Raw genomic sequence first — 72,089 nt, 5'->3', positions numbered from 1 at the left:
TGGTTGCCGTGAGCTTTCATGGAGGGAGAAGGTGTATGAGTTGTGTTCCAAGAAAAGGGTGAAGTGAAGGCCACAAAGGAGGGTACTTAGAGGATTATGTGAGATCCCTTTTCTTTCTCTCCTTTCTCCCCTTTTTAAATCCTACCCGAGAGCCCTAGAGAGTGCCAGCACACTTGTGTGCTCTCTTCTCCATCCTTGAGTGTTAGAGAACACCTCTTGTTCGTGTGGATATCACTAGAGAGTTGTCTACGTTGATAACTTTGAGATCCGGCGTACCGTTGGACGAGCGGGATTTGCGAGGGCACGCTTCGAAGGTAAAAATGTTTTTTCCTTTGTAGATCTACTGTAGATCGTAGTTTGAAACTCCTACTCGTGTTTTCGAAATTTTTCTTCGCACGAGATCCAGTGGCATGGGTGATTCGGGGTTTCTGCGACGCGAAAAAGCGGTTTTCGCGGCCCGAAAAATCCAACAGTGGTATCAGAGCCACGTGCGAAGCGAGTACGAGTTTAGATTCATATTTTTATGAAAAATATGCATACTGTAACATTCTGTGAATTTCCTAATTTTTATGATTTTATGGGTATTTTTCTCGTAGAAGCAAAGCACAAGTGTTCCGGCACTTGTAGGCTTCGACTACCGAGAAGAATTTTCCAAAATTGTAATGTTTCGACCCAAAATCTTTTGGGACAGCGGGCTAAGGCGCTCTTGGATCGCTTAGGAACAACTCGCGATGGTTAGATCGCGGGTAGGGGTACTGCCCCTAACCCCGCAAGGGGATTTGCTCTACGATTGCGCCCGAAATCGCTAATCGGGACCGCCGGGAAAATTTTACTCATAAAATCTGTAAAATTATAAAAAAAAAACAGAAAATTATGAAAAATATATAATTTTGAATTATATATTATTTTTGTGATAGTTATGGCCCAAAGACCCAATTTGATTGGATAATTCGTGTTGTAATTCATAATACGGCCTGCGTGCCGTGATGTGATGTGCGTGCTTGTATTTTTGTTTATTTTTCGTGACCTGCGCGTCGTGCCTTTCTTTTATTCTGGTTGTAAATTAGATTTAGACTCGAATGCAACTCGAGTTTCAAAATTGTAATGTACAAAATTGGAGCTGTGGAAGGTCCACTCGAGACGGAGTTACGAGGAAGGCGCGAGCAACACAAGGTGGTCAAAAGGAAGGCGCTTGAGAAGTTGACCTTAGGTTGACCATCCGATCTTCTCATTGGCTTGAGAAGATCGTAGTAGGGCCATGACTAATCAAAAAACTTAGTTAATTACTTGTGTATATGATGCATGTTTAATTAAGTAATTAATTAGTGCCTAGCGATTAAGATTAGATCTAAATCGTGCACAAGATGCACCCTTACGATTAGATTAGATCTACATCATGTACAAGATGCACTCTATCGATTAGATTAGATCTGCTTCGTGTATATGATACAACATCATTTAGATTAGATCTAAATCACGACAACTCAAAATGCCTACCATGCCGTGATACCTACCACTACCTCGATCGCATGATGTTGTTGAATTTGCCAAAGCAGAGCAACACATACTATCTTGGTAGGGTACGGAGGGACAATCTTGGTCCCGCCTATTAACGCATGGGCGAGTACAAACTCAATTAGATTGAGTATTCCTAGTTTACTCGGTTGGATCGAGTACAACTATAAGCATTCTTCCAATGGTTGGAAAGGTAGGACAAAATCACGTTTATATTAATTCTCGGGCGTATTAGCCAAAGATAACTCGAGTTTTAATATAAATGCGGATTTCATCCTATAAACAAGAGTTGCATAGAGATGTAATTGGTAATCGTTACCTACCAATCATACTAAGTTTTGGGCGTATTAGCCAAAGCTAACTCAAGGGTTAGTATGATGTGGATCTTGTCCCACGTGAATTATAGAATTTAGTGGGAGCATCATTTAGTTAAAGGCCTAATTAAATGATTAAGAATATGATACTTATTTCTGCATTTATTTCTGTTGTAGAATTTCCATGACGTCGAATACGAACACCTTCTCTCTGCGATCTGTCCTTAAGAAGGACAAGCTCAACGGAGCAAATTTCCTGGACTGGTACAGGAACCTGAGAATAGTTCTCACCCAAGAACGTAAACTGTACGTTTTGGAGCAGCCCATTCCGGAGGCTCCTCCTGCCACTGCCACGCGAGCAGACCGAGATGCTTACAAGAAGCATCAAGATAACGCATTAGATGTGTCCTGTCTTATGCTCGCAACCATGAACTCAGAGCTTCAGAAGCAACATGAGTTGATGAGCGCTTACGATATGGTTGAACATCTTTGTCACCTATATCAAGGACAAGCAAGGCACTGGAAGAGGAACTCCAAAGAATACCTGGAAGATCTTAAGAAGAAGAGAAATAAGATTTCTACTTCAGGTATACATGTTATAGAAGTCAACCTCTCTATTTCTTCATCGTGGGTATTAGATATCGGATGTGCTTCGCACATTTGTACTAATGTACAAGCACTGAAGAATAGCAGAGCATTGACGAAGGGTGAGATAGACCTACGAGTAGGCAATGGAGCACGAGTTGCTGCTATTGCTGTAGGAACTTACCATCTATCTCTTCCCTCTGGGCTTGTACTAGAATTAGATGATTGTTGTTATGTGCCTGCCTTGACTAAGAACATAATTTCCGTTTCTTGTTTGGACAAGAAAGGATTTTCGTTTATAATAAAGAACAAATGTTGTTCCGTCTATTTAAACGATATGTTCTATTGTAGTGCACCTCTGATAAACGGACTCTATATTCTAGACCTTGAGAGCCCTATCTATAACATAAATACCAAGAGGTTTAAGTCAAATGACATGAACCAAACCTACCTCTGGCACTGTCGCTTAGGTCATATAAATGACAAGCGCTTATCCCAGCTCCATAAGGATGGTTTGCTGGACTCATTTGATTTAGAATCATATGAGATATGCGAGTCATGCCTACGAGGCAAGATGACCAAGACTCCCTTTAGTGGGCACAACGAAAGAGCGACTGATTTGTTAGGACTCATACATAGTGATGTATGTGACCCTTTCAATGTCGCTGCTACAGGCGGTTATAGGTACTTCATCACATTTACTGATGACTTCAGTAGATATGGTTATGTGTACTTGATGACACATAAGTCTGAATCCTTTGAAAAGTTCAAAGAATTCAAGAATGAAGTACAGAACCAGCTTGGCAAGAGTATTAAGATACTTCGATCCGATCGAGGTGGAGAGTACCTTAGCCATGAGTTTCGTGACTACCTAGCTGAGTGTGGGATTCTATCCCAACTCACTCCTCCTAGAACACCACAGTGGAATGGTGTATCCGAAAGGAGGAATCGTACCCTATTAGATATGGTGCGATCTATGATGAGTCACACAGATCTTCCGACATACCTTTGGGGTTATGCTCTAGACATGACAGCTTTTATACTCAACCGAGTTCCATCCAAGGCCGTGATAAAGACACCATATAGGATATGGACTGGGAGAGATGCCCAGGTGTCTTTCATGAGGATTTGGGGTTGTGAGGCTTACGTTCGACGTCAAGTCTCAGACAAGTTAGGACCCAAATCTGACAAGTGCTATTTTATTGGATATCCCAAGGAAACTAAGGGATATTACTTCTACATTCCCAGTCAGCACAAGGTAGTTGTGGCAAAGACTGGGGTCTTTCTAGAAAGGGACTTTGTTTCTAGAAAGACTAGTGGGAGCGCGTTCGATCTTGAAGAAGTTCAAGATGCGAACAATAGCACTGAAGCCTCGATGGAAGTTGAACTGGAACCACAAAGTGTTGTGAATGATGGTGTTCCACAAAGAGTTGAGGAACAACAACTAGTTCAAGTAGACATACCTCCTCGCAGGTCTGATAGGGTACGTCGTCAGCCTGAGAGATACTCATTTCTCTTGTCTGACCATGATGACGTTATGCTCATAGAGGATGAGCCTACCACCTATCAGGAAGCTGTGATGAGACCAGATTCCGAGAAATGGCTAGAAGCCATGAGATCCGAGATGGAATCCATGTACACCAACCAAGTATGGACTTTGGTTGATCCACCTGAAGGGGTAAAACCCATAGGGTGTAAGTGGGTCTTTAAGAGAAAGACTGACATGGATGGACTTATCTATAAGGGTCGCTTGGTAGCTAAAGGTTTCAAGCAGATTCATGGTATTGACTATGATGAGACCTTTTCTCCAGTAGCGATGTTTAAGTCCATTCGGATCATGCTTGCTATTGTAGCTTACCACGATTACGAGATCTGGTAGATGGACGTCAAAACTGCGTTTCTGAATGAAAACCTACTCAAGGATGTGTACATGACACAACCTGAGGGTTTTGTCGATCCACAGCATACTAGTAGAGTATGCAAGCTGCATAGGTTCATTTAAGGACTAAAGCAAGCTTCTCGGAGCTGGAATCTTCGATTCGATGATGCAATCAAACAGTTTGGTTTCATCAAGAACGAAGATGAACCTTGTGTCTACAAGAAGGTTGTAGGGGACATAGTTGTCTTCCTCATGTTGTATGTGGATGACATACTGCTCATTGGGAAGGACATCCCTATGCTTCAGTCTGTCAAGACCTGGCTAGGGAGTTGCTTCTCAATGAAGGACTTAGGTGAGGCATCCCGCATTCTAGGGATTCAGATCTATAGAGATAGATCTAAGAGATTGCTTGGCCTAAGTCAGAGTACATACATTAACAAGGTACTCCTTCGGTTTGCCATGCAGAACTCCAAGAAGGGATTTCTGCCGATGTCACATGGCGTGAGTCTTTCGAAGACTCAAGGTCCCTCTTCTAGAGAGGAGAGAGACCGCATGGATCAGATCCCTTATGCCTCAGCCATAGGATCGATCATGTACGCCATGCTATGTACTCGACCTGATGTCTCGTATGCTTTGAGCATGACGAGCAGATACCAGTCAGATCCATGTGAAAGTCACTGGATAGCGGTCAAGTATATTCTTAAGTACTTAAGAAGGACTAAAGAATATTTCTTGATATATGGAGGTAATGATGAGCTAGCTGTAAAGGGTTATAATGATGCTAGCTTCCAGACCGACGAGGATGACTATAGATCGCAGTCGGGGTTCGTGTTTTGCATTAATGGTGGTGCTGTGAGCTGGAAGAGTTCGAAGCAGGACACAGTAGCTGATTCTACAACAGAAGCCGAGTACATTGCTGCATCAGAGGCAGCAAAGGAGGCAGTTTAGATCCGCAAGTTCATCACTGAACTTGGGGTGGTTCCTAGCATTGCTGACCCCATTGAGCTCTATTGTGACAACAATGGAGCTATAGCACAGGCGAAGGAACCTCGCTCACACCAGCGGACCAAACACATACTACGGCGCTTCCATCTCATTCGAGATATCATCGAGAGAGGAGATGTGAAGATTTGCAGAGTACCTACAGAGGCTAACATCGCAGATCCCTTGACCAAGGCTTTGGCACAGAGGAAGCATGATGGTCACACTAGGTCATTTGGGCTTAGAGCCTACACTGATTGACACTAGTGCTAGTGGGAGATTGTTAGCTAGAGCCCTAGAGCCAATCATTTGATGATTGTATTTTGGACTTGTTGTATCATATTTTATATAAATAAAGGAATTTGGTTTTTGGTTATTATACTTACTTATATTGGTGCCAAATAAACTAAGTATAATAACGTCCTAGAGTAGAAGGTTCTTACCTATATCAATTGATTGGTTGAATCGATAGTGAGATGATATAGGGAACACTACTCTAAATCATTCTTAGTCGAGTATTAACATTCAGGGACAATGTTAATGCAATAAGACTAGCATGTAGGTCAACTCGATGACTTGATCTCACAAGTCATGGATATAGAGATATCAAGTTGACATATGGGTATGCATTAGAGAATGCATACTGAATGACCCGCCATGAGAAAGTATCATGGATCGTTATATGAGTGTCATATACTTTCTCATGTGGCTATTAGTATGACTACTAGTCCTTAGACCTGAAGTCACCATGGTTCCCTACATAAGGAGTTATGTACTTTAGTTTCGTCAAACGTCACCCGTAACTGGGTGGACTATAAAGGCGATTACTGGGTATGTAATAATTTATGCGGAGGGATGTGAGTGATGTAGATGGGATCTATCCCTCCTATATGACGGGAGTGACATCAGTATTTTTGATAGAGTGAGACCACGAAGTGCATGGCCATGCCCAAATGAGTCAATATAGGATATTGAGCTCATTTGATTTAGTGAGTCTACTTGGAGTTCAGGATTTAGATTGATCAGAGGATGACATGGTCTATGCCTCATATTGATCAATCTAGATGTCTAGGATAGAAGGACACTTGTCATATATTGTGAGGAGTCACAATTAATAGTCACAAGGTGATGTTAGATCTTAACATTTCTTGTAACTTGGGTAGCAATGATGTATTGTTAGATGCCGCTCATTGCTTATGTTTTTAAAGGAGTTTAGAAACATTGCCAACGTTACAAGAACCTATTGGGTCACACACAAAGAACAAGTGGATGGAGATTAGGTTCATATGATGAACCAATTGGATTCGGATTGATTTAAATTAGACTTATTGAGTTAGACTCAATTAGATTCAATTGTTGAATGAGTCTAATTTAAATTTGATTCATTAAGTCAATTTATATTAATGAATTGTGATTCATTAGATTAAAATTGGCTTGGATCAAAGAATGAATTCAACTCAACATGGAAGAGATTTGGTCAATTTTGACTTGACCAAAATGGGAAGTTGAAACATCAAGTTTGACTTGATGAATTGCCACTTCATGGAGGATGACTCATCCTACATGGTAGCCACATCATCTCCACCTCATGAGGTGTGCCACCTCATGGAGGTTACACCTCCCATTCCATTTAATGTGGCCGGCCACATTAAATGGGGAGGTTACAATGGTGTGGCCGACCACACTAATGCAAAAGGAGTTTTTCTTTTGTGGCAATTGATGTGTGTTAATGCTTGCTTCTTCATCCTAGCTTCTTCCTCCTCCTTGGCTGTGGTTGCCGTGAGCTTTCATGGAGGGAGAAGGTGTATAAGTTGTGTTCCAAGAAAAGGGTGAAGTGAAGGTCACAAAGGAGGGCACTTAGAGGATTATGTGAGATCCCTTTTCTTTCTCTCCTTTCTCCCCTTTTTAAATCCTACCCGAGAGCCCTAGAGAGTGCTAGCACACTTGGGTGCTCTCTTCTCCATCCTTGAGTGTTAGAGAACACCTCTTGTTCGTGTGGATATCACTAGAGAGTTGTCTACGTTGACAACTTTGAGATCCGGCGTACCGTTGGACGAGCGAGATTTGCGAGGGCACGCTTCGAAGGTAAAAATATTTTTCCTTTGTAGATCTACTGTAGACCGTAGTTTGAAACTCGTACTCGTGTTTTCAAAATTTTTCTTCGCACGAGATCCAGTGGCATGGGTGATTCGGGGTTTCCGTGACGCGAAAAAGCGATTTTCGCGGCCCGAAAAACCCAACAGGTCAAAGTCAAGGCGGCCAACACCATGGCTTAAGCTAGGCCAACCCGAGCGGGAAGTGTTAGAGTGTATACTGAAAGCCTAAGCTTTTGTAAACATTTATTTTGAATAAAGAATCACATTTGGTCAAATTATCTACATTTGTTTGTAGTTGTTCAATTAATTTATATTGTAGATAACATAGTATGTGGTGTCACATACAGAAGATGATGTTATCAGTACCTTATAAATTATAAACAGTAGCTCACGACCAAAATGGAAAGGAACAAACCATTGGAAGGTCGTAGTGTAATTAGGAATTAGTTTATCTTAACTATATAATTACACTAGTACACTTAGAGTGTATTGAGTAGGACCATTAGAGGTCGTTTCTTTTATATTGACTTTATAAAGGAACAAAGACCTCAGTTATTATGGAAGTGTGTGCTCTTAATCCTAATATAATAACAAGCACATATATTTGATATTTATTTCTTTAATTTATCAATGGGTAAGATTTAGTTCGATAAATCAATAAGCCCGATAAGTTGGGAAATAATATTACTTATAGTGTGTGTTGTTGATTATAGAAGGAAACTGTGTCCTAGTGATCTAGGTTGATAATGTCCCCAAGAAGAGTTCATAAGGATTGTCATGTTAAACCCTGCAGGTGGACTTAGTCCGACATGACGATAAGGTTGAGTGGTACTATTCTTGGACTAAGATATTAATTAAATGAGTTGTCAGTAACTCACTTAATTAGTGGACATTCGACATCTTAAACACAGGGAGACTAACACACTCATAATAAGAAGGAGCCCAAAAATATAATTTGGGATTGGTGCGGTAGTTCAATAATAGTTCTCTAGTGGAATGAATTATTATTGATAAAATTAAGTTGTGTGTTCGGGGCGAACACGGGATGCTTAATTTTATCGGGAGACCAAAACCAATTCCTCTTATGGAGATGGTTAGATCGATGATGAGTTATTCAGAATTACCAAATTCGTTTTGGGGATACGCTCTGGAAACGACAACGCACATTCTGAACTTAGTACATTCTAAATCAGTATCTTCTACTCCCACAGAATTGTGGAATGAGCGAAAACCCAGTCTAAGACATATACAGATTTGGGGTAGTCCAGCACATGTGCTGAAACCAGATGCTGATAAGTTAGAATCTCGTACAGAAGTTCGCGTGTTTGTGGGTTATCCCAGAGGAACGAAAGGTGGTTTATTTTATAGTCCTAAAGACCAGAAGGTCATTGTTAGCACAAATGCCCAGTTTTTAGAAGAAGACTATATAATGGATCACAAGCCCAGTAGCAAAGTTGTTTTAGAAGAACTTAGAGAGGACACGTCTACTTTAGTACCAACAGTACAAGATGAAGTACCACAAGAGACTGCAACACGTGTCACACATGATACACAACCATAGACGGTGCCTCGTCGTAGTGGGAGAGTTGTGAGGGAACCTGAAAGATTCATGTTTTTGGGAGAGTCTTCGGACTTGATCCCGGGTAAACATGAACCTGATCCTCGAACATATGACGAAGCACTCCAAGATATAGATGCAGCATCTTGGCAAAAGACAATGAATTCTGAAATAGAGTCCATGTACTCTAATAAGGTCTGGGAGCTTGTAGAACCACCTGATGGTGTAAAAGCTGTCAAATGCAAGTGGATCTACAAAAGGAAAAGAGGGACAGATGGGAAGGTAGAAACCTTCAAAGCTAGGCTTGTTGCGAAAGGGTACACTCAGAAAGAGGGAATCGATTATGAGGAGACCTTTTCATCGGTAGCCATGCTTAAGTCTATCCGGATACTCTTATCCATTACTGCTCATATGGATTATGAGATTTGGCAAATGGATGTCAAGACAACTTTCCTTAATGAAAGTCTTGAAGAGAACATCCATATGAAGCAACCAGAAGGGTTCATTGAAAAAGGCAAAGAGCATCTTGTATGCAAGCTCAATCGGTCCATTTATGGACTGAAACAAGCTTCAAGGTCTTGGAACATCTGATTTAATGAAGTAATCCAGTCATATGGATTTATTCAGTGTCCGGATGAGTCTTGCGTATACAAGAAGTGTAACGGAAACGTTGTGGTATTTCTTGTACTATACGTAGATGATATTTTGTTAATTGGAAACAATGTCAAGGTATTATCGGACGTAAAGGTATGGTTGTCCAAATAATTTGATATGAAGGACTTAGGAGATTGTGCACACATTCTTGGGATCAAAGTTATAAGGGATCGCAAGAAAAGAATGTTGTGTTTGCCCCAAGCTTCATATATAGATACAATCCTTGCTCGTTTTAGCATGCAAGATTCCAAGAAAAGTTTCTTACCTTTTAGGCATGGAGTAGCTCTATCTAAAGAGATGTCTCGAATGACATCAAAAGAGATAGAGGACATGAAAGTAGTTCCTTATGCCTCGGCTGTAGAAAGCCTTATGTATGCAATGTTGTGTACGAGACCTGATATCTGTTTTGCCGTGGGCATGGTTAGCAGATATCAGAGTAACCTTGGACAAGGACATTGGACTGCGGTAAAGCATATATTAAAGTACCTGAGAAGGACTAGACATTATATGCTAGTATACCAAGCAGACGATTTACTCCCTGTGGGTTACACGGATTCAGATTTCCAATCATATAGGGACAACAGTAAGTCTACATCAGGCTATGTGTTTACTTTAGGAGGTGGAGCCATTGCATGGAGGAGTTTTAAGCAGAAATGCGTTTCGGACTCAACCATGGAAGCTGAGTATGTAGCAGCCTCTGAGGCAGCTAAAGAAGCAGTATGACTCAGGAACTTTCTAATGGACTTAGATGTAATTCCTGGTTTGTCCAAAATCATCACAATTTATTGTGATAATAGCGGTGCAGTTGCAAACTCGAAGGAACCACGAGCTCATAAGGCAAGTAAACATATAGAGCGCAAGTACCACCTGATACGAGATATCGTGAAGCGAGGAGAAGTTGTCATTGCCAAGATTGCATCAGCAGATAACCTAGCAGATCCTTTCACTAAGGCCCTTCCGGCAAAAGCTTTCGATCGGCATGTGGAGGGAATGAGAATCAAATGTATGGCAGAAGATATGGCAGCTTAGTCATTAGTATAAGTGGGAGATTGTTAGAGTGTATACTGAAAGCTTAAGCTTTTGTAAACATTTATTTTGAATAAAGAATCACATTTGGTCAAATTATCTACATTTATTTGTAGTTGTTCAATTAATTTATATTGTAGATAACATAGTATGTGGTGTCACATAAAGAAGATGATGTTATTAGTACCTTATAAATTATAAACAGTAGCTCACGACCAAAATGGAAAGGAACAAACCATTGGAAGGTCGTAGTGTAATTAGGAATTAGTTTATCTTAACTATATAATTACACTAGTACACTTAGAGTGTATTGAGTAGGACCATTAGAGGTCATTTCTTTTATACTGACTTTATAAAGGAACAAAAACCTCAGTTATTATGGAAGTGTGTGCTCTTAATCCTAATATAATAACAAGCACATATATTTGATATTTATTTCTTTAATTTATCAATGGGTGAGATTTAGTTCGATAAATCAATAAGCCCGATAAGTTGGGAAATGATATCACTTATAGTGTGTGTTGTTGATTATAGAAGGAAACTGTGTCCTAGTGATCTAGGTTGATAATGTCCCCAAGAAGAGCTCATAAGGATTGTCATGTTAAACCCTGCAGGTGGACTTAGTCCGATATGACGATAAGGTTGAGTGGTACTATTCTTGGACTAAGATATTAATTAAATGAGTTGTCAGTAACTCACTTAATTAGTGGACATTCGACATCTTAAATACAGGGAGACTAACACACTCATAATAAGAAGGAGCCCAAAAATGTAATTTGGGATTGGTGCGATAGTTCAATAATAGTTCTCTAGTGGAATGAATTATTATTGATAAAATTAAGTTGTGTGTTCGGGGCGAACACGGGATGCTTAATTTTATCGGGAGACCAAAACCAATTCCTCCTCTCGGTCCCTATCGTAGCCTCTTATTTATAGAGTACTATACCCACCTATACCCACCTTCATACCCATGGTGTAGGGGCCGGCCAAGCTAGCTTGAGAACCAAGCTAGGGCCGGCCAAGCCTTGGTCCATGGGTGGCCGGCCCTAGCTTGAACCCAAGCTTAGGTGGCCGGCCCTATTAAATTAAAAAAGAATTTTAATTTTAAAATTTTCTTATGTGAAAGATATAATTTATTGAAGAGATTAAAAATTAAAATATCTCTTTTATAAGGTTCTACAAAAGATTAAAGAAAGAGATTAAATCTCTTTCCTTATTTGTAGATTGGAAAGATATTTTATTTTTCTTCTTTGTAAATTATTTACATGTTGAAAAATTAAAATTATAGAGATTTCTTTTTATCAACTATGAAGGGATTTTAAAGGGAAATTTTATTTTTTAAAAAAATTCCGAAGACAAATAAGGAATTTTAATTGTTGATTGAAAATTGCCTTGTTTGCTCTCCATGAGGTGGCCGACCATGATATGATCAATTAGGATTTTTTTTTTAATTTTTATTAATTAATTCATGTCAAGGAAAGTTAAGGAAATTTTATTGTAATTAAATTTCCTTATTTGCCAAAGCTAAGGATTATAAAAGAGGGGGTTTTGGGAGCCTTCAAGGAGAACAACCTCTATTATTTTCTCCCTCTTTTTTCTTCCTTGGTGTGGCCGGCTCTTCCCTTTTCTCTTCTCTCCATCCTTGTGGACGAAACTCTCTTCTCTCTTGGAGATCAAGTGGTGGCCGGATTCTAGCTTGGAGAAGAAGAAGAGAAAGCTTGCATCCCTTGGAGCATTGGTGGTGTTTTCTCTTCATCCTTGGAGGTGCTCTTGTTTTGGCCGAACCTTGCAAGGAGGAGAAGAAGGTGCTTTGGTGGTTTCTCATCTTGGAAGATCATTGGCCACACAATGTTCGAGGTTAGAAGAGGAATACGGTAGAAGACCTAGAGGTTTTTGTTTGTAAAAGAAAAGGTATACTAGTATTTAATTTCCGCATCATACTAGTTTTATTCCTTTGTAAAAATACCAAATACAAGAGGCATGCAATTCTAGTATTTCGAATTTGTTTTCGATGTCGTGTTCTTTTGTTTTTCTTTTCCTTGTGATTTGATTGTTCTTTTTGGTTGACCTAAAGTTATTTAAGGAAATTAAATATTAGTTTTCCTTAAAAGGCTTTGTCTAGGCGGTGGTGGTTGTTCCCATATCCAAGAAGGCCATGTGCCTCGCCATGCAGTCCTGGAAGCCAATTTTGGAAATTAATATTTAATGGAATTAATAACCTAGGTGATTTGGATCGAACGTGTTAAGTTCCGCAGGAGATCCAAGTTTAAACCTAAAAGAACAAATAAATTAAACTTTGGATCAAACGTGTTAAGTTCCGCAGGCGATCCAAGTTTAATTTAAAAGAACACATGGTAGCTAGGAAAAAGTTCAGACCTTTGTACAAAATTTTTGTACAGTGGAACCATTAAGCTTTCTGAGTAGCAACCAACATGAAGTGACTACAACAGCCGATCGGAGGAACTACTGTCTGGTCAGCCTGGTCGGTGGGAGAGTGGGCAGATCGGACCACCTGCCTGACTCGGGATATGACATTGACATTGTACATATTAATAATGAATCGATAAAATAATAAAAGATGAAAAGACATATTCTTAATAAGGGGAAGAGAAAACAAAAGAGAATACTCCATCTATTATTGAATGCGAAAAAGTCAAGACAAAGATGCCTTCTGTTGATAATTAATATCATTAAACAGGAGAAGATGGAAGGTTACTAAGAAAGATATAAAAGAGTATGCTAGGTATGAAGAAAGGAAAGATTCATCTCTATTTCTATTACTTTCAATTTCTCTTCCTACTATTGTTTCTAACTTAAGCATCAGAGGGCCAACGCCAGGGACCCCTTCCCTGGTTTAATTTGTTTTTGCAGAGAGGAGCGAGATCTTTATCCAGTCAGCAGAGCCGCCACATCCCCAACTTTCCATCTTCATGCTTTTGGACGGGATTATTTTGGCACAGTCTATGAGAATTTCATAACTTGCATCCGAAAGAGAAAATGGAAGATGCTGGACGATTCACAACGGTGACGCTGACGCAAGAGGAGCTCGACACGCTGCTATAGGCCCGAGTGACAAAGATAGTGGAGCAACAACAATAGTAGGCACTATTCGAACGCCAAGCACAGGAGCCTGCAGCCTTAGCGGTAGGTCGTCAGGCTAAGCGAGGAGACTGAGTAGAATAAATTTTCACTCGGGAGCCAAACAAAAAGTCGATCGACACCTATGGGGAAGTCCCTAATGCGCCGATCTTATACCACCGAGCACTGTTATGGACTCCAGCAGAAGAAAGGGGTCAAGTAGATAGAGATAGGGGATCTTCCTCGGATGAGGCACCCGCTCGAGACACAAGGAAAAGGAAGGCACCCAAAGAGGATGATTCACCCGAGCGAGTCAATCAACAGTTTTTGGAAGGGATTCTAAATGACCTTCTGCCAAAACATTACACCCCTCTGATGATCGGGGAATATAATGGAGTGACCAACCCTGATGACCACTTGGCCAAGTTTGATAACGCGACCACTCTTTACCAACATGGATGGGGTGAAATGCTGAGTCTTCCTCACCACACTAGCTGGATACGCATAACATTGGTTCAAGCGATTGCCCAGCAGCTCGATCCACAGCTTCAAAGACTTCCGAGCGGCCTTCCTGCATCACTTCGTTAGCAGTCGCTGCCACCAGAAGACGAGTGTGAATCTATTCTCGATGAAGCAAGGGCCCTGAGAGACATTGAGGGCCTATATCCAGCGCTTCAATCAAGTGGCAATGGACATCCCGGCGGTCTCCTCGGACGTGTTGGTGAACGCCTTCACCCAAGGGCTCACCGAAGAAGAGTTCTCCCGGTCGCTCATTCGGAGGCCACCGAGGGACTTCGACCACCTGTTAGACCCCGTGGTAATTTTGATGTGATCAACCAAGTTGGTTAGGTCCTACTTTGTGTTTAATCCCTGTGTCTGAGTGTGCAGGAGCTTAGGAGCGCAGGAAGTCGAGCGGAAGATGCAGCTAGCGAGAAGGACGACACGGGAAGGGAGCGGACGGGCTCGGTGCGTCCGAAGGACGAGAGAGCTGCGGAAGAGTACTCCAGTGGAGCGAGAAGAAAGTGCACAACGTTTGAGGGACGAGAAGCCGGACGGAAGCCTGCTCGAGGAGAAGGCCGGGAATTGGGTTCGGGTGAGCCCTATTCCAGTTGGCCGCAATCACCCAAAAGAACGGAGCTTCGGAAGTCAAAGCGAAGGAAAAAAGAGAAGCTGGAAGCTATTTATACTATGCAGAAATTGGGCTATGCAGAAATTGGGCCATGTAGAAATTGGGCTATGCAGAAATTGGGCCATGCAGGAACCTTGAAGGTGCCTTGAACATGCATTGAAGGCGCCTTTAACATTGAAGGCGCCTTCATTGCTTGTTGAAGGCGCCTTGAGCCAGGTCAGAATGACCGTTCGAGCACCGGATAGAATTCTATCCACTCACCGAGCTGGAGGCGCCTTGGACCTTGTTGGAGGCACCTTGGACCCTCGGGATAGAATTTCCAGAGGCTATTTAAAGGCCCCTGGAGCTAGGAATTAAATATAACTTCTACATTCAACTCTGTAAGAAATTCTTAGCAATAGTTCTGAGTCGTTAGAGTGTAAAAGGCTTCTCCGCCTTCAGCAAAGGAGATTCTTTTTAGTGTGCTTCTCATTGTCCTGGATTAACAACCTCCTTGGTTGTAACCAGGTTAAATTTCTGTCTTTCTTTTTTTTCCTTTTAATTGTTATTGTTTACTATTGCAATTTTGAGTTGAAAGATCCGAGGAGGGTATAATTTTATTTTTCAGGAGCAATTCACCCCCCCTCTTGCCGGCCTCCGCTGCACTTACAATTGGTATCAGAGCCTGATCGCCTCAGAAGGACTAACCGCCAACTGAAGCACTACGATCAAGACGATGGCCGGAGCGAACATCCATCCCCTGAAGTTCGACGGAGACTTCACCACATGGAAACGCAAAATGGAGGTATTTTTTAAAACTAAATTTGACATTCTTTTAATAATGAAATATGGCTATGCAGTTCCGAAAGATAAGGAGGAAAACACCTGGACGAAAAAGGAACAAGCAGATTTCGTCGCCAACGGAAAGGCTGAGTTCCACCTACTCAGCGTTCTGCCGCCCCAGAAGGTAAATCGGATCGGAAGCTACGACTCCGCGAAAGATCTCTGGGAAAAATTCCTGGAGCTTCATGAAGGTACCTCCGAAGCAAAGCTAGCGAGGCGCGATATCCTCCGGAACTAGTTGACGAACCTCCGGATGAACCAAGGCGAGAAGGTAGCGCAGCTCCAAGCAAGGATCAAAGAGCTGATCACGCAACTAACCAATCTTGGAGAAGAGGTAACGAACCGGGACTCTATCCAGTACGCGCTCAACGCCTTCCCCAGAACTCCAGAGTGGGCCTCCTTAGTAGATGCGTACTACATCTCTAAGGACCTCGAGGTAAGTACTTTAGAACAATTGTTTTCCACTTTTGAACTTCACGAAACTCGAGTTTCAGAGCCCAATGGAGTGGAGAAGACCAGTCAGAACATTGCCTTAAAGGCAAAAATAAACGGTTCTGACTCAGAAGCCTCGGTCGACGAATCCGAAGCGGCACTACTGATAAAACGCTTCAATAAATTTTTTAATACTAATAAGTTTAGATCGCAGAGGCATCAACGAAAGAAAAGAACGATTCGTTGCTACAACTACAACGAAGAAGGGCATATCAAGGAGGACTGCCCAAAATTGAAGAGCAAACAGAAGGATAAGGAAAGGAGCAAGAATTCAGTTCGACCCAAACACAACCTAAAGGCCACGTGGGATGATTCGTCGTCCTCCAAATCAGAAGTCAAAGAATTCTCGGGGATAGCACTGATGGTCAACCATCAGCTAGAAGAAACGTCTAGCTCAGAGATGAGCATCGATGAAGGGGGAGGAACATCAGAAGAAGAAAGAAGCAGTGAAGGGGGAGCGCCACCAGATCAGGTAAGTAAGGTACGCAATCTAACCCCGACTCAGTCTTTTAAATTTATCAAGTCTCTGTCCAAAGAATTAGATCAAGTAGAAAAAGAAAATGCTGAATTAAATAATATCTTAGATAAATTTAAATCAGAAAATGAAAGTTTAAAATTAGAAATTGAGAAATTGAAATATCATGATGCATGCTTAAATAAATTTCCTAAATCAAAATTAAGAATTTATGGAAAATTAAATTGGTACATTAGAAAACATCAGGGTCAACTTAGAAAAGTGCCCAAAAAAACATGTACCCCCTAAGTTTTTGACCAACCCTGTAGGAAGGAACCTTTATTGGGTTTCAAAATCTTTGCTAGTTTAAATTTCTCTTTTAGTTAAAAGCTTACAGTGAGAAAATTAAACATTGAAATTCTTTATGGAAGCTTTGTCTAAGGAAGTGGTTGTTGGTCCAATAACCAAGAAGGCCTAGTGCCTCGCCACGACCTGGAAACTAAAATATTGAAAGAAAATGTTTAATTAACTTTCTAAAAAAGCATTAAACAAGAATTAAATAATGCTTTGAAAGTTTATAAAATATTTTTTAAAATAAACAAAAAATTTCTAACTTAAATTTTTTTTTTCATTTTAGTTAGAAATTTTTTCCTGGAGAAATTCTAAAAAACTTCGTTTGACTTAGAAATTTTTTTGGGAACATTCAAAAATTTAGTTTACTTAGAATTTTTTTTAATTAATTGACTAAGAAATTTTTTTTTTTGAAAATTCAGTTTAACTTAGAAATTTTTTTGTAAAATTCTAAAAATTCATTTTTGTTTAGAAAATTTTTCTGAAAATTCAATTTAACTTTGAAATTTTTTCTAAAAATTCATTTTTGCTCAGAATTTTTTCTACCTTAATAATTTGCTTAATATTCTCTTATTGGTACCCCATTTTTGCTGTGATCAAAGGGGGAGAGAAAGGTACAAGTTTAGGGGGAGTTAGGAAAATTAAAAATTAAAAAATTTTAATATTTTTTTCTAAACCATGTTGCAATTTTATTTATTGCAAATTTATGCTTAAATATGTTAGTTTAGTAATTTCCTTTAAAATTGCTATTTATGTCTATTTTAACCCTAACTTGAACTTGGGTTGATGCACATCAAAAAGGGGGAGATTGTTAGACCCCGTGGTAGTTTTGATGTGATCAACCAAGTTGGTTAGGTCCTGCTTTGTGTTTGATCCCTGTGTCCGAGTGTGCAGGAGCTTAGGAGGGCAGGAAGTCGAGCGGAAGACGTAGCTAGCGAGAAGGACAACACGGGAAGGGAGCCGACGGGCTCGGTGCGTCTGAAGGACGAGAGAGCTGCGGAAGAGTACTCCGGTGGAGCGAGAAGAATGTGCGCAGCATTCGAGGGGCGAGAAGCCGGACGGAAGCCTGCTCGAGGAGAAGGCCGGGAATTGAGTTCAGGTGAGCCCTATTCCGGTTGGCCGCAATCACCCAAAAGAACGGAGCTTCGGAAGTCAAAGCGAAGGAAAAAAGAGAAGCTGGAAGCTATTTATACTATGCAGAAATTGGGCTATGCAGAAATTGGGCCATGCAGGAACCTTGAAGGCGCCTTGAACATGCATTGAAGGCCCCTTCAACATTGAAGGCGCCTTCATTGCTTGTTGAAGGCGCCTTGAGCTAGGTCAGAATGACCGTTCAAGTACCGGATAGAATTCTATCCACTCACCGAGCTGGAGGCGCCTTGGACCTTGTTGGAGGCGCCTTGGACCCTCGGGATAGAATTTCCAGAGGCTATTTAAAGGCCCCTGGAGCTAGGAATTAAATATAATTTCTACATTCAACTCTGTAAGTAATTCCTAGCAATAGTTCTGAGCCGTTAGAGTGTAAAAGGCTTTTCCGCCTTCAGCAAAGGAGATTCTTTTTAGTGCGCTTCTCATTGCCCTAGATTAACAACCTCCTTGGTTGTAACCAAGTTAAATTTCTGTCTTTCTTTTTCTGCCTTTTAATTGTTATTGTTTACTATTGCAATTTTGAGTTGAAAAATCCGAGGAGGGTATAATTTTATTTTTCAGGAGCAATTCACCCCCCTCTTGCCGGCCTCCGTTGCACCTACACCACCTATAAAAGAAGGCCAACGAATACATCAATGTGGAAGAAGCCCAAGCGGCAAGGGAGAAGGAGACGGTCGCCGAGCCAGTAGGATCATTTGAACGATGGTAGCCAAGCAGTCATCAACCCTCCAAGTGACCTCGATCAGGAGGAGCTCCACCACACGAACCTAGGGCACATGTCATGCAGCATGTGGCGGCTGCTCATCCAAAGGCCACAAAAGGTAAAATATGGGCGCTGATGATCTGCTCCTTTCACCAGTCGGTGACGCACAACACCCAGGACTGCTACGACTTAGCAGCTAGCAGGCCAACCCGGCGAGGATATTGTTGTCGATCCCCATCACTTGATCAGAGACTAGAGCTATCAGACGGGCCGACCCGTGATTGGCGGGGCGGGGCGGGGTGACCCGTCAACTTGGCGGGTTGGGAAATCTCCAACCCAACCCAATCGAAGGCGGGTTGCGGGTTTAGCGGGCCAACCCGCGAGCCTATAAATTTTTTTAAAAAACTTTTATATTTTCAGCAAGCTTTTGCAGCTTGATATGCAACCTTTAAAAGGAGAATGAAAAATTACAGCTTGAGATAAATTCACATAAAATATTGCTTGAAGAAGAGATTGATGGCTTGCAAGAGACAATTAGAAAGATCAAAGCAGTGAAGGGTGAGATAGATGGATTATGGGCTACGCAAAAGTTGATAGTTGTTGACTAGCAGAAGCAAATTTTAATGCTTCAAGCTAAAAAATATTCAGCCATCTATAACCTCAATCACATGATCAATAAAGCCGATAGCCAACTAGAAAAACTTTCATATCTTAAACCATATCGTGTCCTTCTCCACGTTCATGAACATGTATTTCTCAACCTGCGGGCCAACCCAAGCCCGTCGCGAGCCAACCCACGCGGGGCACGGGCCTAGGCGGGTCGGCCCGCTGCGGGCTTGGGTTGATAAAATTCTAACCCAACCCGCTTAATTGGCTTGGCGGGGTGGGCCAACCCAATGGGCCCAACCCAAATTGACGGCTCTATCGGAGACTTTGTGACTGATCAACTGTCCGAAGGGAGGAAGAAAGGATAACAGCTGAACCATGCCACCATCGACCTCAGCATGGGAGCAGTCAAAGTTCCGCCCGAGTCTTTGCTGAGCGGAACAAATCATCGGCACGGGAGGAAGAGAACCGGAGTAGCACCGCTAGGGGAGAGATAGGAATGATCGCCGGCGGGTCAACCGACGGAGATTCTAACTTAGCAAGAAAGTCACATGCTCGGTGACTCGAGATTCTAACCGACGGAGATAAAGTTTTATCCCCCAGGGCGCCAGGAACCCCTTTGGGGCGCTCCGACCAAGGTTATAAATACAGCCTTGGTCCAGAAGCTTTTCATCATTCTAAGCAATTCACTTCCAACACTTGTATGCTCAATTTCTAGATTAGCTTCTCTGTTTTGCGCTTAATTGCTGTAAGAGGCTTCTTCGCCTGAAGGAGATAGTTAGTGCGATATTTTCCTTATATTAACAATCTCCCTGGTTGTAACCAAGTAAATCTTCTTGTCTCTTCTTTTCTGTTTATTGCTTTTATATTTTATGCAAGTGTTTTATTAAAAGATCGAGAAGGGTTGTGCTTTTGTTTTTTTTTTTGTAGGCTATTCAACCCCCTTCTAGCCGGCCTAGCGGTCCAACATGAAGTCATATGGAGGTAGTCCGATCGGCTCTTATACTTCTTGAGTTCCAGCGAGTTCGCCACTTCAAGCTGCTAGTTGGTCGGGAAATCGGGTCGCTCTCTAATGCTTAGTGGAGGATGACATCTTATCGAAGAAGACCAAGCCCACTCGACCTTGGAATAAGAAGGTCCCTTGCTCGGACAATTTAGGATAATAGAAATAGTGGAAGAGACGAGGGGCCAAAGGAATGCTATGCAAGCGGAAAAGGACAACGACCCTGTACAACAGCCTAAAGGAGTTTGGGACTAATTGGTGGAGAGAAATATGAAAATATCTACAAACTACGGAGAAGAAGGGGTGGACAGGGAATCGTTAGACCAACGGTAAATTGGTCCCTAAAGAAACATACAAAACCCGGAGGTGGCTCGTTCGGGCGGTCGAAAGCCGAAGGAAGGCCAATTTGATAATCAAGTGGAATTACAAAGGCGGCTCTCAAAATCTCAGCGTCGCCTCTGTCAAAACTGGACTCGATGGACGTGTACCAGAGCCCAGGGACGGAGACGGGAGGCTACGAGGAGCTTGCCATAGGAAACAAAGGTCGACGGGAAACAACGAGAATGTTCGATTGAAAGAGAGGATGCTAAGAACAACGAAAAAATTCGAGTGAGGAAATGGAAGCTTACTGAAAAGGTCGTCGGAGAGGAAGAGGAAGAGGAAGCAAGGCGTCGACGGGAAGCTCAAAGACAAAGGCACACAAAATGAACACGACGGTGACACATGCGAGGCTTATAAACCTCGCGGTCGATCGACCTCAGCCATCTGATCCAGAATTATGAAAACCTAGAAGCAGGTCCAACCGTTGAATTTGAAAAAGGGCACGTCGCGTTGCAAGCAGATATCTACCTGTCACATCGAGCGTGCGGCGATAGTATGGGACACGTGTCCTTCGATCATCAGGCAGCATTTAAGGCACTTAATTAAAAGATATGGCTGCGTGTTCGGCCATAATTATTAGGGAATTGTACGATCTTCAAGAAAATTGGATGGCGTCATCTGAGAGCGCGCTCGCCCAGGGAAGCGCAAGGAAAGGATGAAAACTTGCCAAGTGTTGCTGCTCATCGCCCCGATCGGTCGAAGAATGGGTCACAAGGCTGAACCTGGCAACGACAAAATGAAGTCGAATGACGTTGGCTTATGGGCTGATCGACAATTAAGGACCGAGCACAGTCCGATCGGACATGGAAATCACCTAAGGCACCACCTGCCCAGTCAGTCGGACTTGCAGCCTCCTTTGACTAGACTTGAGAGGGAGGCTTGTGATGCGGCGATAAGGAGGAGCCTACCTGGCACGAGCCAATTGCCACGGTATAGGTCAAAGTCAAGGCGGTCAACACCATGGCTTAAGTTAGGCTGACCCGAGCTGGAAGTGGCTACAGCAGCCGATCGGAGGAGCCACTGTCCGGTCAGCTGTTACGATTCCACAAGTGCACGAATTCATCGTCAGTAATAAAGATTATTGATCCCACGAGAACTGATTATAAGCACTAGCAATGGTTCACTTAGGATTAGCTAAACTATCGATGGTTGTAAGTTATCTAAAGAAAAGAGATTGGGAAGCAGAAACGAGAACTAGTAAAGAGAAAGTAATTAACTTATTTTATGGAGAGTTCTAGGAGTTCGGTTTCATTGTGGTGGTATTGATGTATTATTGTTGGTGCGGGTAGCACTAACGGTCTAACCTAGGTTTTGATGAATGACAAATGGGTTAAATTAGTTTTGTTATTGTCTGACACTTTGATCGAGTGTGCAGGAGAAGTCCAGACAGGTCGACGGGCTGACCGGATGTCTGGCACGAAGCCCAGCTAGGTCGACGGGCTGACCAGATAGCTGGCGAGAAGTCCAAGCAGGTCGACGGGCTGACCGGACTCTTGGCGAGAAGTCCAGTTAGGTCGATGGGCTGACCGGATAGCTAGCGAGAAGTCCAGACGGGTCGAAGGGCTGACCGGACGTTTGACAGGTGAGTAAAGGTAAGTCACTAGAAGGGAGTGACTGCGAGGACGCGTTCCCGGGAAGGGAACATTAGGAGTCGATCCGGCTTAGATCCATTTCGGATGTCTAAGTCGAGATCGTGACTAGATTCCGGTTTCGGAAAGACGGAATCTAAGTCATACTATTTGTGCTAATTCATACTATTATAAAATGTGCTAACAATATATTTTGCAGGATATATATTGCCTCGGACTAACTTTGTTTTGCAGGAAAAGGGAGTTTTCTGGAACAAGGTGGTCCGAGCGCCCGGAGGTCCGGGCGCCCGGAGGTCCAGGCGCCCGGAAGGGATCCGGGCGCCCAGAAAGCAAATTATATCCAGGCCAAGTCGTCGCCGCGTGGAGCATCTCGGTTTGAGCATCTACTTCACATTCCAGGCGCTCGGAAGGAATCCAGGCGTCCGGAGCAACATATAAAAGAAGCCCTAGGCAGGAGCTTCAGAATCAACTTTTCACATCTGAGAACTCTGAGATTACTCGCTCTGCTGCTCTGCGCTCCAACGACGCTCACAAAGCTCCGACGACACGATCCCGCTCTTTTAAATTCCTTGTCTGTCGGTACAGCTTTGTTTTTCTTTTCATTAGCATCTTTTTGTACTTAAATTGTAATTATCCGAATTGCTAGTGAATTGCCCAACGAAAGTACTCAAGGAGTACGGGCCTTCGAGTAGGAGTCGTCACAGGCTCCGAACGAAGTAAAAAACCCTGCGTCTACTTTACTTTTCCGCTGCGCTTATACTCGATATTTTCGAAACGATATTCACCCCCCCTCTATCGAATCTAACGGTCCTACAAGTGGTATCAGAGCAGGTACCGCTCTGATTTGGTGCAACCACCAATCAGACTGGGGGTGAAACCTTTATTTTCAGTCTTCAGTTTTACGCTTAATTCTAAACTGGTTTATCATTTTTTAAATATTTTTTGTTTGTTGCAATTAAACCTAAATTGGTGCAACACCAATCTAGATTTTTCTACTATTTTTTCCCGCACTACTAATCCAAGACCAAGTCTTGGGATTTTTGTTTTACTTTTCTTTCTTCTGTGCGCAGGACTAAAATGTCTCAGACAGAAGGATTCAGCACAGTACGACCTCCACTTTTCAACGGAGACGATTTTCCGTACTGGAAGAAGCGCATGGAGGTTTACCTCAAAACAGATTTCGACCAGTGGATGAGCGTCACGAGACCCTATAAAATTCCAGCGGACAACTCCGGAAATATACTGGATCCTGAAGACTGGACAGCAGATTTGAAGAAAAAAGCGTCAACAGAAAATAAAGCGATCAACACTCTACAGTGCAGATTAACAAGAGAAGAACTAAACAGAGTCGGTCCACACAAAAACGCTAAAGAGCTGTGGGACAAATTGATCGAGCTGCACGAGGGAACGAGCGACGCCAAGGTAACTAAACGAGACCTGCTCTTAAATAAAATTCTCAATATAAAAATGTAGGAAGGAGAAACGGCAAATCAGCTCCACGCGAGGATCAAGAACATCCTCAACGGGCTTCATGCGATAGGCCACCAAATGGAAAATAGAGACTTAATAAGGTACACATTAAATGCTTTTCCACGTAATAGTTTGTGGGCATCAATCGTAGATGCCTACAAAATTTCTAAAAATCTTTCTAAGTTAAAATTAGATGAGCTTTTCTGTGAATTAGAATTACATGAACAAACTAATGCTGGAGCTGAGAAAGGTATAACTTTGTTTGCAGGTTCCTCCAAAGAAAAGAAAAGCAAGCCTGAGTTTGAAGAAGATTCCGATCAAGACTCCGAAGACGAAGAACACCTGGTGAACTTGGTAAGAAAAATGTTCACCAGGAGAAAAAGGAGCTTCAGCAAAAAGGACCTTCAAAAGATCAGTTCTCCCTCAGAACAAAAGAATGTGACTTGCTTCGGCTGCAATAAAAAGGGACACTACAAGAATGAATGCCCAAAACTGAAGTTCGACAAACCGAAGCCAACCAAAAAGAAGGCCCTCAAAGCAACGTGGGACGACTCCTCGGACGAATCGGAGGAAGAAGAGCAGAAACATCAGAGCCACCTCGCACTGATGGCCCACGAAGCTGAAACAGAAGACGAGTTGGAAGATGAAGACGGGTCTGAACCCGAAACAAGCCACGAGTCCGTACTCGTTTCCGAAGGCTCGAATGAGGTATATTTTAATTTAAACAAATTTTTTTTTAGAATTATTTCCTATTTAAATAGTAAATTAATTAAAATAGAAAATGAAAACAAATCACTTCTTGAGGAAAATCAAAACCTCAAGGAAAAAATCAAAAATACAAATCCAACTCAAGATCTAACACTTGAGGAGGAGAATTTAGCATTAAAAAAATGATATTAACAATTTAAAAGAAATGCTAGAAAAATTTACGACAAGATCAAAAAATCTTGACTTAATCCTGAACAATCAAAAAGCATGTTATAATAAAACCGGACTCGGATACAAGTCGAACTCAAATAAAACTTTTAAATCATTAATAACTCAATACAAATCAACTAATCAAGCTTGGGTTCCAAAAGCGTGTCTGACCACGCAAGTAGGACTTAATCAATATTATATACCTAAAGAAAAAGTATATTACATAAACTCGATTAAACCAAATAAAAAACCAAAATACAAAACTAAATCGAAAAATTCAAAATTTAAAACTCAACAAAATTTAAATTATCACCAAGTTAACCATAACTATAAAAGGAATCGACACAAACCTAAAACCAAAATTTAAATTAATGGCCAATAATTCAGGGGGAGGCTTCAGAATAGCTGACACCTCCAAAATTAACTAACCCGGCAGGGTAATTAGGATTAGTTAAAAAGAGACCAAGTTTAACTTGAATCATGGTACTGGTGAAGTTTTTGGATGATAGTACGTTAGGGAAGCTTGGGCATCGCATGTCTAGAAAGATATGGTTTCGATCTGGTGCATTTAGCCAAGTTGAACTGACCGAAGCTACCCTTAAATGAATCCTAACCAGTTAGACCAAGATTTAGTACTAAGCTCCGTGGATAGGACTATTCGGAAAACCTCGAAAGGTTGGTTACTTCTAATGACGTCCATGTGACTCACCAAGCTTAGAAGTTTATCCGAAGATTGCCTATTTGTGGAGACCAAAGCTAAATCTGAATCTAACACAAGTTAAACCAAAACTCCATAATTAAAAATCCAATTTCATCTCACAAAATCATAGGATTCCCTAATTGATAATATAGATCGGGTGAGATGAATAAGGCTTCAAAATTTTAATTTTAAAACTTAAAAATTAATTTCAAAATTTTAATTTTAAACTTAAAAATTAATTTCAAAATTTTAATTTTAAACTTAAAGATTAATTTCAAATTTCAATTTTAAAACTTAAAAATTAATTTCAAAATTTTAATTTTAAACTTAAAAATTAATTTCAAAATTTTAATTTTAAACTTAAAGATTAATTTCAAATTTCAATTTTAAACTTAAAAATTAATTTCAAAATTTAAATTTTAAACTTAAAAATTAATTTCAAAATTTTAATTTTAAACTTAAAAATTAATTTCAAAATTTTAATTTTTAACTCAAAAATTAATTTCAAAATTTTAATTTTAAACTTAAAAATTAATTTCAAAAATCTCAATTTTAAACTTAAAAATTAATTTCAAAATTTTAATTTTAAACTTAAAAATTAATTTCAAAATTTTAATTTTAAACTTAAAAATTAATTTCAAAAATCTCAATTTTAAACTTAAAAATTAATTTCAAAATTTTAATTTTAAACTTAAAAATTAATTTCAAAATTTTAATTTTTAACTCAAAAATTAATTTCAAAATTTTAAATTTAAAAATTAATTTCAAAATTTTAATTTTAAACTTAAAAATTAATTTCAAAAATTTCAATTTTAAACTTAAAAATTAATTTCAAAATTTTAATTTTAAACTTAAAAATTAATTTCAAAATTTTAATTTTAAACTTAAAAATTAATTTCAAAAATTTCAATTTTAAACTTAAAAATTAATTTCAAAATTTTAATTTTAAACTTAAAAATTAATTTCAAAATTTTAATTTTAAAATTAAAAATTAATTTCAAAATTTTAATTTTAACTTAACTTAAATAATGCCTGCTCAAAAATAAACAAACTTTAAATCCTACTTACTGTAGGAAACAAGTGGATTTTGGACAGTGGTTGCTCTAAACATATGACTGGAGATCACACCAAGTTCACTCAACTCACTTACAAAAGCTTAGGAACAGTTGCCTTTGGAAACAACGACAAACTCAAGGTAATTGGTATAGGTAATATTGAATTAAAAATAGACTTTATAATTACAAATGTTTTACTTGTTGAAAATTTTAAATATAATCTTCTGAGTATAAGTCAATTATGTGATACTAGGTATAAGGTTAAATTTCTATCTTTAGAATGTTTAATCAAACATCTAGATAATCCTACCATAAGCCTAAAAGGTTTTAGAAAAGACAACATCTATGTCATTAACCTAACCACTTCTTCCATTAAGTGTTATTTAACACAAAAAGAAGAAACATGATTATGGCATAGAAGAATGTCTCACACCAACTTTAGAAATATAAGCAAATTAAATGGACTTGTGAGAGGCTTACCAAAATTACCTAACTTAGATTCAACCATATGTAATGCTTGTCAACAAGGTAAACAAACTAAATCCACTCACAAACAATCAAATCAGCCACAAACTAACTCAATATTAGAACTTCTACATTTAGACCTTTTTGACTCCCATGGAGTCAAATCTATAAATGGAAACTTATATTGTTTAGTAATTATAGATGATTATTCTAGATTTACTTGGGTAAAATTCTTAAAACATAAAGATGAAACTTTTGAAATCTTTATAAACTTCTGCAAACAAATTGAAAACGAAAAAGATATTAAAATTAAAAGAATTAGGAGTGACAATGGGGGAGAATTTAAAAATCATAATTTTAATAAATTCTGTCTTGAAAATGGCTACCATCACGAATTTTCATGTTCTAAAACCCCCCAACAAAATGGAATTGTAGAAAGAAAAAACAGAACCTTACTAGAAGCCTCTAGAACTATGTTAAATGAATATAACCTACCTAAATATTTCTGGGCAGAAGCTGTTAGCACAGCCTGCTATGTGCAAAATAGAACAACATTAAATAAAAGACATAATAAAACCTTCTTTGAAATATTTTATAACAAACAATCTAACATAAAATATTTTAAAGTATTTGGGTGTCCAGCCTTCATCCTAAATACTAGAGAACATTTAGGAAAATTTTCCTCTAAAATTGAAAATGGAATTTTTGTAGGATATTCCCTAAATAGTAGAGGCTATAGAATTTATAATAAGGTTACCTTAAAAATTGAAGAAACTACTAATGTAAAATTTGAAGAAACTAAACAAAACTTAGAACCTACACAACCACTTGAATTTGTTCCAGAAACCAACCAAACTCTAAGTCATGAAGAAGAGGAACAACATCAAGAGAGTCAACCCCCTAGAACAATAAGGGTTAACCCAAATCACCCAACTGATCAAATAATTGGTGACCCAGACTTGAGAGTACAAACCAGATCATCCTTTAGAAACCTAAGTCAGATTTCTCTAATTTCAAAAATTGAACCCAAAACTATAGATAAATCCCTACTAGACCCAGACTGGATTATAGCTATGCAAGAAGTGTTGGTGCAATATCCCTTAGGTCAAGGTTGACTGGTTTGACCAAGCTTGAGTCTTGGTCATAGTTTCGATGTTTGACAATACATGTAGACACATGGACAATGCAGGTGCAGTTGTTCATATGGGGAGATTCTGATCAGGGACTAATCAGTGTGAATGAAGAAGAGTCAAGTAGGTATACCTGACTGGAAGGAAACCCTGGTGAGTGAAGCCAGGTGAAAGTCCTAGTGAGTGAAGCTAGGCAGATGGAAATCCTGGTGAGTGAAGTCAGGTGAAAGTCCTAGTGAGTGAAGCTAGGCAGATGGAAATCCTGGTGAGTGAAGTCAGGTGAAAGTCCTAGTGAGTGAAGCTAGGCAGATGGAAATCCTGGTGAGTGAAGCCAGATTGAAAACCCTAGTGAGTGAAGCTAGGTGAAAGTCCAAGTAGGTCAAGAGAGTGACCGGATACTTGGCATGAAAGAAAAGTCCAAGTGGGTCAAAGGGATTGACCGGACACTTGGTTAGGGAGTCCTAGCAGGTCAAAGGAGTGGCTAGATGCTAGGCATGACGTACCAACAGGTTAAGGTTGACCGGATGTTGGTTTGGGAGGTTTGGGACTTGGTTTTGGGCAAAAACCAAGTGCTGGATCGATCAGTAGATCGATCCAGGCTTTGGATCGATCAGTGGATCGATCCAGAGGTCTTAATCGATCAGTGGATCGATTGGGACGCTGCTGCTTCGCGCGATAAGCGCTGGATCGATCCGTGGATCGATCCATGCATTTTTCCAGAGCACAGAGGCGCTCTGGATCGATCCGTGGATCGATCCAAAGCCTCCCCGATCGATTGGGAATAATCGAATCGATTGGGATCCGGCCGTTGAGTCGTATTTGAGCCGCAGGCGAGCGTTGTCTTCGGCACTTCTTCACCGATTCATTTCAGATTTTCACCAGCTCCTCCATAGCTCTTCTCAAGCTCGAGATCGCCAGTTCTTGAAGGTTCTTGGAGGCTCTTCCAAGTCAAGAGGCGGATCAAAGCAAGAAGAAGAAACTAGGGTTAGGGTTTGTGCACTCATTGTAAGCTTGTAAGCTTGTATTTCTTTACTACCCTTTCTTCTTCTTGTATTGAGTCTTGTAGGGCTTCTCCGCCCTTGGTAGTTACCATAAAGGAGAGTTTCATTAGTGGAGGGTGCGTGCGTTGTGTGGATCCTTGGATTAGTCACCTCCCTTGGAGGTGGATACCAAGTAAACCAACCGTGTTAGCGTTGTGTGATTTGTTTCTGTATTTTCCGCTGCACATCTTCGAAGAAACAAGCAAAGAAGCACGACGAGCACGCGACGAGCTATTCACCCCCCTCTAGCTTCTTTTGGTCCTAACAAGTGGTATCAGAGCGAGGCCGCTCTTCACCGGAATCATCGCCGGAAGGGGCAAACAAAACAAGCAAAGCTAGAGGGTGAAGAAGTTGGAGCAAATTCATCAAAGTCAAAGAATTCAAGAAGCTCAACTTCAAGATGAAATTCCAAGATGGATCTAGATTTGACACAAGGGTGGCTCCACCGTACACATCCACAAGCTTCGATTCTTGGAAATCAAGAATCAAAAATTTTCTTATGATGGAGATAGAGCAATGGTTTGCTCAAATGGAAGGCTTCAAAGCTCCAACAAACTCCAAGGGCAAAGCTCTCAAGAAAAGCAAATGGAGTAAGGAGCAACTCCAAAGATGTGAGGCAAATGACAAAGTGACCAAGCTTTTGGTCAATTTATTGCCAAGCAACATCTTGGAGCAAATTAGAGAGTTTGAAGATGCCAAGGAGCTTTGGAGCAAATTGGCAAGGATTCATGAGATCCCCTCCACTATAACAAATCAAGGAGAATCCAAAGAGGGCGACTCAATGGATCAAAACCAAGAAGAGGAGGACTCCGAGGTTGAGAGATGCTCAACCTCCGAAGAGGAGGTCCAAGAAGCTTCATCCTCAAAGGAGAGCAATCAAAAGAGCAAGGAAGGAGTATATTCCTTGTTTCATGTACAAGAGGATGAAGATGAAGAAGAAGGTGAAGTCTCCACCTCTAGGATTGAGGGGGAGCAATCTTCATTGACACCGGAACAAGAGAAAGAAGAATCCTCCACATCCGGGTCAAGAGAAGATGAGGATGAAGAAGCTTCCACCTCCGCAAGTCAAGCAAAATCGAATGGAGGAATATCTTCGGATCAAGAGGAAGCTTCTACCTTCGGATCCAAAGGAGAAAGTGTCATCCCTACACAAAAAGGTATAAACATTTTAATTAATAATAAAAATCATATTATATGCTTTGAATGTAGGGAACATGGGCATTACAAAAGTAAATGCCCTAAATTGGCCAAGAAGAAGGGCCAAGTGGCACAAAAGAGCAAGGAGAAGCCCAAGGAGACCATTCCCGGAACAAAGAAGAGCAAGGAGCACATTGTGTGCTTCTTGTGCAATCAAAAGGGGCATTACCGAAGTCAATGCCCTAAAGGGAAGAAGGTGGTCAAGGCTCATGGAAGAAGCTCAAGTCAAGGGGGAGCCTCCAAGGTAAAAAGAAAGGTAACTTTCATTGAGTCTACCCCTTTAAATTATGGTAAAAAGCATGATAGTTCTAACTTATATCATTTTAATGCTATTTACCATGAAAATAGGAAGCATGATAGCGTTAAGGAAAAATATATAGCTCTTCATGCTAAAACCACTACACCTAGGGCTAGGAATGTAGGTAAAAGTCTAGGCAAAAACTCTAAGGATTTTAGCTACAAGCCTAGAAATAAAAATGCTCATAAATTTAATGGAAAACCAAAAACTAAGGACTTAGTGATAGAAAATCAAGTCTTGAGGTCAAGGCTTGATAAAATGGAAAAGACCCTAAAAAGGATGGAAAATATCCTAAAAGGGCAAAATGAGCATAGCCTAGGTCTAGGGGTACAAAAGTCATCCAATGGCCATAGAGGTTTGGGATACAAACCCAAAGCCAAAAAGGATGTGCCTAGTTATCATAGGGTTCCATATAGTTATGGAACAACACCTAAGTCTAGTGGGCAAGCCAAAAATACAAGGGAAGATATCCCTAGAAGTATCTTTGCAACCAAAGTGACTAAGACTTCTAAGAAGTCTAAGAAAGTCACTAACAAGGTCACAAGGGAGGCTATCCCTAGAGTTGACCTAGGAAATGTGACCAATGCTTCTAAGAAGCCCAACAAGGTCACTAGAAAGGTATCTAGGGAAGTTATCCCTAGTAAGTACCTAGAGCATCCAAGGAGCACCAATAGGTGTTGGGTTCCTAAGAGCATCTTCTCTACCCCATAGATGGGTTAGAGAGTGTCAACTCCGATTAGAAGGGTAGTTAACCCAACTTTGAGGAAATTGACACTCAAGGAGCATTTTCAAGGTTTTTGCTAACCTTTGAAAATGAAATGAAATGATTTGTTACTCTTGGAAAGAGTAAAATGTGCTATAAAGGAAGAAATTTGAGATGACTTTAAATGGCACAAGAAATCAAGTGTTAAGAAATACCAAATTGGGACTTTGGTATTGTCTTAGGAATTTAAGGCAAATCTAAGCCTTAATTTAAAGTGATTACTCTTATGGGAAAATGAAATATGCCAATATTTGAGGAATGTTTTAAATTTTTAATTGGCATAATTAATTCAAGAGATTAAAGAAATGTCAAGTTGGGTTTTGGCATTTTCTTAAGGAAATTGGGCAATCTAAGGTTTATGCTTCAGGATTAGCTAAGGGTTAAGGATACTTAGATAGATAATCTAGGTATATTTTAATTATGCTAAATCTTGCCATGTTTGGTTGCCCATTATATGCCATGACATCATGTTTTATTTGTGCATTCATGACTTATTATGAAAAACTCAAAAATATCATGTCATGACATACATACATCATGTAGTTATAGGAAATTTTCTTCTGAAAATTATTTCTTTTTGATGTATGCCATAACATTAATCATGCATTAAGTTTAATTCCTTGTAATTAAGGACAAATGGCATTTAACAACACTTATTAACAAGTGACATCCTAGGTGGATGTCTAATATCTCTAAAATGCCTAGATAGATATGTATGATCCCTAGAATAGGGCAAAACCAAAATCTCACATCTCACAAAGACCTATAAGATGACTTGTATGTGTTTTAGTGCACATTAGATACAAGTGAGATGTTAGGATGATGAACAAAACTCAATATGTTGATTTAGTGCATTCTTTTGAGTTTTAAGTTCATCAAAACACATAGTTATGTGTTTTCCCATCATTGGGAAAGCTAATGTACAAGTCATGTGCATTAAGCCCAAGGAACATGGTGGGATATTGGTTTTGAAAATATTTTTAAAATGCTTTTGGAAAACCTTGGTGAAGGCTATCTTTTGATAGTAATCATCATTGAATAGTTACACACAAACTTGAAGAAAACACTAAAGTTTTTGCAAGTTTTCAAGTTTGTGTCAAATCTTTGAAAAAAATGAAGTATTTTCTTAGAAAACTATTTTTCCATGATAAAGTATACCCTAAATAATGTCTACACAAATTTTACGATTTTTGGAATTTTGTAGAATTTTCTAGGGGTTTCTGAAATTGGCTGAAATGGAATTTCAGCAATTTCAGGCCTCCAATCGATTAGTGGATCGATTGGAGTGCCTCAATTGATCAGCCGATCGATTGAGAAGGCATTTCTCGCGAGCAGAAGCTCGTTGGATCGATCAGCCGATCGATCCAAGAAGACTGAATCGATCAGTGGATCGATTCAGCAGGGTTCAATCGATTGGAACCCAACTCCAATCGATTGAAGATGCTGATTTTGGTTGGGAAAGCTTATTTTCAGCATTTTGAACCTATTTTAGTCTAGGTAACCATTCCTAACCCCTCAAAATACATTTGTATACATAAAAAGGGTATTTTCGTGTGGAAAACAAGGATGGATTGGTTAAGAAAGGCTAAGTTGAAGTTTAGGTTGAGGTTTGTTTCAAATTTTGAATATTTGAACCTCAAAGCTTCTAAATTTGGGTTTCCTAAAGGATTAGGGATTCCAAGTCATTGTTGGTGCAATGACAGAAGTTACCACCATGTCTTTAGGGGGAGGGACTCTTTAAAGACATGAAAATTATTTTTCATGAACCCTGGAAGGTGGTTAACCTTCCGTTAAGTGGATAATGCTCAAGAATGGGCATTTGCCTACATTGAGAAAGAATGTAGGGTTAAGGATAAATGAAGGGTATGAGACCTTCATTTGGGTCATTAGACCATGTTAATGCTCCAGAGCGAGCATTATTTGAAAATGAAGGGAATGGTCCTTCATTATGTTGGTGCAGTAAGCATCCGATGATCGAACCTCAGTTTTGATAATGGCAAAGGGATTCAAAGTTAAGATTCCTTGTTATCTAACGTGGTTAAATAAGGTTTTAGGAAAGTCCTAACTGCGGTTAGGCAAGGGAAAATCCTAAGGGGGGGTAACCTTAGGTCCTAGGGGGCGGTAACCCTAGGTGAAGGAAAATCCTAAGGGGGGGCAACCTTAGGTCCTAGGGGGCGGTAACCCTAGGTGGAGGAAAACCCTAAGGGGCGGCAACCTTAGGTCCTAGGGGGCGGTAACCCTAGGTGGAGGAAAACCCTAAGGGGCGGCAACCTTAGGTCCTAGGGGGCGGTAACCCTAGGTGGAGGAAAACCCTAAGGGGCGGCAACCTTAGGTCCTAGGGGGTGGTAACCCTATGTGGAGAAAAACCCTAGGGGGCGGTAACCCTAGGTCCTAGGGGGTGGTAACCCTAGGCGGAAAGTCCAGTCGGTCTGGAGGATCGGACTGGCATCAGGTAATCTCTCCTGAGGGGAGTAGGTGAGGACGCGTTCCCCATAGAGGGAACAGTAGGCGTCGGGTCGACCTAGGGTTTCCGGTTGGAAACCCGAAGTCAGACCCGGACAGTCCGGAGACTGTCATAAACATTCTTTTATTATTCATACTGTTATTTTGTGCTAATTTTGTGTTGCAGGATATTGTTTGGGACTAACAAGTCTTGCAGGTACAAAATAAGGTAGTTTTCCCTCGGATGAACAGTGTCCGAGGCGCCTCTATAGAGCTTGGAGGCGCCTCGGGTGCAAAGGATGAGCTGGCTGCGAAGCACCATTGGAGGCGCCTTGAAGAAGGCAGAAGGCGCCTTGAGTGAGGTTTAAGGCGCCTTGAATGGATGAAGTTCGACCAGATCAGATTTGATCCACGCGGAAGACCAGGCAGCATGGAGGCGCCTTGAACAGCCTTCAAGGCGCCTTGAACACCCTTTATAAGGGGGTTTCGACCAGCACTTCAGAACAACGAATATCAAGTGATCTCTCATCAACGTGCTGCTCCAAAAGACACTCCGAAGTGCTGCTACAAGTGTCCGACGACCCGAAGCTTCAGATTTAGTATTTCTTGCTGTCGGTATAATACTTATAGCTTTTAATTGTACTCATAATTGTAATCTTTTAACGAGCTTATAGTTATTGCCCACCGGAAGCGATCAAGGATCGCGGGCCTTCGAGTAGGAGTCGTCACAGGCTCCGAACGAAGTAAATCTCTGTGTCCTTCTGTTTGTGTTTGTTTGTTTTTAATTCCACTGCTTTAATTACTCTAACGCTGTTTTCGATTCCGATACGTACAAAATAGTCACGAGCGCTATTCACCCCCCCTCTAGCGCGTCTCGATCCAACACATTATCGTGTTGGTCACAACGAGTGAAGTTGTGAACAACGATGAGCAACTCTTCAGGGGGAGAGTTTTCAACAATGGGGCATTTGTTGAAGTGTGCCCAAAATTGAGGCACAGGTTGATGTGTGCTCAAAGATGGGTTGATGTGTGCCAATAGGGGGAGAATGTGTGGTTTAAGTTAGGCCTTCATTACCTATGGGGGAGGTCATAGGGGGAGAATGAAGGGAACCAACATTCATACTTTGGCATGAATGGAGTTAAGGCTATGGGATTAGCTTAACTCAGAATGGTCCAAACTTAAAGGTATTGTCAAACATCAAAAAGGGGGAGATTGTTGGTGCAATATCCCTTAGGTCAAGGTTGACTGGTTTGACCAAGCTTGAGTCTTGGTCATAGTTTCGATGTTTGACAATACATGTAGACACATGGACAATGCAGGTGCAGTTGTTCATATGGGGAGATTCTGATCAGGGACTGATCAGTGTGAATGGAGAAGAGTCAAGTAGGTATACCTGACTGGAAGGAAACCCTGGTGAGTGAAGCCAGGTGAAAGTCCTAGTGAGTGAAGCTAGGCAGATGGAAATCCTAGTGAGTGAAGCCAGGTGAAAGTCCTAGTGAGTGAAGCTAGGCAGATGGAAATCCTGGTGAGTGAAGCCAGGTGAAAGTCCTAGTGAGTGAAGCTAGGCAGATGGAAATCCTAGTGAGTGAAGCCAGGTGAAAGTCCTAGTGAGTGAAGCTAGGCAGATGGAAATCCTGGTGAGTGAAGCCAGGTGAAAGTCCTAGTGAGTGAAGTTAGGCAGATGGAAATCCTGGTGAGTGAAGCCAGATTAAAAACCCTAGTGAGTGAAGCTAGGTGAAAGTCCAAGTAGGTCAAGAGAGTGATCGGATACTTGGCATGAAAGAAAAGTCCAAGTGGGTCAAAGGGATTGACCGGACACTTGGTGAGGGAGTCCTAGCAGGTCAAAGGAGTGACTAGATGCTAGGCATGACGTACCAACAGGTTAAGGTTGACCGGATGTTGGTTTGGGAGGTTTGGGAATTGGTTTTGGGCAAAAACCAAGTGTTGGATCGATCAGTAGATCGATCCAGGCTCTGGATCGATCAGTGGATCAATCCAGGCTCTGGATCGATCAGTGGATCGATCCAGGCTCTGGATCGATCAGTGGATCGATCCAGGCTCTGGATCGATCCAGACCTTTCCCAGCGAACAGAAAGCCTCTGGATCGATCAGTGGATCGATCCAGAGGTCTCAATCGATCAGTGGATCGATTGGGACGCTGCTGCTTCGCACGATAAGCGCTGGATCGATCCGTGGATCGATCCAGGCATTTTTCCAGAGCACAGAGGCGCTCTAGATCGATCCATGGATCGATCCAAAGCCTCCCCGATCGATTGGGAATAATCGAATCGATTGGGATCCGACCGTTGAGTCGTATTTGAGCCGCAGGCGAGCGTTGTCTTCTGCACTTCTTCACCGATTCATTTCAGATTTTCACCAGCTCCTCCACAGCTCTTCTCAAGCTCGAGATCGCCAGTTCTTGAAGGTTCTTGGAGGCTCTTCCAAGTCAAGAGGCGGATCAAAGCAAGAAGAAGAAACTAGGGTTAGGGTTTGTGCACTCATTGTAAGCTTGTAAGCTTGTATTTCTTTACTGCCCTTTCTTCTTCTTGTATTGAGTCTTGTAGGGCTTCTCCGCCCTTGGTAGTTAACATAAAGGAGAGTTTCATTAGTGGAGGGTGCGTGAGTTGTGTGGATCCTTGGATTAGTCACCTCCCTTGGAGGTGGATACCAAATAAACCAACCGTGTTAGCGTTGTGTGATTTGTTTCTGTATTTTCCGCTGCACATCTTCGAAGAAACAAGCAACGAAGCACGACGAGCACGCGACGAGCTATTCACCCCCCCTCTAGCTTCTTTTGGTCCTAACAAGAAGAACTAGCCCAATTTGAACGTAATGAAGTTTGGGACCTAGTACCACCACCTAAGAATAAGAAAATAATAGAAACAAAATGGGTATTCAGAAACAAATTAAGTGAAACTGGGGAAATTACTAGAAATAAGGCTAGGCTAGTTACCAAAGGGTTTAGTCAGGTTGAAGGACTTGACTATGATGAGACCTATGCCCCAGTAGCCAGATTAGAATCCATTAGAATGTTACTAAGTTATGCAGCCCATAAGGGATTCAAACTATACCAAATGGATGTTAAGTCTGCCTTTCTTAATGGACTAATTAAAGAAGAAGTTTATGTAGGTCAGCCTCCTGGGTTTGAAAGTCTAGAACACCCTGATTACGTTTTTAAGTTAAAGAAAGCATTATATGGACTTAAACAAGCACCCAGGGCATGGTATGAAAGGCTAACATCGTACTTAACATCTAAAGGATTCAACCAAGGTCAAATTGACCCAACCTTGTTTGTTAAATCATTAAATACAGACATATTTATTGCACAAATATACGTCGATGATATAATATTTGGTTCAACAAATTCAGAATTTTTAGAAGAATTTATTAATCTAATGGAAAAAGAATTTGAAATGAGCTTAGTAGGAAAATTAACTTATTTCTTAGGATTACAAATCAAACAAACAAATGAAGGAAATTATATTTATCAACATAAATACACTAAAGACTTACTTAAAAAATTCGGAATGGAAAATACAAAAGAAATAAAAACACCTATGGCAGTAAACACAATCTTAGACAATGACCCAAGTGGAAAACCAGTTGACTTAAAATATTATAGGAGTGCAATAGGTAGCCTACTGTACTTAACTGCAAGCCGACCTGATATTTTATTTGCAGTTAGTATGTGTGCTAGATACCAAACTTGTGCTAAGGAATCCCATTTGACACAAGTTAAAAGAATTTTTAGATACCTTAAGGGAACAACAAATGTAGGAATTTGGTATCCTAGGACAAATAATTTTGAACTAATAGGGTATTCTGACTCAGATTATGCTGGATGTAAATTAGACCGCAAAAGCACAAGTGGTGGATGCCAATTATTAGGTTCATCACTTGTCAGCTGGTTTAGTAGAAAGCAACATTGTGTTGCTCTATCTACAACTGAGTCAGAATATATAGCTATAGGCAAATGTGTTGCACAATTATTATGGATGATGCATACTCTAAAAGATTTCAACTTAAATATCACAAATGTAAAAGTATTAATTGACAATATAAGTTCAATTAACTTAACCAAGAACCCTGTGCATCATTCAAGAACCAAACATATTGAAATTAGGCACCACTTTATCAGGGATCATGTTACTAAAGGTGATATTGAACTCAATTACATTGAGTCCAAATCAAATTTAGCTGACATTTTCACAAAACCACTCCCTGAAAGTGAATTTAGCAACTTACGTCGAAAATTAGGGATGTGCTTAATAGACTAGGATTTTTCAAAATTGTTTTAAAAAATAATTGTTTTCAAATCATAAGTTAAACTTGCTTGTTTTCAAAACTTTCCATTTTTAGATTTTCAAAAACAGTTTTGGCCTTAGACTAGTTTTGAATCCTTAGAAAGCATGTACCCATAGGACTAGTCTTTGAGCATCTCACCAACACCTTAGGTTTACCTTGCTTGTGTTTGACAAACATAGAAATGGGTGAGATGCATAGGCCAACTGTCTGGACTTAAGATGCTTATTTCAGTGCATCAACATAAGTCTGGACGTTAAATACAAATCAGACATTAATCAGATTAAGTTCATCAGTCAAGACAAACACTGGCTGCTTATAATCAACTTAATCTGACTAACCAAGTGAAAGCTACTATCTTCTGATAGTTAGTTAGTACCTAATTGGTTAGACAGCTGTTTAATTTTAAGTGTCAAATTCAGGGGAGAAATTAATTAAAATTTTGTATATTTGAAAAATGCTTTTGTACATCTATTTTAAAACTAACTTATCTTTGAACACTAGTTTTCAAGAAGTTAAATTTAACTGAGTGTTTGAAAAATTGGAAGTTTAAAAATCCCACCTAATTTTTAAAACTTGATTTTAAAGTTAAAATTTGTAACAAATTTAAACTTATTTAGTTTTGTAACATATGCTTGAAAATTAAACTTTCCAAACTTAGTTTTTATCAAATTAGCTTTAACAAATTTATTTTGGGTAAAATTTTACTTACTTAAAACTAGATTCAACTTAGTGTTTGACAATTGGAATTTGAACATTAGATTTTACCTTTTGAAAAGTATATGTTACTTAAATTCTAAATTTGAAAAACCTGATTTGAAAAATTTTAAACGTTTGAAAAGATTATCAACTTTAAAATATTATCTTTTGAAAATTACTCTGCAATCTAAGTTTTTCATAACTTAAAGCAATTTTTTTTTAATCTAGACTCCCCCAAGTCAACTTAACTATTTTTAACTTGGTTTTAAAAAAAAAATTGTACTTTTATCAGTATTTTTTTTAGTTGTCTCTTAAATTTACAAATTTTTACAGTAACTCTACACTATGCTTATTTACCATTGCCTATTTTTGATGAATGCCAAAGGGGGAGGGTTAGGTGGTTAAGTTAGCTAAACCAAATTGAAAACACCAAAACTAACTTTAAAAAACCATGTACCTGTTTTATTTATTTTTTTGCGTCTTTTCACTAACTTAACCAGGTTGTCATTCCATCAAAAAGGGGGAGATTGTTGGTGCGGGTAGCACTAACGGTCTAACCTAGGTTTTGATGAATGACAAATGGGTTAAGTTAGTTTTGTTGTTGTCTGACACTTTGATCGAGTGTGCAGGAGAAGTCCAGACAGGTCGACGGGCTGACCGGATGTCTGGCACGAAGCCCAGCTAGGTCGACGGGCTGACCGGATAGCTGGCGAGAAGTCCAAGCAGGTCGACAGGCTGACCGGATGCTTGGCGAGAAGTCCAGCTAGGTCGATGGGCTGACCGGATAGCTGGCGAGAAGTCCAGACGGGTCGAAGGGCTGACCGGACGTCTGACAGGTGAGTAAAGGTAAGTCACTGGAAGGGAGTGACTGCGAGGACGCGTTCCCGGGAAGGGAACATTAGGCGTCGATCCGGCTTAGATCCATTTCGGATGTCTAAGTCGAGATCGTGACTAGATTCCGGTCTCGGAAAGACGGAATCTAAGTCATACTATTTGTGCTAATTCATACTATTATAAAATGTGCTAACAATCTATTTTGCAGGATATATATTACCTCGGACTAACTTTGTTTTGTAGGAAAAGGGAGTTTTCTGGAATAAGGTGGTCCGGGCGCCCGGAAAGCAAATTATATCCAGGCCAAGTCGTCGCCGCGTGGAACATCTCAGTTTGAGCAGCTACGTCACATTCTAGGCGCCCGGAAGGAATCCAGGCGCCCGGAGCAACATATAAAAGAAGCCCCAGGCAGGAGCTTCAGAATCAACTTTTCACATCTGAGAACTCTGAGATTACTCGCTCTGCTGCTCTGCGCTCCAACGACGCTCACAAAGCTCCGACGACACGATCCCGCTCTTTTAAATTCCTTGTCTGTCGGTACAGCTTTGTTTTTTCTTTTCATTAGCATCTTTTTGTACTTAAATTGTAATTATCCGAATTGCTAGTGAATTGCCCAACGAAAGTACTCAAGGAGTACGGGCCTTCGAGTAGGAGTCGTCACAGGCTCCGAACAAAGTAAAAAACCCTGTGTCTACTTTACTTTTCCACTGCGCTTATACTCGATATTTTCGAAACGATATTCACCCCCCCCTCTATCGAATCTAACGGTCCTACAATTATGTCCTATCCTTTACTCATTGTCCATCAACATGTATTCGCCGGAAGCTAAAGCAACTATCCTTAAGCACTAAATAGAGAAGATCCCTATGAAATCCTGTTACGGTTAACCCTTGTCACTAGAGCGCCTCGGTAGATCACAAGAACGCAACTCTAATGGGTGTTATTAAGGATAGAAATAAGGGCTTTATTTGGTCTCTTACTTCCTTGCGGAGAAGTTGCCTTTCCTTTTAAGGAAATACCCTAGATGTCTGTGAATGGGTTACCCCTGTCACTAGGGCCCCTCGGGTATACGATCTGAGATACTCTCTCTATGAGGTTAGCAATTCCTACACAATCAATTAATACGATATGGAAATCTAGCAACAAGTCTCATGCATAGTAGTTGAAACAAAGCAAGCGAAATCATCCAATAAATAAAGGCATAAATATAAGTCTTACATCAAAACCAATCCACAACTACTCCCTAATCCTAGAACAAGGAATCTACTCCATAGACGTCGGAGAAAAACCCGAAGACATAATGTAATTAAGCATACAATCCTCAAACAAGAAGAGAGAAAGGATGCTTATCCAACGACAACGAGTGATCTTTGGATCCAATCCTTTACTTCTGGATTTGATGTGATGATGAAGGATCGCTGGACGGAGGTCCTGAACGGCGTGGAACGACACCAAGGCAATTCTTCCTTTAACGGCTCGCTCCCCCGAGGAGAAGGGTTAGAATCCTTTTTATAGGCTAGGGGCACGGCGTCGCGGCACAACCGTGCAGATGTGGCACGGTTGTGCCTTCTTTTGCCTCTGGCAGAGCTGCACGGCCGTGCCAATTGGCACGACCGTATGGATCTAGAGCACTGCTCCTGGGACACGACCATGTAGGATCGCATGACCGTGTATGACTTGGCTGCTGGTCGTGGGGGGCACGGCCGTGCAAGTTTTCACGGCCATGCACAGATCCATCTCTGTTTGGCCGCACAACCGCGCAAGAGTTGCACGATCGTGCACTGTTCTTCCTCTGTTTGGCCACACGGTCGTGCGAGGTTGCACGACCGTGTTCTCTGCCTCATTCTGATACGTCGACAATCGCTGTTTTTGCTTCAAAAGTTGTCCCTGTTAACACAAAACCAAAGAAAGAGCAGATCTCCAAACAAAAGAGTATTTATGATGAGTATATGATAAAAGAGACGATCATGCAAAGAATATATACGCATAAACCAAATGAGGTAATGTTAGTCTAAACACCTCTTAGTTGACAAATGATTACTAAACCATTTAATCATTTAATTTAATTTGACTATGATTGTGGTTAAAAAAAGTATTTATGATGAGTATATGATAAATGAGATGATCATGCAAATTAGACTAAGTTGACTATGATTGTGGGTTTGGAAATAATAATTTGAGAATGATTACTAGATTTATGGGAATCAACCAAACTCATATAACTAGGTGAGTTTCATTTCTATTCTCATTCCTATTATATTTTACTATCAAACTCATACCCATAGTCATTCTCATCATTTAATCAAACGCCACCTAAATTATCAAAATTATAGAAGTCCACAACATACTATTTAGGTTGTAGAATTAAAGTTTGAGAGCATAATAAGATTCAAGAGGTTTTTCGAAGTGTTTTGCTTCTGATTTGAATTGATGCAGATGAATCTACAGTCATCGATAAATTTTAGATAAAACTCACCGTTGATCTTCGACTTATTTGATTGTATTCAGTGTGACCATATTCGACCATCTCCATTCTGCCTCATTTTAGTCGGTGATAAGATTTTAATAAATTTTAACTTTTTTAAGAGAATAAAAAATAGTACTTTTAAAACTCATTACAATATGATTTTAAATGTGTTCGGTCAAATAAGCGCGTGTACATAGAGATGTTTTAGAAAAGAATTATGTGAGTTGGTAAATATAAAAGTAGTGATATAGATGTTAAACAAATTAAATACGTGTTTCAATAAAATATCAAAATTACTTTATTCGTTGAAACAATATTATGAAAAATTGTATCTAGCTAGATTTTTATGATATTGATTCCCCTCGCATTACTATTGACGTCGCTAGCAATCAATTCAGATTCAAATTATAAAATCAAGTTCATAATTTCTTAAATAATTTTAAATACTAATTTGGACATTGACCTGAATTGATTCAATTAGATTTCTTCACGATGGAAATTTCAGCTCACTAACTGCAAATAAATACACACCATATCTATTATAAACACTTTCAATGCAATTAACCCAGACAAAATACTACTACCAAGCATATGGACCCCCACCATGTGCTCCATTTTCTTCACTCAGAAAGAATCACGAGGAAAGCCATAGAAGAAGATCTCACAACCTTCTAAACATGTCTATCCATCCACATCGCCCTCCTCCTCTCCCCCCTCTCTCTTATTTCTGTTTCCGTCACCTGACACGCACAAACTAGCACAAGAACAATGGAGGTAGAGGAGGTGCACCCATGGATATAGTTGAGATGGTAAATAAATAGATTTACCATTATATTTGAGGTCGGGGTTTAATTTCAGAACTAGCAGGGTGTAAATTCATACCCCTATCATTCACCTCTCCTCCATTTACCTCCTCAATTATTATAATTTATCGACTATGGGGTTGCTGGGACGAGCTTCGACTGTTTGCCACCGGAACAATGGAGGAGAGGGACGCATGAGTGACACGTGTGACACGGACAGAAGAGACACTAGGAGCTTACTAGAGTTCGACGGTGCAGTAATGTTGCTGCACTGCGTGGGTTGACGGGTGTGAGGAGGAAGCAGCGGACGCGTCAGCCATGGTTTACTTTTCTACTGCGCGCCAAGCCCACGATTAATTGAAATGACGAAGGATTAAAAAAAAAAAAGGAGATAGAAATAATGACTTCGATAATTGATGGGGGCCGCCGGATTAAGGCTCAATTTTTACGTGGTAATTAATAGACATTGTTCTTCTTTCATTATTATTTGTCCAACTAACTCAAGCTTATTTAATGAGCTCTCCTTCCCCCCATTACGGTTGGAGCTTCAGGGATTTTGTTACAGTACTGTTGTTCTCTTCCACCTCCGGAATAGCAAAAGAGGAGGATCTCTGTTTCCCTTACAACCTTTCTCTACTCCATTACATTAATCTGGCGTTGAGAAAGGTACAGAGACCAAAATGAAAGCTTTGTAGGTGTTCTTCTAGATTTCGTCACAATTTTATCTTCTTTTCATTCATGTTATTCCTAAATCTGTGAGTTGTGAGGAACAAAACTCTGACAGGTTGACAGTTCGGCTCCAATGCATTGCATTGCGTAATCCAGCAGCAATTATGATTTACAGCAGAATTCACATATAAGGAAGAAAAAAAAAAGACAGTCTTTACTCTCGAGTGCGGCTTTTGAGCGCGGAGGCAAAGCAGAGGAAGCGACTGCAGCAAAGATGGAAAAGCTCAGTTCGACTCCGCTTCTGCCGGAATCGTTCAACGGAGCGCGTGACGACATCGCAGGGCAGATGGCCACAATTTGGTGGCAGATTAAGGCGCCGCTGATAGTGCCCTTGCTCCGCGTCGCCGTCTTCCTCTGTCTGGCGATGTCCATCATGCTGGTGGCGGAGAAGATCTACATGGCCGCCGTCATCACCTTCATCAAGCTCCGCGGTCGCAGGCCGGAGAAAGTGTACAAGTGGGAGCCTATGAGCGACGACCTCGAGCTCGGAAGCTCCGCCTATCCCATGGTCCTCGTCCAAATCCCCATGTTCAACGAGAAAGAGGTACGACCGTCAGTTAACGTGAAATGTAACCTCCCCAATGCGCTTCGCTCCATCTGCAATAATAAATTAATTTCGAGCAATTTGAACTGCGCAGGTGTACCAACTCTCCATCGGAGCTGCGTGCGGCCTGTCATGGCCGTCGGACAGGATTATAATCCAAGTGCTCGACGACTCGACCGATCCAGTGACCAAGGTATCGACAAATTCCATCCACTGTCAGCATCACCGAGTGCCTTTCTAACGATTTCAATCAAAAGTATGAATTAAGGTGTATTAGATGAGGATGCTTGGTAAGTGGCCTGCCTATGTGCTGGTTGGTCGCGTGCAGGATTTGGTGGAAATGGAGTGCAAGAGGTGGGCGAGCAAGGGCGTAAACATCAAGTACGAGGTGAGGGACAACCGGAACGGGTACAAGGCCGGCGCGCTCAAGGAAGGCATGGAGCTGAGCTACGTCAAACACTGCGACTACGTTGTCATCTTCGACGCTGACTTCCAGCCGGAGCCCGACTTCCTGTGGCACACCGTTCCCTTCCTCCTCCACAACTCCGACCTCGGGCTAGTCCAAGCTCGCTGGAAATACGGTAATCACTTTGATTAATTCGGCCATTAATATAATCGATCATCAAATTTAAGTTAATTCGATCCTCTGTTGTGCTTCATTATGTCTTTCGAGTGTCGGTGTATATCATCATATCCGTGGCCGGTTACTTCCCGCTCCCTCTAGTGCCCCGAATAATTAACGTGCAGTTGTAGGGTCTCATGCCTTCCACGTTAAAAGTGTTGCCATCTTGGGGCTTTATCTTTAAGCATGGAGTCGAGTACGATTGCTAGGAAGATCGAGTGGCCAATCACCGTCGATTAATTTGCGCGTTAAATCTCTGCTTATCTCGGTCTTTATGTCGCACTCGATCTACCTTACCTACTATCGTCGTGATACATAAGTTAGATTTGCATGTGATGCATCCTGATTTTGGAGTCCATCATGCCTCGACCGACACTCGATGGAGACCGGAGAGGCCCACCACGGGAGTCGTCCCTGTGAAAATTACCAGAGGAATAGAACACGCAACTGACGAATCAACGCCAGCTCAAAACTGCATGATCATCAGTTCGTGTTAAAAGAGAAGCAATATTGAAAATTTGATTTTGAGTCATGTCATTATGTTGCATATCATTTTCTAGAAATATTTATCATCTTCTATGCGAAACATTTCTTCTAGTGTTAATGCTCGAAGCCCCCTCTATTTAATTTGAGGTTGACAGTGGTCCTTCACAGCCACATAGCTAGATCTATTCCCGGCATTCACCGACACTTGAACTTTACGTTTTACTGGCGCCGTCGCATCGACTCCAACGCCTTGGGCCGTCAATTAATTACATATACATATTGTTTTGAAACACCCAACTCAGTTTGTATGCAAATTGGTTCATCTCCCACTTAGTGAAGAGATAGAGTAACTTTTTCATTAATTAACTCTGGCCTATGGTTTGGATGGTAACTTAATCGCCAAAAAGAATAATGCTGACTCTGAATTGAAATTTGCAGTGAATTCGGATGAATGTTTACTGACAAGGATGCAGGAGATGTCCCTTGATTACCACTTCTCAGTGGAGCAGGAAGTAGGATCATCCACTTACGCTTTCTTTGGCTTCAATGGTGAGCTGCTGCTGCTCTTTAATCTGTAAAAAAAAAAAATCCAGATTGATATCTTTTGAATTTCTATTTAAATCTCCTCATTTTATGAACGAGGAAAACTCAATTCTTTAAGTTCTCAAGAACTGAGATGGAGTCAAATGCAGGAACCGCCGGGGTGTGGCGGATTGCTGCTCTCAATGAAGCCGGTAGTTGGAAAGACCGAACCACGGTCGAGGACATGGATTTGGCGGTCCGAGCTAGCCTCAAGGGCTGGAAGTTTGTATTCCTTAGAGATCTCAAGGTGATCACTTATTACAGTTATTAGTGGTCCATAACTGAGTTTGTTTACTTACTATATCGAACAGACAGTGTTTCATATCCCAAAGAAACTTCTGGCTTTATTATTTCAGGTTAAAAATGAACTACCAAGTAGCTTCAAGGCTTACCGATATCAGCAACATAGATGGTCTTGTGGTCCGGCAAATCTTTTCAAGAAAATGTTCATGGAAATTATAAATAACAAGGTCAGCTCACAATTTATATATCAGAGTACATTAATTCTATATTTGCTCAAAGTTAATATTCTCTTGTTCGTGGAATGCAGAAAGTAACTTGGAGGAAGAAATTCCATGTAATCTACAGCTTCTTCTTTGTCCGCAAGGTGGTTGCTCACGTTGTAACCTTTGTGTTCTACTGCATCGTGATTCCTGCAACAGTCTTTGTTCCTGAGGTGCAAATACCCAAGTGGGGAGCTGTCTACATACCCTCCATCATTACTCTTCTCAATGCTATCGGAACACCGAGGTCTGAATCTATTTTCCTTTCAATTCGTGATAATTTCTTACTCGTCCAAACTAAACAATTTGTTCGATTCTACGGCAGATCTCTCCACTTGATTGTATTCTGGATCCTGTTCGAGAATGTCATGTCTCTCCACAGAACAAAAGCTACCTTTGTTGGCTTGTTAGAGGCAAGAAGAGTGAACGAGTGGGTGGTCACTGAGAAGCAAGGAGATACTGCTAAACTTAAAATGGCCAGCAAAGCAGCAAAGAAGCCACGAATCGCGATTGGTGATCGGTAATTCTATTAGTAATGATTTTGCTTCTTCTATGGCTTGTTCCCGAACAGGAACAAGAACAAACATAATTAACTTGACAATTGCATACAGAGTACACTTGTTGGAGCTGGGAACAGGGGCTTACCTCTTCTTTTGTGGGTGCTATGACATGACCTTTGGGAACAACCATTACTTCATCTACCTCTTCCTCCAAGCATTTGCCTTCTTTATAGTCGGTTTTGACTATGTCGGCACATCCATCCCTGGTTCATAATAGTCTGTTGCCAAAGGCTTGTCATGACTCTTCTACCTAAAATATCATATATAAAGTAATTGTTGCGAGTCAGCTGCTTCAAAGAAAGAATTCATTCATAGAAGACCTCCACTACCATCTACTATTCTTGTGTGAATATATATATAATAGTTAAGTGTAAGTGTTTGTGACAGATACAGGGAATTTTTCAGCATACGTGCGAAGACTTTCTTTAGTTAAATTGAGAGAATGAAACAATCAACTAGTCATATCCCACTAAGTGGGATTGATTATATAAATTCTTGTATGTTAATGAATTTTATCTACTATCATTATCTATATTTAAATAAATTTTAAGTTGTTTTATGATTGTTAATGTAGTTTTCTTTAGTCTTCATCTTCTTTGTTTAATATACATATTTGTTATAGTTTTACATCGCCTAACTGAAATATTTATTAGTTGTCTAAGTATATATTTGCATCATCTTAAATGTATTTTTTAGAGTTTTTTTTAATAGACACAAATCTCATTTTCATACTAATGTTTTCATTTCTAATGTGTTCATCCTTGTATGATTGCACATCAAACTTAGCATCCTCATATCTGTGAGTCTCATTTTTTACTCTGTGCTCGAGTCATATCTCAACATTTAATTCCATATAACATAACAAGTTTAATTGTCGTCTTATAGAATTTCCTTTTAAATTATAGAAGTACTTTATGATCATAAATGACGTTTGACGCTCTCATTCATTTCAAACACTGTGCTTATATTTAAAACATCTCAACTACTCTATTATTTTGTAAAAATAATTCTAAAAACATAAAACTCTCAGTTACAGACAACTTATCATCTCGTATATTAATAATTTTCTATTACATTTAATATTACTAAACTTAAATTTTATATATTTTATATTTACTCTAAGTCTAAAATCTTTCATTTCTGTATGTCTCGTCAAGATTCAAATTTAGCATTTACTATTTTATGTGTCTCATCTATCAAAATAATATTATCTGTAAATAACATGTATCGTGGTAATGTGTTTTTTGATGTATTCAGTAATTCATCTATGATTAATATAAAAAAGATAAGGACTCTGAGTTGATGTTTGATGTAATCTCATCTTTCTAAGAAAAACTTAGTTAATATGTAGAGTGTTTGATTTCCTTAATTGTTTTAATATACAATACGTTAACACTTTTGTTATCTTGAATTCTCAAAATGATATATGCTATGAATTGAGAACAAAAGCAAAAGTTAAATATTTGTAAGATCGAAAGTGATATATGATGTGAATTCTCCAAATGTTTTTTTTTCTTCTCTTTATATGGTTATGCTTCAAAGAAACTTGAATGAGTTGAAATAATCTTCAGAAGTTAGTTTGGTATTTGTTTTAGTGTTTTTGCAAGTAAGCTCGCAATGTTCAGTTTAACTCTACGTTGGCTGAGTGAGTTGTGCCTGTTTAGACTTATTGTTGCTTAGTGAAAAAAGAATTAATATAGTGGGTACACAAATAAAATGGTTACATATTTTTTTAAAAGAAGGATTTTGAATAATCAAATATCCCATTCAATATTAGGACGACAGAGTAAACTGACAAAGCCCATAATTTATAACTCGGGATGAACCATGTGAGAGTCTACCAACTAAATCGAAGCTTGGTTTGACTCTGAATATTTTTATTCATTTTTTGCTATTTTTTTTATTTTTCTAGTCTAGGGTTTAAGGGTGTTTTGTCTTTCGAAGGGTTAGGGTTTAAATCTATTTAAACATATATTTTTGTTTTTAGGGAGTTTAGTTTTGGATTAATAAGAATTTACGTCCACATCATTTCTTCCCAAATGTCGAGTTTAGTTGCAATCTCCTGGCATTTTGCGAATTCAAAGAGGTTTAGAAGATTGCTTCCGATATTTGTGCATGAATCAACGGAACTAGTAGTTTTCCGTTGCATCAGTTGGTATCAGTGTTAAGTTGATCTTGCGGAATCATGTCGTCGAAAAGACAGTAACATGTTGACTACGCTTTTGATCATGAGATGGAGCAACAGTTTTGAGAGATGATCGACGAACGATATACCCTGTTCGTGGATGAGGTAACAGAGAGGATGGAAGCATTGTTAGGAAATCGAAATAGCGGAAATCTAGTTCAACGCAACAACTATGCAACCTCGGATGTGAAGGACTTTTATGAGGAGGGCACCAAAGTTTATGAGGTGGAAAAAAGTTTTATTATAAGGAAGACGTAGATGACGAAATTGAAATAGTCGGTGATCTAGTTTATGACAATGATGATCGAGGTGGATACTGACGAGGATGACAATGGTGAAAAGGTGTTTGTTTCTACTGCCCATGCTATTGGTTATTTGCTTGTAGATGAGAAACAACAAATGCAATTATAGAATTCTTTGCATCCTGTAAAATATGATGTTTCTAAAGTTGAAACCTCCAGATATCTTAACAAAGACAAGATATTGTTTCCTGAAGATTTACGAGATGAATTGTCTCCCTTACGTGATATTCAACATCATATTGATTTGGAGTGGCGAGCGACACCACCGAACAAATTACATTACATAATAAGCCCACGTGAGCATAAGGATTGTTGGTACAAACTTTCCATAGTGATTCTTCTAACAACGATGTGGCCAACAATTTTAGGACTAATTTTCTCTTCCATGGGGAGAATGATGTGGGATAACAAAGCAAACTGGAGCCTATAATTTGTGACTAGGGATAAACCATGAGACGATCTACCAACCAAATTGAAGTTTGTTTTGCTTTGAATATTTTTATCATTTATTATTATTATTTGAGTCTAGAGTTTAAGGGTATTTTTATCTTTCACAGGGTCAAGGTTTGAGTCTATTTAAACATATGTTTAGTTTTTTTTAAAGAGTTTAGTTTTGGATTAATAAGAATTTACGGTCATGTCCCTTCTTCCTAAACATCGAGTTTAGTTTTTATCTTTTACAGGGTCAAGGTTTGAGTCTATTTAAACATATGTTTAGTTTTTTTAAAGAGTTTAGTTTTGGATTAATAAGAATTTATGGTCACATCGTTTCTTCCCAAACATCAAGTTTAGTTGTCTATCTCCTGACATTCTATGGAATTAACATGATTTAGAAGATGGGTTATAGTATTCATGAATGAATCAATGAAAGTTTTCTGCTATATATCAAATATATATGTATTAATAACAGCCTACAGGGAAACCTCGAGAGATACAATAGGGAAAAAAATGAAAGAGCATCTTGCTTATCAATTAGCCTAATGAGACACACAAAGAGACTAGAAGTAAGCATGCAGAGGCTAGTTGAGATCTTGACGTTGAGCAGAATATAGATTATTCTGAGGCGTGATATTTTAGAGGAATTAACGAGAAAACAAGAGAGAAATAACGAAATAAGAAGTATCCCAAGCTAGTTTTAAAAAAAAACTTCTCGAAAAAAATAAGAGCGGGAATAGAAGAATAAAAGAGATGTAGTCGTAACGTGGCTTAAGCGAAACCAATTTATTCAATATCAAAATAAATTGTCCTAAATATCATCTAAGCATAGGTTTATATAGCTCTCAAAATCCTCAAAAAATCTAAATAGAAAAATAACCAACTAGACTTATTCCCTAAGATTTAGGATAAATTAACTAACAAGACTTGGTTCCTAAGATTTAGAACAAAATTAAATATAATTAAAAAATAAAAATTAATGAATAACTACTTTAAAAGAATCCAATTTGGATCTCCTCCTGCATCAGTCGCATGGAGTTGAAAAGAACTCATCCTCGAGTTTAGGGTTGGTGTATCCGGCTCCAGAGCACAATAACTTAGGTGTTTTATATTAAAACATCAGAAGTTTTTAAATGACTAGGAAGACGCAACCTATAGACATTGTCATTAATCTTTTCTAGTATCTCGCAAGGTCCAATCTTTCGATCTTTGAGCTTGTTGTATTCACCAACAAGGAAACGGTCATGAGCTAATACAACCTAAATCATATCACCAATGTCAAAAAGAACCTGACATCGATGCTGATCTGCCCCAATCTTGTATTCAGTGTTGCTTTCTTGAATAGCCTACTTAACTTGCTCATGAATAACTTGCAGATGCTCGGCCATCTCCTCAGCCTTAGGGTTAGCTTGTTCTGGACACAAAATAGGGACTAAATCTAGTACCCCAGATGGGTGTCGTCCATAAACAACTTCAAAAGGACTCAACCAGTGGTCCTGTTCTTTGATCTGTTGTATGCAAATTTTGCTTGAGGTAAAACTAGATCTCATTGCTTCAGTTTGGTTCTTGTGAGACATCTCAGAAGATTTCCTAAGCTCCGATTCACTACCTCGGTCTGACCATCCATCTGAGGATGATAAGCGCTGCTGAAGTTTAGTTTCATCCCTAGCTTTCATCATAAAGTCTTCCAAAATTGACTGACACATTTAGTATCATGATCTCAAGTAATAGTTTACGAAATACCGTGTAAACACAATCTCTTTGAAGAAGAGGGTGGCAATCCAAACAACATCCATGGTTATTCTACATGCCACAAAGTGAGTCATCTTGGAGAATCAGTCCATTACAACTAGAATAGAATCTGTAGTTCGTTGGGTGCAAGGTAAACCCAATATTAATCCATGCTAACCTCGCACCAAGGGGCTTCGAGAATTGGTAAAGGAGTATACAAACCAGCATTGGTGAGAGTTCCCTTAGATTGCTGACAGACAAAGCAACAGTCCACGAAATGAGCTACGTCACTGGTTAGCTTGGGCCAATAGAAGTCGGAAGAGATGAGGGCTAATGTCTTATCTCGGCCAAAGTGTCCTTCATTATGCAATTCACTGATAATGTGCTACCTTAAGGAATAGTCCGAAATGCATAATCGTAGTTCATGAAATAGATAACCATTGTGAAAAATAAAATCATTGTGAAGATCATTATTTACCTCCTGAAATATCTTGCCAAAAGAGGGATCATCAATATACATATCTGAGAAAGATCCAAAGCGGCAACCCTAATGCTCATGGTAGTAAGCAGGGAAGAACGACGGCTTAGAGCATCTGCAACACAATTGAGACTCTCGGATTGATGCTTCAGAGTGAAGGTGAACTCCTGCAAGTAGTTTACCCACTTGGCGTGTCAACTACTCAGCTTGTGTGGGCTATTGATGTACTTTAAAGCCTCATGATCAGTGAACAAGATAAATTCTTTTTGCATAAGATAATGATGCTAATGCTTCAAGGATTGCACAATAGCATAAAATTCTAGGTCATAGATAGTGTAATTTTTCTTAACAACAAATAGTTTCTTGCTGAAGAAAGCAATAGGGCATCCTGATTGACTTAGAACACCACCAATGTTAATGCTAGATGCATCACAATTTACTTTGAATAGTTTGTCGAAATCTGGAAGTGCTAGAACGGGTGCTTCTATCATCTTTTGCTTCACTAGTTGAAAACTAGTAGTAGCCGCTTTAGTCCACTTAAACTTGCACCCCTTGAAACACTCAGTGATAGGAGCAATTAAGGAGTTGAAATTCTGATTGAAGTTGTGGTAAAAAGTGGCTAATCCATGAAAACTTCTAACGTCGTGAATGGTTTTTGGCTACGACCACTCTAAGATTATGTTTATCTTTGATGGATCTGCACTAACACAATTGGTAGATACTATAAATCCAAGAAAAAAATTGAGATTGTGCAGAAGGAATACTTCTAGTTGTTGATGAACAAGTGTTCCGCGTTTAGCTTCTCAAAAATAGTGCGGAGGTGATCAAGGTGCAAAGCTCATGTCGGGCTATAAATGAGGATGTCATTAAAGTATACAACCATGAATCTTCCCATGAAAGTTCGTAAGACCTGATGCATGAATCTCATAAGCGTGTTGGGTGCATTGGATAGTCTGGAAGACATGACCATCAACTCGTACAACCCATGTTGTGTCTTGAAGGCGATCTTCCATTCATCTCTGGGCTTAATTTGAATCTGGTGGTATCTGTTGGAACCCCAAGGTTGTTTTGGTGTGATCAACAAGTTAAGTTAGGTCCTGCGTTGTATTTAACCTTGTGTCTAAGTGTGCAGGAGCTTAGGAGCACAGGTACTCGAGCGGAAGACGCAGCTAGCGAGAAGGACGACACGCGGTGCGTCCGAGGGACGAGGCGCTGCGGAAGAGTACACCGACAGACGAGAAGGAAGTGCGCGCGATGGTTCCGAGGTACGAAAGCCGGAGCGGAAGATTGCTCGGGGAGCAAGAGACGCAGCTAGCGCGAAGGTCGGCACGGGGTGCGATCGAGGGACGAAGTCTGCGGATGAGTACGCTGGTGGACGAGAAGGGACACGCGGCAATTCCGAGGGACGAGAAGCCGGAGGGAAGCATGCTCGAGAAGACCGGAAGATGGGTTCGGGTGAGCCCTATTCCGGATGTCAGAGATCACCCAATCAAGCGGATCCGGAGCAGAAGACCCGGACCGAGACGGGGACTTAACGGAGAAGTGGTCCCGGACAAAAAGTCAACCACAATTGACTTTTTTGCTTCGGGGCGCCCGAAACCAATCCGGGTGCCCGGAGCTGTCCGGGGCGGCCGGAGCTGTCCGGGGCGCCCGGAATGCTTCCGGGCGCCCGGACCCTGATTTTGACCAAGATCGCGATTTACGCGATCTGAACGTTGGGGGATAAAACTTTATCCCCCCAGGGCGCCCGGAGCCCTTCCAGGCGCCCCGACCAAGGCTATAAATATAGCCTTGGTCCAGAAGCTTTTCATCAGTTAAAAAATTGTAACAACACTTGTGTGCTTCCACTGCTTTGATTAGCTTCATTCTTTTTGTGCCTACACTGCTGTAAACGAGGCTTCTCCGCCTGAAGGAGTTCTTAGTGCAACCATCTTCCTTGGATTAACAACCTCCCCGGTTGTAACCAAGTCAAATCCGGTGCCTCGTTTTTATGCTTTATTTTCTGCTTAATCTATTTTTCAAGTGTTAGCTTAATTGTCCGAGAAAGGGTTGTGTTTTATTCAGGGCTATTCAACCCCCCTTCTAGCCGGCCCAACGGTCCAACAAGTGGTATCAGAGCCGAGACGCTTCAGGAGAACGAAGCAACGAGATGGCCGGATCTAACATCCACCCGCCAAAATTCGAGGGGACTTTGCAAGTCGGAAGAAGCACATGGAGGTATTTTTCGGTACCGATTTTGATTTATTATTAATAATGGAACTCGGTTTTGAATCTCCCGAGGGCAAAACAAAAAGTCAATGGACAAAGAAAGAGCAGGCCGAGTACGTGGCAAACAAGAAAGCAGAATTCCATCTGCTAACCGTACTTCCTCCACAAGAAGTCAACCGTGTCGGCACCTACAATTCGGCAAAGGAGCTTTGGGAGAAGTTCCTTGAATTACACGAAGGAACAGCCGAAGCCAAGCTTGCGAGACGGGACTTACTTCGCAACCAGCTCACCAACCTCCGTCTTGAAGAAGGTGAAACAATTGCACATCTACACTCGAGGATACAGGAGCTCATCACCAGACTTTCGAATCTCGGAGAAGAGGTAAGTAACCGAGATTCGCTCAGGTACGCTTTAAATTCCTTCCCTAGAAATTCAAAATGGGCATCATTAGTAGATGCCTTTTACATTTCGAAGGACTTAGAAAAAATTTCATTAGAAGAATTTTTTTCAACATTTGAAGTGCATGAGTCAAGATGTGCAGGAATGAGAGAGCCAAAGAACAACGTCGCCCTCAAAGCTTCGAGAGACGAACCTGAATCGGAATCTTCTCTCGACGATGAGGAAATGGTAATGATGGTAAGACGATTTAAGAAGTTATATAATTCTAGAAAAACTAACCATCCACAGGGTAGAAAGAAAAGAACGATCCGCTGCTACTATTGCGACGAAGAAGGGCATGTCAAGGACAACTGCCCCAAGCTGAAGAACAAAGACAAGGAAAAGGGTAAGAAGCCTATCCCAAAATGAAAGGCCCTGAAGGCGACGTGGGACGATACGTCGTCCGAATCGGAAGTCGAAGCATTCTCCAGACTCGCACTGATAGCGAGTCATCAAGACGACGACTGTGATTCAAGCTCTTCCGAAATGAGCATTGAGAGCATCGATGAAGGGGGAGACACGTCGGAAGAAAGCAGCAGCTCAGGGGGAGAAACAGACAACGAGATCGACAAGGTAAGTCAGGTACGATCTCTTCCTCCTGATAAAATGTTTAAGTTTATTAAACTTTTAACAAAAGATTGCTGCAAATTAGAAAGTGAAAATAAAAATTTAAAAGTAATTCTAGCTAAGTCTTGTCCCTTAGAAGAATTAGATAAATTAAAACTAGCAAATGAAAAATTGAAACTTGAAAATGATGATTTGAAAATTCAAGTAGACAACTTGAAAAACCATGCATGTTCATCTAAAACCAATGTTAGAAGATTTAATAATTTAAATTGGTACTTTAAATATCACCCTGGACAAATTAGGAACATTTCAAGAAAATATGTTCCTAAAAACTTTTTAGTTAATCCAGTAAGTTGGAACCTATATTGGGTTCCTAAATCATGCTTAAATTAATTTTAAAATTAAAATTTGCACTTTAAGTGAGAAAATTAAACAAAGAATTTCTTTATGAGGCTTTGTCTAAGGAAGTGGTTGTTGTTCCAATAACCAAGAAGGCCTAGTGCCTCGCCACGACCTGGAAGCCAAAATATTGAAATAAATGTTTAATTAACTTACTAATGAAGCATTAATACAAGAATTAATTAGTGCTTGAAAAAGGTTATTCAAAACATTTTATTTCAAATTAGAAATTTACTTGCTTAGAATCTCTTTATTCTCAAAAATTATTTTTTTGTTAAGAATCTTTTTAAACAAGAAATCTTAGCTTAAATTACTTAGAAAAACTTTCTAAATTTCTTAAAAACTTAGAAATTTATTGAAATATTTTTTAAGTCTTTTACCCTTAGATTCTTTTTTTTGGAACCCCATTTTTTTGTGATCAAAGGGGGAGAAGGGAAATTATAAGTCTAGGGGGAGGTAGAAAAAATTGTAAATTAAAATTTGAAATTTTAATTTTTTCTATCATGTTGCATATTATTGCAATTAATTTCATATCTATTGTTGACCCTAGCTTAACTTGGGTTGATCACACCAAAAAGGGGGAGATTGTTGGAACCCCAAGGTTGTTTTGGTGTGATCAACAAGTTAAGTTAGGTCATGCGTTGTATTTAACCTTGTGTCTAAGTGTGCAGGAGCTTAGGAGCACAGGTACTCGAGCGGAAGACGCAGCTAGCGAGAAGGACGGCACGCGGTGCGTCCGAGGGACGAGGCGCTGCGGAAGAGTACACCGGCAGACGAGAAGGAAGTGCGCACGATGGTTCCGAGGTACGAAAGCCGGAGCGGAAGATTGCTCGGGGAGCAAGAGACGCAGCTAGCGCGAAGGTCGGCACGGGGTGCGATCGAGGGACGAAGTCTGCGGATGAGTACGCTGGTGGACGAGAAGGGACACGCGGCAATTCCGAGGGACGAGAAGCCGGAGGGAAGCATGCTCGAGAAGACCGGAAGATGGGTTCGGGTGAGCCCTATTCCGGATGTCAGAGATCACCCAATCAAGCAGATCCGGAGCAGAAGACCCGGACCGAGACGGGGACTTAACGGAGAAGTGGTCCCGGACAAAAAGTCAACCGCAGTTGACTTTTTTGCTTCCGGGCGGCCGGAGCTATCCGGGCGCCCGGACCCTGATTTTGACCAAGATCGCGATTTACGCGATCTGAACATTGGGGGATAAAACTTTATCCCCCCAGGGCGCCCGGAGCCCTTCCAGGCGCCCCGACCAAGGCTATAAATATAGCCTTGGTCCAGAAGCTTTTCATCAGTTAAAAAAAAAAATTGTAACAACACTTGTGTGCTTCCACTGTTTTGATTAGCTTCATTCTTTTTGTGCCTACACTGCTGTAAACGAGGCTTCTCCGCCTGAAGGAGTTCTTAGTGCAACCATCTTCCTTGGATTAACAACCTCCCCGGTTGTAACCAAGTCAAATCCGGTGCCTCGTTTTTATGCTTTATTTTCTGCTTAATCTATTTTTCAAGTGTTAGCTTAATTGTCCGAGAAAGGGTTGTGTTTTATTCAGGGCTATTCAACCCCCCTTCTAGCCGGCCCAACGGTCCAACAGTATCCACTCCTAAGATCGATCTTGGAGAAGATCTTTGAACCGAAAAGTTGATCCAACATGTCATCTAAGCGAGAAATCAAAAATCTATATTTCACCATGATTTTATTGATGACTCTGCTATCAATACACATGTGCCACGAACCGTCTTTCTTTGGCACAAGTAGGGTAGGGACTACACAACGGCTCATACTCTCACGAATATAGCCTCGTCTCAATAGCTCCACAACTTGTCATTGTAGTTCTTCGGTATCCTTAGGGCTAAGATGGTATGTCGGCCGGTTAGGTAAGCTTGACCCTGGAACAAGGTCAATCTAGTGTTGAATGCCTCTCATAGGGGGAAGTCTCGGAGCAAGGTCTTCAGCCACTAAATCAGTAAAGTCGGATAGAAGTTGTTGCACCTTAGTTAGTAGATCTGAGTCTAGGTCTATTTCATCGCTTTTATAAGGAAGCAAAGCATAGATCATGTCTTCGTGCTTCATCTTGTTCAAAAATATGGACATAGAAAGTAGTGTAGAGTTATTGGTTACCAAATTTGAAAGGGTTCCCTCTCGTCGAGGAGCCAATACGATATTCCTCCCTTTGATGCTAAGGGTATAGATGTTCTTCTGTCCATTGTGGATGACGCTACGATCATATTGTCAAGGTCATCCTAACAATACATGACATGAGTCCATTGACACACATCACACCATGCCCGATCGTAATATTTGTTGCCAATAGAAAAAGTTAAAAGACACCTTCTATCCTTCTATTTGCGGTTACCTCACTCCATTTTCTCAGCCATGATAACTTGTAGGGTTTTAGATGATGATTCGTCTTCAACTGCAGCTTTTGCACAGCTTCTTTAGATACAATATTTTCACAGCTTCCACTATCAATAATCATCTTGCAAACTGTCTATAACTGTGCAAGTTGTGTGAAAGATGCTAGTTCTTAGCCAATCCTATTCCAATTCTTCTTTGGGGACCAGTATGCTCTTGCGTACGACAAGAGTCTCATGACCATCTCCATAAAGAATCTCATCATCGATATCATCATCGTAAATTGGCTCATCAATTTGTTCGGATTCATCCTCCATGTCTTCCTCAACCAGTAGAGTTTTATTTTTTTAATTTAGGAATCTTTTATAATCTGAAGCTCGATGCCCCTATTCACGATATCGAAAACACTTGATAGAGGTCTTAGAATTATCTTGTGGCGACTGCTGGGAAGGGAGCAACTCTTGAGGGGGAACAACTCGATTGTTTTGATTGCTTTTATTTATTGGTCTATGGTTTAACCATTTTTCAACCGTCAAAGCTCACTGATTAGGCTCTAAAACAGTTCAGAGTGAGTGGAGGCTCAAAGAATCTTATAAGAGTTGTCGTAATCCTCCTAAATATCGCACTATTGTTTGCTCCTCTATTTCAGATAGATCGTTTCTAGTAATAAGCTGATAAAATTCCTCTGTATAGTTATCGACCATTCTAGCCCCTTGCCTCAATGTATGGAGTCGTTGAAACAACGTTTGCACATAGTTAAAGGGAAGAAAGTGGGTTCTCATAAGGTTTTTCAATTTTTCCCAATCAGTAATTTTAGATTTACCTTGTCTCTCTCATGATCGCCGAAGCTGCTCCCACCATGCTAAGGCTCGGCCTTTGAACTTGATAACGACCAATTTTACTTTGACGTGATTAGATACTTCCTTGTACTAAAAAATCCTCTCTACTTCATTGAGCCAATCAATGAAGCCTTCCGCTTGCAATGTGCTAAAAAAATCAGGAAGATCAACTCGAAAACCAAAGTCCCCATATTGTGCCTCTCGACTAAGGTGTTCTCGGTACGTAGTACGACGATGATATGGATTTTCAAAAGTATACTCAGAGTTATGATCAGAAATCTCATGATCTTCAAAATCCCGTGTTACCAGACATTGGGTTAATTTCACAACTTGCTTCTGCAAATCCTCAATCATCATTACATCCTGGATATTACGATCACGGTGCTGGGCTTCCTCATTCAGAACTTGCCTGTTGCGACTACAACCACATCCACGATGACCCTCCATTGGATATTAATGAACTTTGATATCAACTGACGCCGAGCAGAATATAGATTATTCTGGGGTGTGATGTTTCAGAGGAATTAACGAGAAAATAAGAGAGAAATAAAGAAATAAGAAGTAGCCCAAGCTAGGTTTTAAAAAAAAACTTCTCGAAAAAAATAAGAGCAGGAATAGAAGAATAAAAGAGATGTAGTCGTAACATGTCTTAAGTGAAACCAATTGATTCAATATCAAAATAACTTGTATTAAACATCATCTAAGCATATGTTTATATAGCTCTCAAAATCCTCAAAAAATATAAATGAAAAAAATAATCAACTAGACTTATTCCCTAAGATTTAGGATAAATTAACTAACAAACTTAGTTTGTAAGATTTAGAACAAAATTAAATATAATAAAAAAATAAAAATTAACGAATAAATACTTAAAAAATTAATTTGGATCTCCACCTGCATTATATCTGAAGTGAGTCATCACCTATGTGTCTACCATTTTATTTAATCACATCAAGAGCTTCTTAGATAAGCTTGTTAGAAAACTTCTGACTATGTGCCACATAGAAAGCTTTGGTTTAATAGGGCGCGCAATCAAAGAAAGTTAGACTTCTAGGTTATCCGTCACACACACTTCTAGATTTATCCTGGTAGCCATATATATATATATCTATATATATATATATATATATATATATATATATATATATATAAGAAAGCTTTACTCTAAGAAATGGGGAGGGAAAAAATTCACATTCACAGAATAGCTAATAGCCAAGATAATGGAACATTTTATCTATCAATCATCTAGGCTCGGTTGCTTGTGATCATAGTTTCCTAATGGATTTCTTATCATCTCAGTTTTTTATAACATGGGAATTGTTAACCTAAATTTCTACAAGATCAATTTTTAAATAAATCCTACAAACCAATTCCTAAATAATTAAAACTCAACTTTTATCTCTTTTAATAATTAGAATTAATTTTCAAGGATTCAAAATTATAATTTTCTTTGTAATTTTTTTTTTACTTAAACTTTAAACTCTGATCTACATTTAAATTAGCTTTTGATTTAAGTTTAGCTGCTTTAAATTAAGTTTGAAATTTTGTTAAAGCATGTTAAATATTAAAGAAAAGGTGTATTTTTTGCTAACTTTAAATTGTGTTGCCAAATATTAAAAAAGATGAGATTATTGGTGCAGTCAGTATCGATAATCAAACTTGTATTTTTATATCTGGCAAAGGGTTTAAAGTTAGACATTATATATTTGATATGTTATTTAAGTGTGCAAATCACTTAACATGAAAAGTCTTAATGGATCAGGAAGACCGGACATTAGATATTGGAAAGACTTAGTGAGTCGGGAGGTCCAATCATTAGGCAAGGAGTCTTAGTGGATCAGAAGAACCAAACACATACAGAAAACCAGATGAGTTGTGTTAGGGTCGAAATGTGCTAGAGGAGGGGGGGGGGGGTGAATAGCTCGTCGTACTTGTTGATGTGCTTCTTCGATAATGTGCAGCGGAATAAACAACACGAAACACACTCTACAATTCTAACACAAGGATTTACTTAGTATCCACCTCAAGAAGAGGTGACTAATCCAAGGATCCACACACACGAGCACTCTCCACTAAGAAAATACTTCTTTACGGTAACTACTAAAGGTGGAGAAGCCTGTACACACTCACAATACAACAAGAAGGAAGGACAAGCTTATACAAATAAAATCTTATAATATTTACAAAACCCTAGCTTGCTTCATCCTGCTTGAATACACCTCTTGACTTGTTTGGAAGTGCACCAACACTTCTCTCTAAGCCTCCAAGATCTAGTGTGTGTCTGTGAGCTCTATGGAGAAGATCGCTGTAGAGATCGGAGAAGAATCGGGCGAAGAAGTGCGAAGGAAAACGCACGCCAATGGCTATAACCTGCGCAACGGTCAAATCCCAATTGATTGAATGACTCTCAATCGATTGGGGAGGCTTTGAATCGATCGGTCGATTGATTCAGAGCACCTCTGTGCTCTCTGGAAATCTCCTGAATTGATCGACCGATCAATTCAGCTCAATCGTGCGATTTTTAGTTCCCTAATCGATCGATCGATCTATTGGAGGTGCTCAATCGATCGACTGATCGATTGGGAGAGGTTCTGTGCATGCAATTTAAGCTCCCAATCGATCCATCAATCTATTGGGACATCTGCTTGTCACAGCGCACATCCAATCGATCAACTGATCGATTGGACTTCGGTTTAATCGATCGGTTGATCGATTGACCCAACTTTGACTTGGCTAAACTCAAGTCCAAAGTCTCCAATTTCAACATTCGGTTAATCATGACCTGTTGGAACATTTTGTCTAGCATCTGGTCAACCTTGACCTGCTAGAACTTCTTCACTAAGTGTCCGGTCAATCCCTTTGACCCACTTGGAGTTTTCTTCTCGTGCCAAATGTCCGGTCAACCTTGACCCATTTGGACTTCCTTATACCAGATGTCTAGTCATCCTTGACCCATCTAGATTTCTTTATGCCAAGTATCCAGTCAATCCTTTGACCTAATTAGACTTCCCACACCAAGTGTTTGGTCAACCTTGACTCACCTGGATTTCCTTGTACCTGGCTTCACTCACTAGGTCTTTCCACTGCCCGACTTCAGTCACCGGGACTTTTACCTGGCTTCACTCACTAGGATTTCCCTTCTGTCTGACTTCACTCACCAGAACTCTCACCTAGCTTCACTCACTAGGACTTTCCAACTGCCTGGCTTCACTCACCAGGAATTTCAAGTGCCTAACCTCCAGTTAGGACTTTCCCAGTCAAGTATCCGGTCAATCCTTTGACCTACTTGACCATTCTTCACATCAATCTGGTCAAACCCTGACCAGAGGAGAATTGCATCAACAATCTCCTCAATTGGATGATTGCACCTGCAATCTTCACGTATTGCCAAATATCGAAACTCAAACATCTAGACTCAAGCTTGAGCCAACTCAAGCCTGGTCAATCAGGTCAACCTTGACCTAGGGATATTGCACCAATAATCTCCCCATTTTTGATGTTTGACAATACCTTTAAGTTAGGCTAATCGCATAGCCTCAACTTCCTTTCATGCCAAAGTATGAATGAGGGTTTCCTTCATTTTCCCCCTTTCCTAGAAGGCAACCTCCCTCTTTAGGTAATGAAGACCTAACTTAAACTCTACATTATCCCCCTATTGTCACACATCAAAAGGAACTCTCCTCCTGAAGAGTTACTCATAGTTGTTTACAACTTTACTAGTTATTCACAACACCACAATAAAAGTACCATAACCTTCACTGTATCCAAATGCTCAACCTTGAGCAACAATGCTTATCCTTAAGCATTCATCATTTCAATAATGAAGGTCTCATATCCTTCACTGTACTAAATGCTCACCCTTGAGCATGATTCCATGTTATGACACTCATCCTAGAGCATCCATAACTCCACAATGAAGATATCCACTCTCCATTATTTTTCAACGCTCAACCTTGAGCATTATTTTTCTAAACGAGGGTTTAACCACCTTCAAAGGTTTCGAAAAATAATTTCCATGTCCTTAAAGAGTAACTCCCCTTAAAGACATGATGCAAACTTCTGTCATTGCACCAACAATGACTTGGAGTTCCTAAATCGTTAGGAAACCCAAATTTTGATGTTTTGAGGATCAAAACTTCAATATTGAAACCAAACCTCAACCTAAACATCTACTTAGTCTCCCTTAACCAATCCAGTCGTGCTTTCATCAAGAAAACTCCCCCTAACTGTATACAAATGTGTTTTAAGGGATTAAGAATGGTTACCTAGACTAAAAATGGTTTAAAATGCTGAAATCAAACTTTCCCAGCTAAAATCAACATTCCCGATCGATTGGGGTAGGGTCCCAATCGATTGAAATTACTTCAATTGATCCATTGATCGATTCCGTGAGTTGCTGCTCACGGGAAATACCTCCCAATCGATCGGGCGATCGATTGGAGGCCTTTAATCGATCGGCTGATCGATTGGAGCTTCTGATTTCTTGAAGTGTTTTTTCAGCGAAATTCAGAAACTCCCCAAAAATTTTATAAAATTCTAAAAATCATGAAAATTCATGTAGACTTTACTTAGGGTATATACTATCATGGAAAAATAGTTTTCTATAAAAATACTTCCTATTTTCAAATATTGACACAAACTTGAAAATTTGTAAAAACTTGAGTGTTTTTCTTCTAGTTTGTATCTAACTTTTCAATGAAAATTACTATCAAAAGATAGTCTTCACCAAGGTTTTCCAAAATTATTTTCAAAACCAATGTCAAATAATATTTCTTGGGCTCAATGCACATGACTTGTATATTAGTTTTTCCAATGATTGGAAAACACATAACTTGTGTTTTGATGAACCTAAAACTCAATAAGAATGTACTAAATCAACATCTTGAGTTTTGTTCATCATCCTAACATCTCACTTGTATCTAATGTATACTAAAACACATACAAGTCACCTTATAGTTCTTTGTGAGATGTAAAGTTTGGTTTTGCCCTAAGCTAGGGATCATGCATATCTATCTAGGCATTTTAGATTATTAACATCTACCTAGGATGTTACTTATTAGTAAATGTCATTTGTCCTTAATTGAAAGAATCCAAAAATAATGCATGATGATTTTTATGGCATACGTCAAAATGAAAATCATTTTTAAAAGAAAATATGCTATAACTACATGATGTATGTATTGTTGGTGCGGGAAGCATCCGACGATCGAACATGAGTTTTGATAATGGCAAAGGATTCAAAGTTAAGGTGTGTGGTGATCTAACAGTCTGAATGAGATTGCAGGAAAGTCCTAACTGCAGTTAGGCAGGTGAAAACCCTAGGGGGTGGTAACCTTAGGTCCTAGGGGGTGGTAACCCTAGGTGGAGAAAAGTCCTAGCTGCGGTTAGGCAAAGAGAAAACCCTAGGGGGCGGTAACCCTAGGTCATAGGGGGTGGTAACCCTATGCGGAAAGTCTTGGCAGGTTGAAGGCTTCAGGCAAAAGTCCTAGGGGGTGGTAACCCTAGGTGGAAAGTCCTGGTGTCGCGAACCAGGTGAAAGACTGGACTAGCCGGGAAGCGGATGCCCAGCAGAAAGTCCGGAAGCTTCGAGTGTTGAGCAAAAGTCCAGTCGATCTGGAGGATCGCACTGGCAGCAGGTAAATCTCCTGAGTGGAGTAGGTGAGGACGCGTTCCCCGCAGAGGGAACAGTAGGCGTCGGGTCGACCTAGGGTTTCCAGTTGGAAACCCGAAGTCAGACTCCGACAGTCCGGAGACTGTCAAATTTTCACTTTTATACTATCACTTATGTGTTATGAGCTAACTTTGTGCTGCAGGGTTTTTTTGTGTTTAACATATCTTGCAGGGACCAAAGTATAAAATTGGCCTCGGATGAACAGTACTGAGGCGCCTCCATGGAGATTGGAGGCGCCTCGGGTGCAAAACCTGAACTGGTTGCGAAGCAAGCTTGGAGGCGCCTTGAAGGAAGCCAAGGCGCCTTGGACAGCTTGATGAAGGCGCCTTGGAAAGGCTGAAGGCGCCTTGAACCTGATAAGGTTCGACCAGTTCAGCCCTTATCTCCGCGGCTGACTCAGCTCATTCAAGGCGCCTTGGTGAACAATGGAAGGCGCCTTGAACACCCTTTATAAGGGAACTCGACCAGCAGCTCAAGACAAGAATTCCAAGCGATCCCTATACGCGATTAGTTGCTAACGAAAGGTTCCCGAAGTGCTGCAACTACTTTTCGACGACCCTGAGCTCCAGAATTCATATTCTCTAAGTGTTGTCGGTATTTTTAATTACTGTTTTAATTTGTACGTAGATTGTAATAATTCTCGTGCTTATAGTTGTTGTCCACGGAAAGCGATCAAGGATCGCGGGCCTTCGAGTAGGAGTCGTCACAGGCTCCGAACGAAGTAAATCCACTGTGTTCATCTGCTTGTTCTTTAATTTCGCTGCATTTGTTTTTACTCGTACGAATTCGAAAATTGTGAAAGCCACGAGCGCTATTCACCCCCCCTCTAGCGCGTCTCGATCCAACAATTGGTATCAGAGCGGGGTCGCTTCGAATAGGTGAAACTGTTGAAGCAATCTAGGTGCCCTAGGTTTTGATGTTTGGGCAAAGGTTTAAGTTAGGTTTATTGTTGTATTTGATATGCATTGTGAGTGTGCAGGATACAGGTACAACAAGGAAAGTCCAAGTGTGATCTGGGCAAAGGAGGAAAGTCCAAGAATGAGTCTTGGCGGTGTAAGTCCAAGCATGTAGTCTTGGCAACGTAAGTCCAAGTGTGACTTGGCAATGGATGAAGCCCCGGAGGTGAGGAGCCTCTTGGCAAAGGAAGACCCGGCAATATGGACAAGGCCGAAGGAAGCTCCAGAAGGCAAGACGTGAAGGATGGGGAGACATCCGAGGGACGCGAGGCTGATGGAGGAGGCTAGAAGGCTAGGTCTAGGTTGGTCGGGCGAGAACGAGTGCTGAGTGAATGTACTCGAGGCAAAATCCTAAAATTAGGGTTCACTGTAGCAGTAATGCAGAGTTACTGTAGCAGTACTGTAGCAGTCGACTGATGATTGTAGCAGTCGACTGATGCACTGTAGCAGAGAGCCGTTGAGATAACCGTTGGCACCAGTTGACTGGTGCATTGACCAGTCGACTGGTAACGGGCAAATCAGGTTCTGATTTGTTCCAAGCTCTATAAGAAGGAGCTTGGTATGGCCGGCCAAGGTGACGAAATTAGACTTGGTTAAAGCCTAATTAGTAGTCACTAAAGTGCTCAAGGATCTCTTGTGTCCAAGTGTTCTTGGTTGAAGTTGTGGTGAGGTTTCTCCACCCACAAGAAGCGGCTTGAGCTAGCCGGAGTTTCCGGGGACTAATCCACCGACGGATTGAGGGATCGTCCACCTTACGGACAGCCGTGGAGTAGGAGCATCATCTCCGAACCATGTTACATCGACGTAACCCATTTGGACTTTCTTTTACCATATGCTCGGTCATCATTGACACATCTGGATTTCTTTGTGCCAAGTATCTAGTCAACCCTTTGACCTACTTAGACTTCCCACACCAGGTGTCCGGTCAACCTTGATCCACTTGGATTTTCTTGTGTCTGACTTCACTCACCAGGTCTTTCCACTGCTTGGCTTCACTCACCAAGATTTCCCTTCTGCTTGACTTCACTCACCAGGACTTTCACCTGGCTTCACTCATTAGGACTTTCCAACTACATGACTTCACTCACCAGGACTTTCAACTGCCTAACCTCCAGTTAAGACTTTCGCAGTCAAGTATACGGTTAATCCTTTGACCTACTTGACTCTTCTTCATATCAATCTAGTCAAACCCTGACCATAAGGGAATTGCACTAGCAATCTCCTCAATCGGATGATTGCACCTGTAATCTTCACGTATTGTCAAATATCGAAATCTAAACATCTAGACTAAGGCTTGACCCAACTCAAGCCTGGTCAATCAGGTTAACCTTGACCTAGGGATATTGCACCAACAAGTTGATCTAGCAGAGCACTTGATGGGTCAGTTAGACCAGACATCAAGTAAGGAAAGTTTTGGTGAGTCAATTGGACACAGAGCAAATGAAGAAGTTTAAACAGGTCAGTCAAACTAGATATTTGGCAAGTAAGTAAGGTAAGTCAATGAGAGATTTTCCATTTTGGAAGACAGAGAGGACACGTCCTAGTCGAGACAACCTTAGGCATTGATCCGACTAAAAAACCAACAAAGGTTTCTAAGTCGAGATTAGACAGTCCTAACTATCAGACTCATTTGTGCATAACTATCTATTTCTAACTCTGTTTTATAGGATCTTTATTATTATATTGTGTTAACTTTATTTTACAGAAAAATAAAGTTTGGGCTAACCGAAGGGTTCGAGCTGACTGAAGGGTTTGGGTTGACCAAAGGATTTGGTTGACCGATCCTAGCAGATAAGCACAGATCAAATCAAGATCTAGGAAAAGAAGGAAATAAGTATTCAATCAACCGAATATGGAATTGGTTGAACGAATACATATAGCAAGCGCAGATCAAATAAAATCAGATCGAGCAATAAAAAGAAATTCATATGTTGTCGATCAAATACATATGGTAAGCAAAGATCAGATAAGATCAGAGAGAGCAACAAAATGAAATTCAGATATTCAATCGACCGAACAGGGAGTCGATCGACCAATAAGGATGATTTTGGAGAAGATATAATCTAAGCACATCATGAATCTGGATGCAAAACCTAGTAATTTCTAATGATTGGCCGATCGGAAAAGGTTTGATCGATCGAACAAAAGTTTATAAAAGAAGCCCAAGACCAGACAAGTTCAATTCAATTATTTCTTAATCCACCTCCTTCTCCTGCTCTTCTTTTCATGAAAGAAAGTGTTGTTGACAAGATGAATCATTCCGACAACCAATGTCAAAGTTTTGCATCTTCCCATTGTCGATAACATTGTATTTGCATTTAATTTCAATAGACGTATAGTAAAAGTTGTTACTATCCTCCAACACTGTAACAAGATTTCCTCTTTCTCCGAAAGTTTTTCAAAAAGGAGAAACTATAGTGTATTGTCTATTCAGAAATTGTCCAAGGAATTATGGGCCTTAGAGTAGTAGTCACTACAACTAAGTAAATTGACTGAGTCTTTCTTATTTCATTTTATTTTTTTACTATATATCTATATCTTTTTTGTTCTTAGAAAAAAAAAGTTTTTGAAATGAGCAATATTCACCCCCAAATCTTATGCATACAGGCAGCCTTATGTTTGCTTGGCTTTCACCCGATCGGTCATATGCTAAGAGTTTTATAAGGCTGAGTACCCTTAAGTTTGCCCAGGCTTTGCCCGGTTGAGCGCACACAGGAAGTCTTATATTCAATCAGGTTTATATCCGGTCGGTCCCATCCAAGCATCTTACTTAGGAAACGCTCGGGCACACTTCCCGAATTTTGATACGGGGTAATCAATAGAACTAGGTGACAAACATCACCCTATCCTAACCTTGACTGCCACACCCCCCCGATTTTAATATCCATGTCATCTCCTAAACTCACTCATTATAACTCGTATCACATATAAACTAACTACTAACTATACGAGTCATCTAAAGATTAACATTTAGACACAGAAGTCCAGCTTCTATAGTTAATAAGGGAGAAGAATAAAAATAGGGCCAATCAAGGATGTTATTTAATTACAAAAGACTTAATGATAATTGTCAAGAAGACGGTTAAAAAATTCCTAACAAGGGTCAACTCTTGAATAAAATTTAGAACTCTAAATAGTACTCTAAGTTTGACATGAAATTAGAATTTTGGCACGTAAAAATGCACCCTATGTCTATTGAATAGACAATTTTTCATGCCCAAAAGGATATTTTGAATGGCTCGCCATGTCATTTGGTCTAAAGGTGTCCCCTCAAATATTTCAAAGAAAAATGGATGATAATTTTAGAAATGTATCCATGTTCACTAGGTTTGATCCCTAGCTATGACTTATTTGTAGGAATTTTTTCTTCCAAATGGGGTGTACAACCAAAGGATGTTGAGCTTCTGGTTACCCACTACGAGCGCTTCCTGATTTATCTGGGTGGTCGGTGGAAAATTTTCGTGGGATCGGGCTAATCACCCCCTAAGTGTAGTCAATGAGGTTAACTGAGTTTATAATTTATTTTTTTACATTGATGATGTCTTAATCTTTTCTAAAACTAAGCAAGAACATTATGCTTATCTACACATAATTTTTAATCTTTTTGAAACCCATAGTCTTATTATTTCTCGCAAAAAAAATATAATTAGCAACTACCCACATATCTTTCCTTGGTACTGAAATTGGTCAGGGAACAATAGCACTTCAACCACATATTTCAACCAAGCTTCTCAATTTTCTTGATAAAATGAAAGATACTAAAACTCTACGCTCTTTTTTTGGCCTTCTTAATTATGCACGCCCTTATTTAAAAGACATTGGAAAAATTAGTAGCCCTTTGTAAAATAAAACTTCCTTAACAGGAAAAAAACACTGTAATCAACAAGGTGTAGTCTTGTTCGACAAATAAAACAACTAGTTAAAGAAATCCAATGTTGGCTTTACCATTAGATTCAGATTATTTAGTTATTAAGTTAGACGACTACGAATATGGATGGAATGGTATTTTATTCCACAAAACTTCTAAGTGTGAACCTAAAAACTCTGAAATCTTATGTCGTTATGCCTCTCGGAAATACCAAGAAAAGGGACACCTTACTTCTCTGGATTACGAAATATTTGCTGTTATCTACTACCTAGAAGCATTTAGACTATTTATATGTAATAAATAAGAAATTGCTCTCAAAACTAAATGTGAAGCTATTGTAAAATATAGTCAACAAATAAAAGGCTTATGAAAAGGTTTAGGACATAAAAGATGAATTAAATTTACAAATACTATTATCAATAAAGGTTTACGCATCCACTGGGAACACATCAAAGGAATTAACAATTCTGTAGCAGATACATTATCTTGTTTATTATACTATTTTTTTTTCTTTTCTAGACTATGGATCTACGTAATTTTGCTACTAAGACACTAAGGTTTGGAAACCAAGAAATACAACAGTTTATACAATATGAAGATCAGTTATATTCTACATTTAGAGACAACTTAAATCACATTCAACATTGCCTTATTGATAACATTTGGCACATTCTAACTATTCTTGATAGTTCTGGACATGAGATTACAGTTATTAATGCTTTATCAATTATTTTTTGACAACCATATAGAAATCAGCTGGCAAGAAATTTTATTGCTATGTGGTTTTCTCTGGAACACAAGCTAGTGTTTATGCTACTTGGGAAGAAACAAATATGACAATACAAGGTTTAGAACATCCCTTCTTTAAAGGGTACTATTCTCTTGAAGAGACTTTCAATGTCGTCAGGACCCAACTTGGTCCTAATTTTTTTATTGGTACCTTATTAAAGATAACAACTTTGGTTACAAGCCCAACTATTTTACAAACTCATTATTTTTTGATTCCCCCTCAAACATATAAACAAATTATCGAAGAGGCCCATGGCCTACTTATTTAACATTGGCTCAATTAAAGGAATAAGCTATTATAACATCATCCTAAAGAACTTCAGAAGCTCATTTATTGAGTCTTCCTAACACTATACCAGATGACACTAATTCTTACATCAGAAATCTAGAAAAGAGGTCGACATTACAAACTTTCATTGAACTATGTGAAGCTTTGAATGCTTTCCATAAAAATCCCCCTCTCGGGATAACTATTATTTATGAAGCAGAATTTAGCCCAAAACTCAATGCCAAAAGTTTAGCCTAACCTGTGAAGATTCTGCTAGATATGAATGTCTGTGTCAACTTCTATACTCTTTCTACAAAGTTAATCTAGATTATAAAAAGTATACAGAAATCTTATATAAAGGAAAGTTAATCACTCCTTTCACTTTAATGGACTACGGACTTCTCTATAAAGTCTGGATACATGACCCAGACTCTGTTAAGGATTTTCCTAAGAAACATGGAACTATTATTTCTCTTTCCCTAGAAGGAGAAGAAACTTTCATAGTCTATACTTTTAACAGTTCTTCTCCTAAATGGATTGATCTTAAAATAGAACAAGCTAAACATCTGGTCAAAATCGATATAAATGAAGCTGGAGGATATCAAACTGAAATTGAAGATTACCTTCTGATCCAGAACTTGATTGGGAAGCTCCTCCTACTTTTGGTGATCAACTAAAACACTGGCAAGCTTCAGTGCAAGGAACCAATTGATCTTGAGACCACTTGACAGACCTTGACAATTACCTATTGGTAGGAGAAACATATACTGAAAAAATCTATTTGCCCAAGATATGGGCATAAGATTTTTTTTCCTTTCTCTTTTAAGACACAACATATAACCTTATTCCAACATTATCAGTGGAAACTGAAAGGTTCTACAACAAGAGACTAGCTAGTTCAGCTCTCTCCACTAGAGCATACAGAGCAGTTCTATACAAAAGCATGAATCCAGATCTAGCTGGTAGCTCTTAGACTCTTTCTTTAGATTTCACAAGCGAAAATAATTTGGATGACATGATGGAATCCTAAATCATCCTAACAAATTACACAATAACTCACCTCTATTACAATAGAAACTTCACTAAACATCATTCCAATATTAACTCCACTAAACCTCCCCTAAACCCCAGTCATGACGTTTTCTCCACCACAACAACACCCCCACAAAAAATACTATAGCCAAAACATCAACCATGACATTTTTCGACTACCACCTATCTCTCGTACATACTTTCTATCCAGACCCCTCTCCTCTCTCTCACCGCGTCTCTCCTTAATGCTCTATGGACAGACCCCCCCCCCCCCCCTCCTTCTAGTATGCATGATTTCTTTCCTTCCTCCCTAAGCAATCTCCTTCTCTTATGCCTATAAAAAGCCACCACCCTCTCAACTTAAGGGCATCTCCCATCCTCTCCAATCTCCAATGCAAGTGTTCCTTCTGAGCAAGTTCTCAAGTGTGCTCAGTTTTCTTTATAAGCTCCTTGTAAAAATGTGTAATATGTAAACCTTTGTAAAATTTGCTCTAAGTTTTTATTTGTAAAATTCCATCTTCTTGTAAAAATTCTCTATTAAATACAAAGTCGTGTTTGTTTTTATGATGAACTAAAAACTCCGCGACTTGGTTAG

The 72,089-nt window shown here is 40.0% G+C and overlaps 1 protein-coding gene across 3 annotated transcripts; it reads left to right on the top strand.

Annotated features, from left to right (window-relative positions):
• Window positions 1–43,459: 43,459 nt before the first annotated feature.
• On the top strand, window positions 43,460–47,519 carry LOC121989270 (glucomannan 4-beta-mannosyltransferase 9-like). Of its 3 annotated transcripts, none has more exons than XM_042543195.1 (10): window positions 43,460–43,615; window positions 43,734–44,222; window positions 44,317–44,415; window positions 44,551–44,803; window positions 45,769–45,879; window positions 46,023–46,159; window positions 46,269–46,382; window positions 46,463–46,662; window positions 46,741–46,935; window positions 47,027–47,519. In XM_042543195.1, exons 2-10 carry the CDS (start codon window positions 43,893–43,895, stop codon window positions 47,187–47,189), a joined length of 1,602 nt encoding a protein of 533 aa, XP_042399129.1. In that variant the 5' UTR covers window positions 43,460–43,615; window positions 43,734–43,892; the 3' UTR covers window positions 47,190–47,519. The 3 variants fall into 3 exon arrangements, with proteins under 3 accessions (XP_042399129.1, XP_042399130.1, XP_042399131.1); XM_042543196.1 differs by having other exon boundaries at window positions 43,472–43,640; XM_042543197.1 differs by having other exon boundaries at window positions 43,472–43,644.
• The last annotated feature ends 24,570 nt before the right edge of the window (window positions 47,520–72,089 follow it).

Source organism: Zingiber officinale, chromosome 6B (assembly GCF_018446385.1).
Source record: "Zingiber officinale cultivar Zhangliang chromosome 6B, Zo_v1.1, whole genome shotgun sequence".
NCBI classification, from domain to species: Eukaryota; Viridiplantae; Streptophyta; class Magnoliopsida; order Zingiberales; family Zingiberaceae; genus Zingiber; species Zingiber officinale.
This window is presented reverse-complemented; position numbering and strand designations above follow the sequence as displayed.

What these genes read in the sequence shown, in the direction of transcription:
- LOC121989270 (XM_042543195.1), top strand. Translation starts at nt 43,893, where the DNA reads ATGGAAAAGCTCAGTTCGACTCCGCTTCTGCCGGAATCGTTCAACGGA. An exon ending in CGACCGATCCAGTGACCAAG is followed by an intron (nt 44,416 to 44,550) that starts GTATCGACAAAT and finishes GGTCGCGTGCAG; the next exon opens with GATTTGGTGGAAATGGAGTG. An exon ending in CCAAGCTCGCTGGAAATACG is followed by an intron (nt 44,804 to 45,768) that starts GTAATCACTTTG and finishes TGAAATTTGCAG; the next exon opens with TGAATTCGGATGAATGTTTA.